The sequence below is a fragment of the Salarias fasciatus genome, chromosome 9, assembly GCF_902148845.1.
Source record: "Salarias fasciatus chromosome 9, fSalaFa1.1, whole genome shotgun sequence".
Classification (NCBI taxonomy): Eukaryota; Metazoa; Chordata; class Actinopteri; order Blenniiformes; family Blenniidae; genus Salarias; species Salarias fasciatus.
Window position 1 is genome coordinate 19,198,010 of NC_043753.1, and position 60,888 is coordinate 19,258,897.

The following is a 60,888-nucleotide window of genomic DNA, read 5'->3' on the forward strand; positions in this document are numbered from 1 at the left end:
ACACCACCAAATCGTGCAGCAGAGTACTCCGTGCTCGTAGTCCTGATTGAACTGTGACCAGGGTGACTCTCCTTGGCGTTTCAGTTTGCAAAGAAAGAAAACGAGCTTCATTAGTCCAGCTGGCAAATCTATCTTTAATACAGATGGGCTTCTGGGTAAAGCCGGTGCGGGATTATAGTCCCTGTCACAAACACCCAGCGTCACAGTGCAAGGCATTGGGGATTGATGAAGTGGCTGATGAATGGGATGGATCGGTCCATACGGAACCCCCACATCAGTCTGATCACTCTTCCTGTGCTCTCATGTTAATGCAGCCAACTCGTCCCTCATATGGGAAGAATTCAGTCAGATTCAGGAGGGAGTTACTGTAAATAGCTGGTGAAAGTTTGCTATCTTATCATATTGTGGTATTGATTAAGTAACACAAGAGCAGCCACCCCCTCTAGCTCAGATGGTTTCTCTTAAACAAGAACAGCATCGCCCCCTACTGGATGAAAACCCAGTGAATAGTGGCGCAGTGTAACAGAAGCTTTGACCTTCTTCATTTCAGCGATCTCACATTTTCTTCTGCATGTAATCCAAGTAAAGTGAAAACAGTGAAGTGACATACAAAAACATGCATATATGGTGACTTGAAGAGGAAGTCAGTGAAATTACTTGTCATATTTTGTGATATTAGTGTTTTCACGTTGCTGTTGTTCGTTTGCAGGTTCTCTCAAACAGCTGTCTATCCTGAAGGTGGACCAAAACAGACTCACCCATCTGACTGATTCAATAGGGGAATGTGAAAACCTCACAGAACTCGTCCTGACCGAGAATCTTTTACAGGTAAAGAGAAGAAATGAACTACCCACTCGAAGCCTGCGCGACCTAAAATGGCAATTAAAGTCTTGTTAACAAGAGTCGGGTTTGTTAATTGGTTCCACTTAATGACATTTGCCGACCTCTTTTTCCTGAAAGTCACTTCCTCGCTCGCGCTGGGCAAGCTGAAGAAGCTGACCAACCTGAATGTAGACCGCAACCGGCTGGGCAGCGTTCCCAAAGAGCTGGGCGGCTGTGCCAGCCTCAACGTGCTCTCGCTCCGAGACAACCGCCTGGGCAAACTGCCCGCTGAGCTCGCAGATGCAACCGAGCTGCATGTGCTGGATGTAGCTGGAAACAGGTACCCTGACCCGACACCCCGAGCTCTTAATGAGACGCAGCCGCCCTGCCAAGGTCTCACATCAGTGTCAGATTTGAAGAGGTTATGTGATGGACATGATGTTTTGGGCGTCATTGTCCAAACAAACTTACCTGAGTTTTGAGGAGTTTTTGCTTTCATCTTTCATCTCATGGCTGCCCTCTTCTTCCAGATTACAAAACTTGCCTTTCGCCCTGACAAACCTCAATCTGAAGGCCATGTGGCTCGCCGAGAACCAGTCGCAGCCCATGCTGAAGTTCCAGACAGAAGACGACGAGCGGACGGGAGAGAATGTTAACCTGCTATTTACTGCCACAGCAGCCTTCACCAAGCCTAGGTGAGTAAAAGCACCAAGAAGATACTCATGTTTTTATCTAGATTTAAATCCTACTGTGCTTTTCCACAAGCACAATAACATTCACACATGCAATACTATTTCACTTCTTTTAGTTTATCACAGTTTAGCAATTGTTGTCTCACTAAACAGTTTTGACACTAAAAGTTCTTGATGTTATTTGACACGTTGCACCAGACGTTATTTTTAAGCAGACAGTATTTTCATCTACTTGTAGTTTTTGTCACACAATTTTCCTGGAATATAAAATAACACACTGTCGCAAACACCAAAACTTTTGGAAGAAATATCCACAGAATAAATGACTAATATTGTGGAAAGTTGTTTATGTTGTGTTTTTAATGCAACTGTGGTCTACATAAAATGTTAAAATGGATTTGACTTCTACTGATTGAACAGTATATTCAGTGACGCGTCGATAGAGGCAGCAGTCAAGGATTTCATTCACTGGGAACAGTTAGGGGCTTAAGCACACTTCCACGTATGCATAGATGGGGGATCGAACCAGCACCGTTCCAACTGAGAGACAACCTCCTCTACCAACTGAGCCAAAACCAACCCAGTGTAGATGTTCTCGCATTGACGCAGTTCCATGTGTCAAAATGTCACACTTTAGCCTGCTGTATGTCATGTAAGTCTGATGAGAATAATGTTTTAATAGTGGGACATACATGAAGACTCCAGATGGAATCTGACTCAGATTTTGTTGCCAGTTGATGCAACATGTCGCAGTATTCCTGCAATATCAGGAAAATATCTGTTGAGAGTGAATACAATGAAAGTTTCCCATGAGTCACACATCTGTTGCTTTTTTTAGGTTTCCAAATTGTGAGATACATTATTAGGACCTCTCATGATCTCCTCTATTTTATTTTCTTCTTTCGATCTCAATAAGAGTTTTACTGATTTTTACATCTTGCTTGCTCTGCTGTGCCCTTCTCTCCACACAGAGAATCTGCTGCAGAACAGTGTGGACGACAGCTGGACAGACAGCAACCTCAATCGGGTGTCAGTCATTCAGTTCCAGGAGGAGACCAAGGCTGAGGAGGAGGATGATGAGGCTGCAGCAGAGCGCAGAGTGAGGAAACAAACTCACGCAGTGCCTTTTTTTTTATTTGTGATTATGACTTTGACTCAAACATCTCTAGTAACTGGACTCTAAGGTTTGTTGTTTTTAATTCTCGTCCTTAGGGCCTTCAGCGCAGAGCCACACCACACCCCAGTGAGCTGAAGGTGATGAAGAAAGTGATCGAAGAAAGAAGGAATGAAGCCTACTCATCCCGACCTGATGGAGAGGAAGAGCCTTTTGACCCTCAGGTACACAAATCATACTGAATAGCTGTTTATCTGACAAGGATTCTGGCAGATGTGTGTTTACGTCACTTGATTTGTTTTACTGGTGCCAAAGATTCTGAAAATAGCTCGGTTGCTTTCAGGAGAAACGACTCAGCGACCTCTCCAACCAGAGCCACGACTCGCAGGTGTCCAACAGCACGCTGTCGGCCACTTCCCTTGAGGACCGGCACAACGTGACCGCGGCTTCGCAGAAGGAAGACCTCGTGGACGGACATGTCCCTCAGGACGAAGAAGACCTGGATGAGATGGAGGTGGAATACATCGAGGTACACATGCGAAACATGAAGGATGGACATAAATTTGAGCTGCTTAAAGATGATTTATGCTGATAAACCTGACACTGACCTAGAAAATAAAAGTAATTAACAAGGGCGATATTGTCTTTAGCCCACGGTGCACTTTGCAGAAGACCCTATTATCCGAGGCGGCGATGAGGACGACGAGGAGGACGGTGAGGACGGCGAGAGGAGTGAGGAGGAAGACGAGAGGCTAGCTTTCCCTGCCGAGAAACAGCGGCTCATCCGGAAGGACACGCCACACTACAAGAAGCACTTCAAAATCACCAAGCTGCCCAAGCCCGAGGCCGTGGCCGCGCTGCTGCAGGGCTTCAGCCCCGACGGCCTCGGCTCCCCGACCCAGGCCGCCGAGGACGAGCAGGACGAGGAGGGAGGAGGTGGACCGGCACCACGCAGCACCATCACAGGATAGAAGAGCTGGAGGACAGCAGGCATCAGGTCAACTCCAGTCAAGTCAAGGTAAAGGGAAGATACCCGGCACGGGTGGCATGAAACGCAGGGGTGTTAGTTAGGATCTGTGTCATCTGATGTCATCACCTGCATTCGTTTATGCATCAAAGAAAGACAAACAAGATGCAGTAAAGTTGATGGACTAGATCAGTCCTGTTGGTTTTTTCTATATATTTGCCTTGCCCGTGCCTTTTTATAAACATTTTTGCATCGAGCATTCTTCCCATCCCGGAGTTTGCATTGGGTTTGGAAGCTTGGAGTGAGCTGCGAGCATTTAGGATGAATGCTGCACTGCATGTAGGCTCATTGTGGAAATGAAAGCGCTCGCTGTTATGCCAGTCAGCAGGACGATGTTTCTTCAAGCTCTTGAGTTGATGGCTAAAACACTTGGCTCACTTGGTTTCTCTTCTCTATATCCCTACAAAAAATGAGACACCAACAGTCTTATGTTCACTCTGTAATTGAAACTGCTTCCACCTATCTATCTTTTCTATTTGTATACGTCCATTATTTAACAAGGAGCAGCCATTACTGCCCTGAGGACAGACTATTTGTTCCACCGCTCACTACACAATCACGTGGTGTGAAATGATATTATGTATTAAGTGAGCTCACTTTAATAGTGACAGTTCTTCCCTTACATCCTGTCATTGAAAAATCATTTCATGTTGAGCTTATGATCGACAGGCGATGTGTTTGATCCTCTGTTGTGTGCGAGTAGTGATGGTCATTGAGTGTTGGCCTCTGAGCTCTTTCAAACCCCCCTTCCCTGATTCAAGTCATCTGGCTTCTGCTGCACTAAACGTACAGGAAAGTCCTCGGCTTGTGATGGAAATGAATGCTCTCAACTGTCAACACACCAGCCATTCAGGAACTGTGTGAACCGCTCCACACCATCTTCTGGGGAAAACCTGACTGAACACTAGATTTTTTTTTTTAGCTATAGTGGTGCAAAAAACAGTGATATGAGAATGAATGTTTTGTCTCGTCCTGCTTATTTAAAACAATAATTTTACCTTTAAACGTATTGCATCTTGTACTTTAAATCTGATCCAGATGATTTGTTTTCTGAGTTCAGTTCATTTTTCAATGCCAGGGTGTATGGGCTCACAGAAATATAAAATCCCTTTCATAAGATCAGAAGTAGTCCTGCAGGGATCCTACCCGAGATGCTTATTTTGATTACTTCAGCTTTTCTTGCACAACACTGACCCAGTGCAGCACTAAGCTTCTCACTATTATCAAGCAGCTCCTGATTAATTTAAACAATGTCATTCTCACGTTCTGCTTTGATAACGTTGTGTGTGTGTGCGCGTGTGTGTGTGTGTGTGTGTGGTGTGTGTGTGTGCGTGCGTGTGCGTGTGCGCTTGGAAGTATGACTGCATTCTGCTTAAGGAAATCAAACTTTTAAAATAATTTGAAGAAACACAATGAAATCAGTTGATTTGCCATTTCTCACTGTAGATGACTTTTTTTTAACACAGCAATCATCTTTCCAAATGTGTTTGTGTGTGGTGTGTCTGTGTGTATTATGGATGTGCGGTTGTTTGTGTGGTTGAACTCAGACCAATCAGAACATCTACAGGCAGAGCTGGGAGTGTAAGATCAACGAGTCTCACCATAACTTTATGGGACGTGTAAATGGTTGTAGAGAGACTAAAACACAGTCAGTAAATTTAATTCGTATTGATAGTAGCGTCACTTCTTTGGTAGAACTTCCTGTAGAGGATTTTGTGTCGTCTTTAAGATCTGTTTTATAGACTATACCTCAGTAGGTCAATAACTGAAGCGGTTTTTGCTTGTGGAGGAGAGGCGCTGCCGCTGGCGTGGAGGCTGGGCTTGTTGTGGTCTGGGAGCTTCTGCCTTCTTGTGTCTGCTCTCTCTACGCTGTAGCTCAGCTCCTTGGTCTTGTCTTTCCACCTCTGCCTGTATTGCTTGGGTGGCTGGGGAGTGAGTGTGACTTCTGCTTCACGGTTGTCCATCCCAGTGGATATAAAGTCCCACAACCTGAAGTCAGACAGTGGGTTTCGAAGGTGAAGTGTGTGTGTGTGTGTGTGTGTGTGGTGTGTGTGTGTGTGTGTGTGTGTGTGTGTGTGTGTGTGTGTGTGTGTGTGTGTGTGTGTGTGTGCGTTTGTGTATGTGTGTTGAGAGCATATTTTTATTTTTGGCCTGACTAATCCGCATGCCTCTTGCTGGTTCCTGTCCTAACAGGGGTGTCATTTGATCAAGTCAATAATCTGCTGATTGAACCTGCTCGAATTGAGGAGGAAGAGGTCTGTACCTACTGTTTCCCGTCCAGTCTGTCTCTCCGTTCCTCACTCACCCATCCATCCATCCACCTTTACTCAGAGGTGGAGAATCCCCCCCTCCCTCCAAAAAAAAGAAAAGAATCAAGCTTTAATTCAAACCAATCACAAGGGAACCCCTTATCACTCATTACAAGAGGAGAAGTGTGGCAGAACCTGGATGAAGGACTGAAGTGCAGCTTCAAGTCAGTTTAAATTGTTTAGTTGAGAGTTGACTGGACATTTAACACTTGGCAATTTAATAGTAATAAAGTTAATTCATGTCTGTGTGCATCTATGGGTAAAAAAACATCAGTTTTGGACAGCATTAAGGTGGTAGGACTAATTTAAATTAAAATCAAATCGTGTGTTTTGTCTGATCTGCTTGTGAATTTTAATCACTGGGAAACAGATGAATTTTTTCCCTCCCTCACGAATATATATAAAACAGACAAAATGAGGCAGAGATAGTGTTGTGAAATATTAGCTGGATAATTGTTTTGATCGTATTCTGACATTGGAATGTGTTTCAAGGTCAGACCTGAGCCCCCTCATGTTTGCTCTGATCTGTCCTGCAGAGGAGACTGTTGCACAGAACCGTCATGTTTAGTCACGTTGTTTGTTCATCCATTGATTAAACACTGCTCTGTCAACACTAAGAAGCTGCACCTGGTGTGAGTCGGTGTCCGTGTCGTTGTACACACAGTCCCCTCTGCACGCTGCGCGGGAAGCGACTTTGCATATACAGAATGACCCGAAACAAAACAAACGCAGCGCGCTGTTTGTACGAGACACCAAATGTTTGAAGGACAGCTTTACCTTTTTATGTAAATGTCTCCTGGATGCACACAGTGGTTTTATGCCGACGGAGCCGACCTTTCCCTCCAAAGCGGTGGTTTTCGATGTGTGGGCAGGCAATACCGAGCAGCAACAGAAAAACCTCAGGTTGGCTTTTTATGAGTAGAAATCATGATAAAAAAAGAATTAGAATTACTATTTAAATTTCCTTCACGTGAGTTTTGTGGATGCTCCGATGTCCAGCATCAGGTTCTGGCACGCTTCACCTCTCCTGTCTCTCCTTGGCTTCTGCTGCTTTGCTCCTTTTGTCCCGCCGGCCACGCTGTTGTTGCCCCGGAATGAATGGGCCGATGCACTGTGACGAGGCAAAGCCCCCCCCCCCCATCAGCTCCCTCCAGGTTTCCCTACAGCCTACAGGTCTGCAGAGATGCTTTGAAACGCCGCTGGCGAGCAAAAGAAGCTACGGATGAATTAGATTTTACCATGCGATAGTTACATTGTAATCGTGTGAAATGTTTGAATCTTTTTTCATTATCTCTTGTAGATTCTTTTTCGTGTTTTTGCATGAGGAAATGTCTGAAATGGTTTCTAATGATGCACTTTTTACTCCTAGTTAAGTGAAGACAAGGTTTTCTCTCTTTTCAGGCAATATTTTATTTAAAAGGGACTTATTATGCTGATTTTTCTGCTTTCTCAAGGTTTTGTTCATACTCTGGAACCACAAGATCTTATTTGGATTTTGAAGGAAAACACATGTATGCACTGGGTTCACCTCTGTCTCTTCAAGGTTCCCATTTGCTGAACTTTTTTGAAAGTTCGTTTCCGGTGTCTTGCAAATCTCTCTTTCACAGCAGCAGCAAAAGGGGCTATACATGAAAACCTACACCTTGGAAAAATGTTGGGAAAGAAAAAAATAAAGTCACATTTAAAATTATGAAAGAAACACTTTGATAAGAACGTCGTACTATGAAATACATCCAACTGTAGTTGTGACTTGAAGTCTGTTGGTTATCAGAAATACAGAAAAGTGTAATAGGTCCCTTTTAATTGAAAATGCCGTCTCGTGAAAACATGAATGAAGAGAGTTGTAAACATGTTCGCAGCTCTTAACCAGGAGTCGTCCTCGCATCACGTCCCAGCATGTGGTCGTATCTTTGACGTGGCCCCTCTCCCTTCCATCTGCATCTCATTTGTCTCCATCCTCCCTCTTTTTGCATGGCTTGCCAGTGTACAGAAAAAAAAAGAAGAGTATTACAACATGTTGGTGTTTTACTTCACTTTTTACACACAGCACATGTTTAATAAGGGCAACTGTCGAGTCGAAAGAGGAAATCAGACTTTCTTGTTGTTCTGTGTCTGTCTGATGTCAGGTCAGAGTTTGCTGCTTGATGATTTTCACCGTGAAATTTATTCTTCCTGGCACAAAAATCATCCAGCGATCACTCAAACTGACATCAGGCTGCTCACAAGGCAGAGTCGCTTCATCTAATGGCAGGATGCAGCACTGACTGATGCCACCTTCTGGCCAGAGAGAGAGGGTCACCCACAACCGAGACCACCAAGCCATCTGCAGATTGGGGAAATATTAAATTTGAAGACAAATCAATGCCGTTGTGCGTTGGCCTCTCTCTCGACGTGCCCTGCGATGAGTTTTCACTCTTGGCATCGCTGACGACGCCCTCCTCAACTTGCAGCACACCCTGAGCATCCTCCGACAAACAGGCGGCCTGGGCATCAGCATTGCTGGAGGGAAGGGATCCACGCCTTACAAAGGAGATGACGAGGTGAGGGGGCTGCCTCGACTGAGTAGAGGTTAAAGAAAACTCATAGATTTGAGGAATTAATTGTTCTTTTTGGATGTGTTTAGGGGATCTTCATTTCTAGAGTTTCTGAAGAGGGTCCAGCCGCCAGAGCAGGGGTTAAAGTAGGAGACAAACTGCTCGAGGTGAACATCTGTAGAATTTGTAACGATAAAACCGTGACACGTGACACAACCTGAGAAACCAATCTGTCGTCTGTCTGCTGAAGGTAAACGGGGTCGATCTCCACGAAGCCGAGCACCACACGGCGGTGGAGGCTCTCCGGAGCTCCGGCGCCTCCGTCTCGATGACCGTGCTGCGGGAGCGCATGGTGGAGCCGGAGAACGCCATCACCACCACGCCGCTGAGGCCCGAGGACGACTACTTCCCGCGGGAGAGACGGAGCAGCGGCATCGCCTTCAACATGGAGGGCAGTCCCAGCGGGCCCCGGCAGCGCTTCTCCACCTGCCTCATCCGCAACGACAAGGGCCTGGGCTTCAGCATCGCCGGGGGCAAAGGCTCCACCCCGTACCGGACCGGCGACACGGTGAGAAGGAAGACACGCACACAGTGAACTCGTGGCCTCACTAAAGAAGGAATTAACAGGCGGGGTCTCAGAAGCTGGGAGGTGAAGCCACAATATGTTTGCAGTGACGGCCTGACAGTCTCACAGATCGGTCTTTTAGCACCGTCTACTCTGTCCGCCACGTTTACAGTCATCGCCGGGGAGACGGAGATATGAATAGCCAGCCTTGACACTTGATCTGCGCGCTCTAACTGGTCAGGGCGAGCGCAGTATTTGGGCCAAAGCGTTAACTGCCGCGCAGCACGAGGAGCCCAGAGAGAGGAAAGGACTCCTAAAGTCATGCTTTAGGCAGGTGCCGTGTAAGTCTCGCCTCTCTTTCAAAAGCGTTTTGAAACTGATGCAGTGGCTCGCTTTCTTGCCAGTGGAGCTGAGGTGCGGTGGACTGTGCTCCTGCGTGTGTTTACACGTTGTGTCGGTGGGAAACAGACTGGCGTCCCAGCTGGGGCTGCTTTGCTTCGACACGTTGTGTAATTTGCCTGAGCAAACAGGTACAGTAAGTCTCAGGAGCCGCGATCTTTAATGAGCTGCAGCTTTGGAGGTTAATGTACACTAATGATCAGTGGTTCCGGTGTGTGTCAGGAGCTGTGTATTCACTTTTACGTCAAAATTTTGTGACGTTTCAGCGCTGCAATAAAATCCTGTGAGCACTAATGACAGAAACAGAAGTCTGCTTTCGGCTCAGATGCTCTCTGTGGATTATCACATGCTGCCTGAGGAGTTACTCCCTTACTAACCAGGCTCACAGCTGGCGACACTGATTCATCCCAGGGTTGCAGTCTGTTGCACCAGACCTCTAATTTGGTGCACAGTGCACCAGGGAAAAGACATTTTGTTTTGCAAGGTGTGAAAAAAACATCTCTGGCAGATATAATGATTGATGAGAAACACTGCTTTTGTTTTGTAACATTATAAACATTTAGTGGTTTTAAAAAATGCTTTTTTTCTTATTCGTTACATTATTTCTGCTTTCGGTTTTCGACTCTTACAGTGTGCTTCAGCTTTTTCAACTTCCCTGTGTCTTTGTATAAAATCATAAAGTAGTGTTAGTTAAAATGCGTTACCCACAGCTTTCCAGAAAAGCCCGTTTCCATGCGAGCGTGTTTCCTCTGTGCGTTTTCAGGGCATCTACATCTCTCGTATCGCGGACGGAGGAGCGGCGCACAGAGACAGCACGCTGCGTGTGGGTGACAGGGTGATCTCTGTGAGTACTGCCCGTCCCTCGCTATCCAGGGATTACAAACACACCTGCCAGTATTTCAGTTTCGGTGTTCGTTCCCACCCCACGTCACTGCTTTCATCACTCAGGTCGAGTTCTGCCATGTCAGAAAGACCAGACTAACTCGTTTCAGTGGAGTTTCACTCCCACAACATATCCATGCATTTCTCAGGCATAACACTAACTCTGGCACCGACATGCGGTCTGATTTGATGCAGTCTCTGTAGACCTTTTTGGTGAATAATGTAAGCTTTAGCTTCCCTGCATGGCCCACTATCGCTGTCTGCTTCTCATAGCTAAAGCTCAGCTTCTTTCTGTTCCTGCACATTAGTTTTGTTTTTATACAGTCACCCTCATCCAACCCTTTAAACATTTGTATCTCTGTGGTCAGATGGATGATGATTGAAAGTCTTAAAGCATTTATCCTGCAGCCGCTCTGTTTCTTCACTGCAGATCTCTTGAATGTCACAAACTCTTCCTGAATGATCCTCTGAGCCTCCTTCCTGGGTTTTCTCTGGTTTTCCTCGGCAGTGTTGCTTTTCTCTCTCGCCCTCTCTCCTTGTGCATGCTCACTAAAGCATTTCTTGCATCTTCTTGCCTGTGGTGGTGGGTACGGTGTGGGGGGGGGGCGGTGGAGCGGCTGAGCCTGCCACCCCGCCGCTGCGGTGGACGCGTTGCGAGCCACTGCAGCAGCGGTGGCGGCAGAGCGATCAGCCTCCGGTAAGAGCTGGTACTGTCGGGTCAGTGCTGACGTCTGCTTGTCCTCGTGGAGTCCAGTTTTTGAGAATGCATGTCTGAAAGCAACTCCCCCCTGTATTCAATCCCTCAAATCAAATGCAAACTAATCTAAATAATCATGAAACGGTGTCCTGCAGACGTCCACTTCCTCGTTTGCCTTTGCTGACTTAAGACCAAACGTTCTGCAGAAGCTACACACTTCTGCTTGTTTTAAGTATGCGAAGGTAAGCTCGGAAAGTGCTGCACTGAATACATTACAAGATAATTCATACGATCAATTCAGGAAGTTGGACTAAATTAGTTTTGCTTGCCTGCAGCTTTTCTCCCTGAAGGAACCTCTGTCTGCTTAAATTTCCTGCTGCTGCCACTGCTTTCTCCTTTGCTCGACAAGCTCTTGTTACTCTGTTGGTGTTTCTTCAAATAACAATACTCACTCTGGTACATTCAGAAGGACAATCATGATCAATAGTCTGAGTGTTTTAGATGTTCAGTACAGCAGTTTTGGGTGATGAGAAGCAAAAATCTGTTGGCAGCATGCCCTTTCCCAGCATGCATTTGTTCTGAAATATTCGCATTGTGCCAGTGGTGAATAACCACTAGGGGCTTCCTGGTGGGCTCACACCCTCAGTGGTTGGTTTTACTGTCGATCCAGATCAATGGTGTAGACATGACAGAGGCCAGACATGACCAGGCAGTAGCGCTCCTTACCGGCACCTCCCCCACCATCGCCCTCCTGGTAGAGCGAGACCCGAATGCCCCGGGGGGCTCTCCCGGTCAGTCTCGGGCACGAGCCCACTCCCCGCCGCCCCCAGAGCCGTCCGACTCCCCGGACCAGGACGAAGACGGGCTCTCGCTGCACGGGAACCACCGGCTGGAGGATGAGTACCCCATCGAGGTGAGGCCGGAGACTAAGCTGACTTCTGTTTCTAGCAGGCCAAGCTGTAGAAACCTTGTGAAGCAGTGAGCGTTAATGTTTGTTTATGTGGCCCCCACCCCCCTTAATGCTGTCCAGTTCCAGAGAAGATGGTGCATGGTATGAAGGCTTGGTCTGATTTCAGTAATGCTGACGCTATAGTCCCCTATAATCGGTTCCCATCAGTCCATCCTGAGTGATGTAGAACTGTGAGGATGTAGTGTACTGTACATCCTGCTAGTGATACTGGTGGTCTCTAAGTACTGCATTGGTCTGAATATAAGATGATTATTAAACAGACTCCCCCTTCTCTCTGCGCTGCAGAAGTTAAACACTTTGAAATGCAGCATCTGTAGCTGACTTGCTGTCCCATCGGTATGATCATAGAGTTCATGGTGTGAAATAGACCTTTGACCAGCCTCATTCAGGTGTCTGTGGATCAGATCTGGCAAATTCCTCTTGTTTGTGGAACCACTTTGCTGTTTTGCAGAACTCGGGTTAGTATTAATATGAATATTAACCCACCAATGAGATAACCTAACCTGTTTCCCAGAGAGAAATCCTCTTATATTTACACCAATGCAACTTTTGACTTCTGTCTGATTTACATTTGAGCTACAGTCCTTTTTCTACAGTCTGCAGTCTAAACCTGCTGCCTCTGATTCCAACAGGAGGTGACTCTGATGAAGTCAGGCGGTCCTCTCGGCCTGAGCATCGTGGGAGGCAGCGACCACGCCAGCCACCCGTTTGGCATCAATGAACCCGGCGTGTTCATATCAAAAGTAGAGCCTTGATAGACCATTATCAGATTTTAGTATTTGTGTCTCCAGAACGTGCCGCGTCTCACTGAACATGCTCCGTCCCTCCAGGTGATTCCTCACGGCCTGGCGTGTCAGAGCGGCCTCCGTGTTGGCGACCGGATCCTGGAGGTGAACGCCATCGACCTGCGACATGCCACGCACCAGGAGGCCGTGCGCGCCCTGCTGGCCAACAAGCAGGAGATCCGTATGCTGGTTCGGAGGGACCCCCCCGCTGGGGATGCAAGAAATCATGATCCAGAAGCAGCCGGGAGAAAAGCTCGGCATCAGCATTCGTGGAGGGCCAAAGGTCACGCCGGAAACCCCTTTGACCCGACAGACGAGGGCATCTTCATCTCTAAGGTTTTTTAAACTGCCTCTAATGCACAAAGCGATCAACCTGAGAACGCACGACTCGCTCAGTTTTGACTGACGTCTTCAGGTGAGTTCGAGCGGCGCGGCAGCGAGAGACGGACGGCTGCAGGTCGGCATGCGCATTCTGGAGGTGAACAACCACAGCCTGCTGGGCATGACGCACACGGAGGCCGTGAGGGTGCTCCGGGCCGTCGGCGACTCTCTGGTCATGCTGGTGTGTGACGGATTTGACCCTCGCAAAGTGGCTGCTGTAGAGGTGACATATTTCCATACGCAGATAATCGATAGAGGTTTGGCTTCGTGTTGTCAAAGATCTACTTTTTGAAAAGGAATCGAATTTTAATCAGGGCTGTATATTTATTCCCAGGCGTCTCCTGGCATCATCGCCAACCCGTTTGCTGGCAGCATTGTGCGCAAAAACAGCATGGAGAGCATCTCTTCCATAGACCGAGACCTGAGCCCAGAGGAGATGGACATCATGCAGAAGGTACAGGACAAGATTTACTGTCATAATACTTTCAAACATGTTTCAAATAAAACTATTGGCATCAGCGGTCACATTGTGAGACAACAGTTGGATTGTTTCTTACTGTCTGTCGTCCACAGCCAAGACAACGGTTCTCTGTATCCCTGCTGGCCGCAGATTTTAAGATATCTCCACTGTTGTCCCCATTTTAGCTGTGCCAAAATCAGTGTTTATTGACTTCATAGTTCCTTTTGGGTGCAAAGTTAACTAGTTCTATCAACTAAACCAAACATTACTAAATTTAAGCCAACATTGGAGTCAGATGCTGCAAAAAGTCTCTGTGCTGGTCGGTACATAATACCATTCTGGCCGCGCTCATCATGTACTCATCCTTCCACCGCGGCGCCCAGAATGCGCCAACACAGTTGTTTATTTTGTCCCGATTAGCTTTTGGGAGAGTGCCGGCTCTAAAGGAATGTCAGCGGGTCTGCTGGTTTACCGAACACTGTTGTTCCTCTGCACGCATTTCGATCGATGGGCTGTTTTTTCCACAAACACCCCTCTCGGCTCAAACCGCCGCGCTTCCAGGACGGGCAGTGGATGTTTTCATGTTCCTAAATCTGTCTCCTCTGCAGGAGTCGGAGATGGTGAGGGAGACCTCACAGTGGGAGCGAGAAGAGATGGAGAAAGTGGTAAGTGGGACAGTGAATCCACTCCTGTTGGGGGAAGAGTTAAAGTAAAGCAGTTTCTGTCAGACCAGCAGATGGGTTAAATAAATCGTTACACAAGAGTTGAGACGCTCATGCTTGTGTGTTACTGAAAGAAACTTCTCCTCTTTTTGGGTATTGTGTTTCAAAGAACTATTGCTGCAATGTCCCGCCTTGCATGCAGTTTCTACTCTCATAGCTCATGAGTAGAATACTTTCTAATGTGTGTGGATTCTATCCTTTTCTTTCCCGTTCTGTTTCCTCTTCTGTCCTCTCGGTGTGCTTGGTGTGATATAAAATCATCCAACCATCCCATCTTCTTTCTTCCTCACCACTCTTTATTTCCCCACATCACGTCCCCTCCATAACACTCCTTCCTTCCCTCCGGGAAACCGTCCGCCTTTCCATTCCACCCCCATCATCGCATTACCGTGTGCCTGTGTGTGGGTGGGTCTCCTCCTCGCTGTCCTCTGCTCCTCCTCTCCCTCTCTCGGTGAAGGAGCGTATGCGCTTGGAGCGTGAGGAGGCAACTCGCCTGCTAGAAGAGGAGACGGAGGTGAGACACTCCTGGTCGCCAGCTCCTCGGATCAGCTTCACGCCTGCTGCAGAGCTGCAGTTTAGCCACAGACACGTCAGAACTGCTGCCACGGGATTTCACCTTGCTACTGAAAACATTCCCAAAAGATTCCTCCTCGAACCTGGTCACACAGGTTCATATAAGACCGTAAACAGACGACACCTGCAGGACAGTCCAGATACTGTGCGAGCAATAAAGAAACGAAATGCTACTTTAACTTAATTGAAACAAAACCAAATGTTCACAATCAAATGATCGTGTTGGGGAAAGCGCATTGAACAATCTTCATGAATAAACTCCCCCCACTTATCGATAACTAATAATCTGTCCTAACTTTCTCTCTCTATCTTTAATGCTTTCATCACACAGCTATCTTTCCAGTCTTGAAAATCCAGACCCTTCAAAAGAATTCTAATCGCTGAATTTTTTCAATATTAAATAATGATCCTGAGCTGGAGTTGTTTCCTGACTGGAATGATTACTGACCAGTGCACCCACCTAATGAACCATCAACAAGAGGAAAATCCTGCCTGAGCAGTTGTTCTGTGAATTAAAAAAAAAAAAAAAAACAGCTAGTAAAGACTAATTAAAGCCAGGCTGGTCGTGGTCCTGAAGTTTAACGTCGGTGTCTGTATTTCCCATCAGAGCATCGGCACTGGACCTCTGAAACTGGACTACAAGACGCTGGCTGCACTGCCCACCACCAGCCTGCAGAAGGTCAACAGGGTGAGTCTTTGTCCTCTCATCACACAGCTGAAGGAGACATCGTGCACGCTATGAGTGAATGAACTAAATATTCCTCATTCGAGGAACAGTATTTGACTTCTGGGTGGTTGTAAACTTTTGGCAGTCTGTGTGTGGCCCTCAACGCCCGGAATAGAGCTCTTGTTAGAAAGTGACCCTAAGACGACCATTTGCCCCTTCGGGAACATTTAAGTTCCATTTATGAGGATAACCGCAGAGTTACCAGTGCTGGTGGCGTCGCCAAGGCTCATCAGTAATCAGTTGTACTCTGATATGAGTTGGATTTAAAAAAATCCCACGAAGACCCTGCGTGACGATTAAACTGGAGTTACAGAAGAGAGGCTGACGAAGGATCGTTGGAAATGAGAGGAAGCAGGAGGAGGGCCAGGCGTGGGGGAAGGGGACAGCTGCCCACTATCAGCCGGCCTCCCCTCTGGGATATTTTAAACCTGCATCTGGCTCTCGGTGTGATGGGGAGGGTGTGTCTGAGCGGGAGGGACTTGTCCAAGAGGAGCGGACAAGTGTTTCAGTTTGAGTTCGCAAAGTCACGAGTGGAGTACGTTTGAGTGGACTCTGTGCCGACTTGTTCCCCTCCGGCAGTGAGTATATAATCCCACAGCGGCTGCAGCTTCTCCCCTCTGTCTTTTTCTTTCATTTGTCTTCACTTGTGTCTCTGGGTTTTGTCTTTTCTTTGCATTTCTTTTTAGACTTTGATCATAACTTAGATCCTGTAGATCCTTGGAGTTTAACGTACTTTGTATTATTTTGAACATCTTCTCTAAGCTCCTAACACACTCCACAAAACACTTGTGGATCTGTGTCCTGCGGGATCAGCAGCGTTTAGCCCACATATCCTGTGCAGCTGTTCCCTTCGCTGTGCGTTACAGAATGAGTTTGTGGCCCCGACACACGTGATCCTCTCCTCTCACACTGCTTAACAAACTCAGGCTTACTTATTTAAAATCACGTCTGTTATCTATTGGAAATCGAGCTTCTGATTCTAGAGTGTGTATATGTAATTAAACATTTTGATTTTAGGTTCTGAAGTACTTTAAAAAGTAAAACAAAATAAATAAAAGCATGTTGGAAAGGAATTAATATGGCTTGCAGACAAGACTGAAATTATGATTCACATATGAAATAATCATGTACAACAGGTCTGAATATCAGGTGAACCTCAGACAGGAAATACCTGGAAAAGTATGCAAATGAAAACAAATTGGAATTCCACATTAACAATAGCTGTGATTTCACTGAGAGAGCTTCCTGGAGGCAGCTCCTCCTCTGCTTCTTGTTTAGCGATCTGTTTTCAGTAAGTGGAAGCCTCGGACTTCCCGGTTTCTTTGCTTCGAAAAGCGTCAGCAGCTCGGCGTGTCGACGGCGGCCCGTCTCTCGCCTCTGACACGCAGAAACTCCAGCTGTCCCCTCGCAGTCTAAAGGGCACTGGCTCGCACATTCCAGCCCGCTGACCCTCGTCCCACCGCAGACCCTTTTAGTCTGAGTCCCGGCTGCATTCTCAGAACGGCTGCTCTCATTATGACTGCATGTGTCAAGGTCACGTCAGATTGAGGTCGGCATTGTTGGAATTCAGGGTTGACCTGAAGATTTTTTTTTTTTTTTTTCTAAAAGGTGATTTAACGCTCTCCAGGTATTCTAAAAGTGTTCCCTGTCTCAGGTTCACACATTAGTGTCATCCATGAACTGCTGCATATTTCCTGCTGCTCTGATTTCTGTGAGGCGCAGCTGGAGGTGTGTTGGAGCCCGAGTGTCTCACGGCTCTGATAAACAGTTTATTTAAAGCAGAACCCAGCGGGTCCGCCGCAGTCCCAGAAAGTTATCTTAAAGGCTTCGGGAAAGATTTAGTGATGCAAGCGACTCTCTTTAGCTTCACGAGGATTCAGTGTCAGCGTCTATTTAGGGAAACTCACAGGAATTTCCCCTCTTATCTCTTCTTAGACACTAAATTACTTTAAGTATTTTACCTCTGAAGATTGTGCTGATTCTGCTGAACCCCAATAAATACAAACATGTCTCCCTTCAGAAATCTATTTTCGGTTCCCTTACTGTTAGATTTGGATTTTTTTTTTTAATTATTTGGTATAGTTCAGATTCCAAACTAAAAAACTTTCAAACTAAAAAAATTACAGTTTACAGACTTTCTGCATAAACTTTGAAAGCATCGTCTTTATGTGCAGTAGCTGTATTCAGCCTTTAATCCTAGCAAGCCCGTTAGGTGACGTTCACTTGTCCTGCGTGTCTTTCCCGTCTCTTCACTGTGTGTCGTCCCTCTTCCTCTCCTCCTGCTCAGTCCTGTGTTACTCTGATGGAGGCCCCCCTGCAGGCCCAGTACGGAGCCCCTTTAGAGCCCCCTGGCTTCGGGTTGAGTCAGCCCGCCCCCCCTACCACGCAGATCCCGAGCCCTCAGTCAGTCTTAACACAGAGCTGGATTATCTGCGTGGATCCCAGTTCTCCCCTAACGGGACCTCCGCCGCCGAGAGCACCGGGTCCTCCACCACCGTCAGTTCGGCGTCGACGTTCCTGCCCGAGGAAGAGGAGGAGAGCCTGGTGGATTCTCAGCCCATCTGCTTCAGCGAGAACCCTTTCTTGGTGGCCAATCGTAAAGGGACGGGCCTGTCGGGGCCCCGGTGGGCTACGGCAGGCAGGGCCAACTGCAGCCGTGGTTGTTCAGCAAGGCAAGCCGCCTGCCTGCCTGCGTGTGGTGTGGAGGAGGAGGAAGCATGCCGTTTTATTCACTAGTGCCCTTTGTAAGAGATCACAGCTTCCAGCATTTATAGAGGGTTTACCTAACAGCTAAAGGGATTTTTTTTTTGGTCACATGCCATAATATGTGTCTTTCTTTGTTGGGAAAAAAAAAAACAAAACTAACACCTTTTTTCTCACAAAGTGTAAAACAGTCGAACAATGTCAGGAATCCCTCTGCTGCACTCCGTGATGCAAGAAGAAGGAATTCCTGTCACCTGTTCCAGCCCCGTCCATCTGCCTCGATGTCTTTAGAATCATGATTGTGTTGTTCTGTCGCAGCGGTCTGCTCCTGCAGGGCTCTCAGGGTTCAGCTGGTTCTCACTCCAGTCCTGGGGTTTGGGATTTTGTTCATGTTGAATCCACTCTTTGTGCACACGCACGGCGTTCAGCTGAGTTCTGTGCTTCAGGCCGAGCTGCCGCATGTTTTCGCTGTGAGCTCAGAGCTTGCGGCACCTCGTCAGTGCAGAGTCAGGGTCGACTGGAATGTCCGACCCAACAGTTGTGACCAAGGTCAAAGGTCAGTGAGGAACTGGAAGCGCAGAAAACGGCATGTTTACCAGCAGGAGCTTATTGTTTGCTGAAGTTACTGCGTGATAAATCCACTAACTAACCGCTTCAGTTTGTCTTCTTAGCATTGAAACTAAAGAGTGGACTTCTGTTTTTCCAGGCGCCTTCCTCTGATTTCCCGCGAACGGACAGCCCCATCAGGGAAGCACCTTACTCTCCCACCATCCAGCCGGTGAGCAGCACTCCTCCGGCCTTCATCACTCTGTTGTCACTCCATCTTTTACTTTATGTTCTCCTTTTTCCATGAATCACCTCTCGCTCTGTTAGGGGAGGTAATTGACCTCTTGACCTCTCCTCCCACCCTTAGCCCAGCCACCACTCTTCCAACAGCTCTCTGGGTTCAGGCAGGGAGACTCGCTTCGTAAGTGGGGCTCGTGACCTCTCTGCTCTGGCCTGGATTTATTTTTGAGTTTCTTGAAGCATATGCTGCTTTGAGCTCTCTACCTGGTTTACAAACACTACAAGTAGTGGAGTCTGAAAAGCATGCGAGAGCTTCTCCGCAGCCAGCTGAGCTACTGACGCTTTGCCTCGTGCATTCAGTGGAGAAGCAGATTGACCGGTGCCTACTGATGAGCCGTGGCTTCATTTTTATTCTCATCAGATAAAAGCAGAAGAGACACTTGGTCTTAAGAGTAATAAAACATCTGGCGACCAGATTAGCACCCTGCTAGCGTTGATGTGATGTGGCATCATCCAGAAGAAGCTCCAGTGGGTAGCGTGGTGGCTGTTGCTCGGATTTCAAGCAGGAGGTTTGCTGAAGATGCATTTTGTCGTCACGGTCATCGATTCATTTGAAATTCCTTTGCAGGCCAACATTCATTACAGCTCCACCCCCACTGCCAAGGACAGCAGCTCGTCATCAGTGAGTGTTGTTCAGTGTAGTTTGACCATCGACTCCATTCATGTTCAGTTCTCATTCACTTTCACGTTTGGCTTCTCTTGATTTTTTTTTTTTTTTTCTAAATGTTTTTCTCTCTCCTTCCTGCAGACACGACCCGGTGCCATCCAGCCGGTCGGGCGTGGCGGCCGAGCAACTCCCCCGGCACGCCCGAAGGCCGCAGTCCCAACCCCTTCCAGCATGGCCCCTCCCCCTTCAACTCCCAGACCTCTGTAAGACCCCTCACCACCACGTAGGGCTGCTCTCTGTCCAGCTCCGGCTCCGAGCTGCAGGCCGCGCACCGCCGTCTCGCAGCACTCACATCATTCAGACGCACATCTTTTTCCCAAAGAAGCTGGAACCAAAGACAGGACCGCCTTTAGCCTCTCCGTGACCCCAGCAGGCACACCTGCAGGAGGTCGTCATCCGAACCACACAACCATCCATTCTTTTGTCTGTTAGCATCATTAAATCAGTCAGTAGTTATAAATCCTTTAGGTTGTTTTCAAAAAATGTGCTCATGCATAAAAATCTGGCTCAGCCCTACGTCTGTCGGCATACTTCCCTCCCCGTCACGTGAAACCAGCTGCCATGCCGCTCACCTGACCTCCTCCTCAGCGTTCTTCAACTCTGCTGGTTTTGTTCATAGTCTGCCCTCTCCCCCTGTCTCTGTCTGTCTGTCTGTCTGCGTCGTCCCCTCCTCCTCTTCTCCTTCCTTCCCCGCCCTTTTACCACATGAACCCCTCTTCACCCCCCCCCCCCCCCCCCCCCCGCCCCCTCGCTGCAGCCTCGCGCCCCCTCCCCCACCTCGCCCGACGAATTCCCCATGAATGTCAAGCAGGCATACAAGGCGTTTGCCGCCGTGCCTCGCTCTCTGGCCGTGCTGGAGCCGCCGCAGGTAGGCCGTGCTGCCCGGCGCCGCCGCCGGGTCACAATCACCACCAAACGCATGCTGTGCTGACTGGTTGGTCCGCCCCGCCCCGCCCCGCCCCCTCACCTCCTTCTGACCGGAGCAGGCGTTCCCCCGTGCGGCGAAGCCGGCGCCTTGTCGGGGGAGGTGGGGGCGTCCCGTGACGTGCTGTGACGTGTGGAATGCGTTCATCGTTGGTTTTCCGTGCTCCACCGCCATCACCTGTCATGCTGCCGTTGTCTCTTGATTCATTCGACCATCCATCCGTGTGGGCCGGCGTACTAACTCTCAGTCCCTCTTCTTCTCCTGGCTGCTCGTCTGTGTTTTCCCTCGGTGTCTGAGTTCCTGACGTCTTTAACACTCACGTCTTTTTCTGCTGACAGGACCTGTACGGCGTCAAGAACAATTTTCTCCCAAAGCAGCCGTCTCCAGAGGTCAGTGAATCTGTGAACTTTCAGAAATTCATAATATTTGTCCCAATTTGACTCAATTTTCTTGTATGTCTTTTTGAATGTGTTTGAATTTTTATGTCTGGAGCTGCCATACTCATCTCTGCTGCTCATCCTACAAATGCATGTTCGTTTTAATGCTGTTCAGTTTTGAAGGGATCTTAACAAATTTTAAGTAGTAGAGGAATCATTAAGAGGAAACGTTACCAAGGTCAAGTGTAAGTCTCGTGATGAATTATGTGGCCTTTTCAGCCTGAGTTGGTCAACGACGTGTTCGATGACCCCGATGGTCTGCAGGGAGCCGGGAAGAGGACGAGCAGCCCGCTCTCCCCCCGGCTCCCTCTCTTGTCGCCCGACCGCCGGGAGTATATGAACCTGGCGGCGGTGCCTCGCCACTCCAGGCCCACCCTGGACACGCAGGTACCAGCGCCTCCCGCCACAGCTGCAGCCGTCCCGCCGTCTGCCGCGGCCGAGGTGTGCTTGGCTAGATCGGTGGTGGGGTGTGTGGCCTCCCAGCGGCTGGGAGACCACCGCGCTTCTCTCAGCGATGCAGCCGTGAAATCAGCTTCATGGTGTTGGGTTCTAAATTTAAAGGCTTGATTCTATTTTCCTCTGGCGTCCTTCGTCCGATCCTTTCCAGACTCGCTGCATTCTGAGCATGAGCAGCCATCTGTCTGCTCAGACTTTAAACGTAACCCATGCTTCATTTCTTCTCTCGCAGACTCCCTCTCCCGGTGGGAAGAACAGCCCAGAGCAGCGATCGTTCAGGGACCGACAGAAGTACTTTGAGATTGACGTGAAGCAGCAGACCCCGGACAAGCCCAAACCTCGAGTGTCCCTGGTCGGAGAAGACGACCTCAAGAAGATGAGAGAGGAAGAAGGTTTGTTCCCCCGTCTCCTCCGGCCCACTACAACATCCGACGAAGCTAATCTTCCACCGTACATCTGATGCTTTCCCCCACAGCGAGGAAGTTTGAGCAGCGGGCGCGGGAGTACCTGCTAGATGAAGACGAGGAGGACGAGGAGGAGGATTTGGCCAAGCAGGTGGCTCAGATGAAGGCCACCGGTAAGGTGCTGCTGGACGGAGTGGAGTATAAGGTGGAGCCGGTGACCTCGCCGTCCCAGCACTGCTCCACACCCCCGAACTACAGCGTGACGCCGCCCAGCTACTGCGGCAGCTCGGGGTAAGAAGATACGTTCTCCAGAGTTTTTTTTTTTTTTTTTCTTTTGGTAGGCACATCACAAATTGAACACATCTTGTTATTTCTTTTGCAGTCCGTCCTCAGTGGACGGTAAAGGAGACTCTCAGAGGAATTCCCTGGAGGACAGCTTCAGGCTGGAGCAGAGGCCCAACTCCATGACGGGGTAAACACCGCGCAAACCCTCACACCGCTAAAGCCCCGCATGCCGTCGGGCTCATGGCTCCCTTTGCCTCTCGTCTGGTCAGCCTGATCCCGGTTTACCCCGGGGAGTCGGCCGCTCCCATCCGCACGGCCAAAGCAGAGCGCAGACATCAGGAGAGGCTCCGCATGCAGAGCCCCGAGCTTGCCGTGGCCCCCGACAAGGACCTGTCTCCTGCAGAGAAACGAGCGCTGGAGGCTGAGAAGAGAGCCATGTGGAGGGCAGCACGGTAATACAAACACTCCCTCACAACAAGGCCGCAACCTGTGGTTTTTTTGTTTTTTTTTTTTTTTTTGTTGGTATTTGGACCTTGTACATTTGGGGTCATAGAAATAAACGAAATAGAGAAGGAAAATGGTCTTTCCTGTGTGGTAGGTGTGTGTTTCGGTCTCTCTCTCTGCTGCTGTCGTGTCTTCAAATACTGTCCTACTGTACTATTTATGACTCCTGGCCTCCCTCAATGTGTCGGTGTTTTACCTTCCATTCTTTGGTTTTTCCTCCCTTTTTTCTGTCTGTGTGCCTTCCTTCCTACTTTCCATCTTCCTCCTGCGTCCTGGTGAACTTTCCACCCCTCCTCCTCCTCCTCCTCCTCCTCCTCCTCCTCCTCCTCCTCCTGACCCCGGCGTGGCCGTGCGGGCCGCCGCAGGCCGTACGGCCTGGAGGAGGATGTTAGGCAGTATGAGCAGGACCTGGCTAAGAGGCTCTACCAGGCCCGAGTGAGGGCATCAGAGGGCTCGGCCCCGCCGCCCCCCGGCCCCGGCCCCGCCCCCTCCACCGCCGCCTCCTCTGCCGCCTCCCAGCTCAGGTCTGCTCCTCGGCCCCAGCCGCACGGCATCGTGAGCGGGTGTGCTGGGCTGCTTTGGTTGTTGGGGTATTTTCTCGCTCGAGGCCCAGTTTGGAAAGGTCCGAGCAAGCACTGGCAGCGACTCTGACAGTGCTTCCGCTGCCTTTCTCGTGCCGTCTTGCTTCTGCACGTCTTTGCCGTTTCCATCTCCGGCTTCCTTCCTCTGGTTCTTGCTTCTCTTTATCTCCGTCTTGCCCCCCCTCCCCCTCCCCACCCTGCTGCTCTTTTATTTGTGCATTGCTGTTCTCTTTCATCCAGTTCATTTTTTCTTTCTCGTACTAACACATGACCAGCAGTCAGTTTGCAAGCTATCTGTGAGTAAAGGGTAAACCTACTAGCAGTAGGTCGTCCTTTTCCTGGAGTGCAATGAAGTCAATCAGTATTTTTTTTTTGTCGCAGCAAACCAGGACAAGGAGCACCCAAAACTGGTAGTGTGTGTGGCGGACGCCCACCGGCGGTGGAGCGCGTGTCTCGCTGTTTGGTTGAGACGAGATCCGAGTCGAGTTTTCCCTCAGACCGCGGCTCTGATCGCAGCTCTGCCTCCTCCAGGATGAAGTCTCTGGAGCAGGACGCGCTGAAGGCTCAGATGGTCATCGCCAAGTCCCGGACGGGAAGAAACGCGGGACGCTCGACCAGCTGACGGAGTCGCCCTCGCCGGCCCCCACGCCCTCCCCCACCCCCATGGAAGGTAAGAGACACAAAGATCAGAGGGATTTAAGAGATATGAACATTTATAACGAGTGACATATAAGTAGAACGTCTTTGGGACTCATTTTAATCATCAGTGTTTGTCGTGATGCTGCTTCTCTCACGCTCCCGTGATGTTTTGTGTGTTTTCAGAGCTCAGTCCTCGAGGAGTAACCTCACCTGGCAGGCTGGTAAGAGCTCTACCTGTTTTCTCTTCTTTCATTTTCAATTGAATTTTTCAGAATTTTTTCCCCTTCTTTGTAACTGTGTGTATTAAGGTGAAAAAGAAAACCAAAAATAAAGGCTTGCGGAGTTAAAATGATCGAATATTTTAAAGAATCAGCAACTTGGGTGTTTATTTGACCAAGGAATTGCAAAGGTTTCCTCGTTTGCAGTCTGGAATCGGAGAGAAGGTACATTACTTTGAAAACATGGACCCAGCATGTTGCTCAATCAGAGCCGAGCGAACACGCTGCTCCTCCATCATTCGCCACATCTGGCTGTTAAGCTCCTTCATTCATCAGATTTTCTGCCTCCTCCATTCCCTTTCCTTTTCCTTTTTCCTTCTCATTTCTGTCCCTCTGCCGTGGTTTTGTCCTCCTCCCTGTCCCCTGTCCCACACTCTGTCCTCGGCCTCGCTCCCTCGGCCTCTGCTCATTCCTGTTTGCTATCCTTCTAGTCCCTGTCATCAAAGAAGTTTGACTACCGACAGTTTGCCGCCATTCCTTCTTCCAAACCCGTATACGACATCCAGGTATTGGCTGCATGCTGAGCTCCCGGGGGCCCCGGCCTCCTCCTCCTCCACTCCTCCCCTCCTCTCCCCGGCTTTCCCTGCTGCCTCTCCCCTGTAGTCTGTGTTGATCGGGAGGCATCGGCGGTCACTTCCTGCTCTGCACTGTCGGCGGTGTGGCTCACTAACTCTCCCTCGCACGGTCAGGAAAGAGACTCCGAGTAACGACACGCCCCGTCGGCCAGCCTCCCTCCGCCTAACACCCCCCACTCACAAAACGTAGAGGAGTAACGGAGCGCGTGGACCCTTCCTGTCTCTCAGCTGACTAAATAACGCCGAGCAGATCCAGACGGGCCTCTCCGGAGTCTCTGGTCTGTGCCGGTGTCCTCTCCTGTCCGTCGGGTCTCTGCTGGTTTCATGTCGCACAGTGACAGCACTTTGTTTCAACCCTTTTTTTTTTTTTTTTTCTTTGGTGTACCTGCGATATAATGTGTTCATTGTTTCTCAGAATCTGTTAAATTCATGTGTTCACACACCTTAACGGAACCCAGTAAACTCGTTTGAATTTAAATATTAAATACCGCAGTTTGGTGTGATGAGACCGGATCCATTCAGACATCAGATCAAATAAAAGCCTGTAATGACTAAATGTCCTCTTCTGAATGAGCGTGTGGATAAAGCAGCTCCCCTAACCCGACCCCGACCCGGTGACCCCCCCCCCCCCACTGGAACGTGCTGCTGTGTTTTCTGCCGGTGACTCTGGTGCTGTGCTGTTCGCTGTCTCTTGGTGGATGTGCCCACGCCGGAACGGATGACTTTAACCCCCTTCTCCCGTAACATGCCAGTTTCTCTCTGGGGGGGAGGGGGGGTTAGCGGGTAGACGCCCTCTGGCTTGTGGCTCTGACGGACCGGGAGCTTCAGTGCTGCCTTGCTAAAGGGACCGGCACGTTCTCTGTTGTTGCGGTGAAGGCTTCCCCCGGGGATACAGGTCTCTGAGCCCGCACAGCGCCGCTCCCTCGCTCACCCCCTCTCTCTTTTCTCCCCCCCCTCCAGTCCCCTGATGCAGCCGACGACCTGCAGTTCGTCCACGACGGCCCCGGCAACCAAGGTAGGCGTGAGCCCGGAGCGCTTCACGGCGCGAAAACAGAGCAGCGTGCAGATCTCCTCATCCTCGTGTCCCCTTTGATTCAGGCGACTACTTGGGATAGGCAGCTCCGCTCGGTAGGCTCCTGCGTGCATGGTGTGTGCGTGTGTGTGTGCCCGTTAGTTTACTCCCTAACCTCTTAACCGTGTGGGTGGCGGCGGGCCCCGAGGCGACGGCGGGAGTGTGTGTGTGGCTGCATCTCGCCACAGAGACGGCAGCTGTTGATTAACATCAGACTGAAGGAGGCGTGGATGTGTGTGTGTGTGTGTCTCACAGGTCTACACAGAAAAAAAAAAAAAGAAAAAAAAAACACGCCGGTGTGTTTTTGTGCACGTTTTGTGAAACTGCTGCTGGGGTCGGGGGTCAGGGGTCGCAGGTTGAAGGGGTCTGGATTCTCTCTCCAGCCTTCAGCAGCGTCGTCTCGCCGTCTGACTTTGGCCTCTCTCTCTCTCTCTCTCTCTCTCTCTCTCTCTCTCTCTCCCTCCCTCCCTCCCTACCCCGGGTCCGCTGCGAGCGCCGAGGTGGAGGCGGCCGCCCCGCTGCCCGCCACCTCCGCCCTGGAGGAGATGGCCATGTACAGCAACAAGCGCAAGCTGAGGCAGGGCCGCCGCAGCCTGGAGACCGCCGTGCCCACGTAACCCCGCACCGAGAGAGGAGGAGCCAGCACGGGACGCACACACACACACACTGGTTGACGAGCACCTCCAGTGCTCCACTAACACTAAACATGGCCCATACACAGTATAACCACTGCAGAGACTGTGAATCCGGTTAGTTAGGATCGCTACTTACAAACCATCCTTTTAAATTTCAGCTTTCATTTCGCCAGTAGAGTCGGATCGGTTTTAAATTTAGTTTTTTTTTTTTTTCTGTTTTGTTTGTTCTTGGGTTTTTTTTTTTGTTTTGTTTTGTTTTCTAAACTTTTCTGCGCCTTCTGTGATTTTGCTGTTAACAAAAAAAAAAAAAAACCATACTGGAATATAAAAGAAATGGGTCACAGTTAAACTACATGGTTGATGTTTCTTCTGGCTCGGGGCGCTCAGGAGTGTAAATACCTGCGGAGAGAACATCCTGCTACCTTCACAGACACGAGCTGCGGCCGTCGTTAAAAAGAGTACATATCTTTTTTTTTTTTTTTTTCTTTTTCTTTTTGCACTGCCACGGATCAGCTTTTTAACAACCTATATCTTAATTTATTGCTTTTATTATCTAACGACAGACTCGTTTCCATCGAAAAGTCAGGCCTGTTGTGACTAAATTTCCATCGATCCAGTTATGAGTCGAAGCTTTTAACTTGGAGTTGCATATCACATTATTTTACGTACGCTTTGTTGTTGTTTTTTTTTAGGCACATGTATCTAGTTGCCTTGTAACGAAGCCTACTTTTTGCATGTTGGTTTTTAAATAAAGCAACAGTCTCTCTTCGTCTCGGCAGACTTTAAACAAAAAAAAAAATCTCAGTTGATGAATTGCGTTACATTCCCCAGTAGAAAACCCCACTACACTGGAGACGGGAGCGTCCAGCAGGAACTCCACGAAGCGTTTTTATCATTTCTGGATGAACGGTACTTTACACCCCGCCCGGCTTTATATTGTATTTTTCTAATCGGTCAAATGTGAAGCATCCAGTTTTCATCCTTCGCCCCGAGGAGCTCGGCCGCCGTGACCTTGAAGGTAGCAGGTGTTTTTATTTTGTCTATGGTTAATTTAAATCTGATGCCACTGAAAAATAAGGAAAAAAAAAATCATTTATTGTTGTGTGAATAATGTACAAATAACTGAAAGGAGACAAATTTTTTGGGGGGGTTTGAAACTGAGCCAGTGTCCCGCCTGCTGGGGCGCTCTCTGCGTGTGGGAGGAGCCTGTCGGGGCTCCTCCCTCTCAACACGTCGATGGCGTTCAGACGCTCGGCTCTCGATTCGACTCGCCGGCCGGCGTGCGTTCCCGACGGCCGTTTCTGCAGAATCACAGCACCGTAGCATTTGTGTTAATTTAATGTAGGGTCTTCTAATTCTAGCTTTCCATGTTGCTCTCACTGACTGAAATTCAGTTTGATAACATCTGCAACGGCTGATATCTATTTTTTAACTTTTGGTAGGTCTTTTTTTTTTTTTTTTTTTTCTTTTCCAGTTGGGTTTCACTACATTACGATGCAGTGTTTTAATTTTCTGTGTTAATTCTTTTTTGTCCTGAGTTCGGGGGCTTTTACTTGCAAATAGGTCAGAGGGAGAGGGGTCAGAGGTCCTAGGGTCAAGGGTTATAGCTCATACAAGACTGTAACTAGTGAATTTGTACAACCAAAGAAGTCTATTTTGTGGTTCAGGAATAATAAATTTTACTTTTCATTTAAGAAGCTGATTCACAGCGTCGTGTCTTTACTGCTTCGTTGCATCTCTCTGACACACACACACACACACACACACACACACACACACACACACACACTACTGGGTAAATGTTAATTCAACATCTTTACCAAATATGACACACTGTGATCCAGGTTCACTGCCACCTGTTGGACAAGAGTGTCATTACAAGAACGTCTTCCTGATTGGTTTGACCAGCTGTGACCTTTCACCCCCACCTCCATCAAACTGGTTTGCATCTTCTGTGTGTGTGTGTTTTGTGTGTTTCTTCCCTCAGTCCACAGACATACAGAAGGCCTCTGGTCTCCTCCATGTCTTCTTAATGATTTGCAGACTAAAACCTGGTCAGTCGCCTCAAAAAAAAAAAAAAAAAAAAATTTTAGAACCGAGCAACGATGGAACAAGTCAGAGACTCCACTGTCATCCGACACATTCAGGAGGGATTAAATTAAGAACTGTGGTTTAGTTCAAATCCAAGAGAGCAATAAGATATAACAACATGAGCTGGGAAAGCTTGGAATAAGTGAGAACATCAAAACAACACATTATTCATGACATTTTTTAAATTATGTGAAGGTGGTGGGCGAGCTGGACTTTGAAGCACAGAGCTCCTCCTCCTGCCTCTACCTGCCTGGCGGGCTGGCAGGAATCACTCGGTCTGTGGAGATGAGGGTGCTCGTGCTGCTGTGTCTGTGTGGAACTGCTCTGGCAACTCCTTTGCCAGCTCCTATGCCAAACTGCATGTTCATTACTGGAGAGAACTATAAAGTGAGTTTCCGGCCTTTGAAACCAAACTAATATAAAGCTGCTCAAATTAATTATTGGTTTTTGAATCTAAAACAGAAAATCAAGTAATATTTAATCTACTTGTGAAGAGGGTTTCTATACATTTGGATTAACTCAGAAAAAGTATGTTTAGAAAAATCGAATGTTATTGGTGACATTCTTTAGTTTTAGTTCTTCATCCTCTCAGTCAAAATCTTTCCATGTCAGGTCAGGGAGCTGTGCGACGTTCCCATGGGGTTCAACAACCAGACAAACAACGAAACACAGGTGAGTAAATATTATGTGAACTTGATGTTTGACACGTTCTGACATGAGCTTCAGTGTCTGCGTACAACAAAATGGTTATTCAGTTCAGTTACACTACACAGGTTTTCAATCATATTTACCATCTTCCAGTTTCATTTACATCTCTATATGCAAAATTAACCTGATGCAATTTTTCTTTTACAACACTTGCTGGGAAAACTTTTAAAGTCCAATATTCTTCCTTCCTTTCAGGCTGATGCAAACAATACAGACGTTACAGTGAGTGGAGTTCAAATATCTCCTAATAATAATAAAAACACACTGGCCTTTCTTCATTTGGTTGGACAAACGGCTGGATTCTAAAACAGACTTTCCTCGGTGTCGCTTGTTGCTCATTTCCCAGAAGGCACCGCTGCAGATGGAGCTCCTCCCTGGGCCTCGGAAGGCCTGGGAGACGGACGACGACGCCGGCGTCGGGTTCTCTCCTCGTCTGCCAGGTAAGGAGTACACCCAGGTCGCTCTCCAGTCCAGGGTGTGATCGTTTCATTGTGTTTCCTCTGAACATTTACATTTATTTATCTTCTTCTTGTTTTTAAGGATAATGCAACAATGTGAAAGGTGACTGACGGAAGATCCACCACACCAGCTGTTCCTCTTTCTAAACATTTCTATTAAAGATTATTCAGATGAATTTAATCTCCTTTTTTGGGGGGTTTGAAACTGAGCCAGTGTCCCGCCTGCTGGGACGCTCTCTGCGTGTCTCTCAAAACGATGGCGTTCACGCTCGCTCTCGATTCGACTCGCCGCCGGTGTGCGTTCCCGAATCACAGCACCGTAGCATTTGTGTTAACTTAATGTGGGTCTTTTAATTCTAGCTTTCCATGTTGCTCTCACTGACTGAAATTCAGTTTGATAACATCTGCAATGGCTGAGATCTATTTTTTAACTTTGGTAGGTCTTTTTTTTTTTCTTTCTTTTCCAGTTGCGTTTCACTACATTACTGATGCAGTGTTTTAATTTTCTGTGTGAATTCTTTTTTGTCCTGAGTTCAGGGGTTTTTACTTGCAAATAGGTCAGAGGTCCTAGGGTCAAGGGTTATAGCTCATATAAGACTGTAACTAGTGAATTTGTACAACCAAAGAAGTCTATTTTGTGGTTCAGGAATAATAAATTTTAATTTTCAGCAGAAAAGTACGGGCTTCGCTATCGGGTACTCGCCAAAGGCGAAGGCCGTAGGGATGAATGTACTCCCAGCTGGCATGCTGACAGGATTGGTGGTAGGACGGAAGTAACAAACCGTATGTCCAGAACGATCGCAGAACTCCCGAAAAACGAAGCGGGCATCCATGCGCCAAGCGCAGCCCGCGACGTGAACAAGCATCGCCACAGTGACACCCACACGCCGGCCACGGCAAAAGCCGAGCGACAGGCAGGAAAGCCCCGGACCGCAGCCCCCCCAGGGACGCGGAGACAGGCCAGAGGACCGAAACGGTCAAGCGACCGAACCCCTGTTCGCGCTAAAAACCGACATGGCCACAGAGTCTGTGCACATATCCAACAGATATGAACACATAAAGGTGGACGCAGAGGCCCAGGAGGCGGCCTGGAAGATGTCACCCACTGTGACACCCCTGCACAGGGCCGCAGAGGTAGCCACACGTCGTGTGGAATGAGCACAATCAATGCCGGTGGCGAGAGATTCTGTGCCTCGTAGGCAGCTGCAATAGCGCCCCCCCACCCAGTGGGCGAGACGCTGAGAGGTCAGCGGGGATCCACGCCCCCGGGCACCATACCTCACAAACAGCTGGTCCATGGTGCGAAAGCCAGCTGTACACTGCACATAAAGATGCAGAGCCCTGACCGGGCACAACCCCAGTCGCGGTCGTCCCCAGACGAGCCAGGCATGGAGGTGAGCGTCCTGACCCTGATCACTCCCGACCGGAACTCCAAAGTGATCACCTTGGGATGAAAGGCCGGCTTAGGCCAGAGATGTAGGAGTCCACCATCCTTGCTGAACACCATGCAGGATGGGTGGACCGACAAAGTGCAGAGATCCCCGACTCTTTTGGCAGACGCTAGCGCTAACAAGATGGCGGCCTTGAAGGAGAGAAAGCGGTCCTCCGCCTGCTCCAAAGGAGCGGAGGAGCCGTAACGCTCCGGGTTACCGCTGCGCCGTCCCATTATTGAGCGTCCCGGCCCCGGCTTCAGCACCACGGCCAGCGACCCGGGATACTCTGGGGTCTCGCGGCCTCTGCCCGGGTTGTCTCCAACAAAGAGCCGGTCCACGGCCCTTTCGTCGGTGGCCCCCCGTCTCACGAGGCCGGGAGGACGGGTGGGCCGTCCCCCTGGCCATAGTGCAGCCACTCACGCTCCGGTTTCACACGTGGCGTGCCATGTTGCGACAGCTTTCTCCCTGGCTGTCCAGGACACTGAGAAATGGTTATACCCTGCAGTTCGCCTGTCGCCCACCTCTCTTCAGTGGCGTCCTTCATACGCGGCTCGCATGCCCTGCGGGGGCGGCTCTCGAAGTGGAAGTAGCCTCGCTCCTCCGCCGGGGTGCAGTCCGGAGCTGAGCACGGAGGAGGTGCACTCGGGCTTCTATTCCCCCTACTTCTTGGTTCCCAAGAAGTCCGGTGGAGTGAGACCCATTTTGGACCTGCGGGTCCTCAACACTCACATACCCACCAGGAGGTTCCGCATGCTGACGGTCAAACACCTCCTGGAGAGCATCCGGCCCGGGGACTGGATGATGTCGGTCGACCTGACGGATGCCTACTTTCACATCCCCATTCTGAGGAGGCACAGGCCTTTCCTCAGGTTCACCGTGGGAGGCAGGTGTTTTAAATAAACCCGGCTCCCTTTCGGCTAGTCTCTCGCTCCTCGCACCTTCACCAAGTGTGTCGAAGCAGCGCTGGAGCCCCTCCGTTGTCGCGGTTTGAGGATCCTCACCTACATCGACGACTGGCTCATACTGGCGTCCTCTCATCAGGAGGCTGTGCTGCACACGACTCAGGTCCTGCACCACATCGAGATCCTGGGGTTCACGGTGAACCGACACAAGAGCGCACTCACCCCGGCTCAGAGCATGGCTTATCTGGGTTTGGAGCTGGACACGCTCTCCATGACGGCCCGCCTCTCTGAGGAGAGACGAACCTCCCTTCTCTCGCCCTGAGGTCTGCAATGACCACAACCCTGGTCAGGGTCGATTGATCAGGACCGTCCTGGGTTTGATGGCTGCTACCCACCCAGTGGTTCGGTTGGGCCTCCTGCACATGAGCAGGCTGCGACGGTGGTTCGCACACCGCCGCTGCGTGGGGGTGGCGGTCGCAGAAGGCTCCCGATCCCGCCCCACGCATGCCAGGATCTCATCTATTGGATGGATCCAGCTCTCCTGACGCAAGGAGTCCCCCTGGGCTGCGTGTTGCATCGCGTCGAGGTGTTCACGGATGCGTGTCTCGCGGGATGGGGAGGCACCCTAGACCACCACGCGGTGGGTGGTGCTTGGGATTCCACTCCCATTCACATCAATGTGCTGGAAATGACTGCGGTGCAGAAAGTCCTGCTCCATTTTCAAGCCAGGCTGAAGGACAGCCACGTACTCGTCCGGTTGGACAACGCCACGGTGGTCGCGTACCTGAACAGGCAGGGGGGGACTCGGTCTCCCCTTCTTCACCGCAAAGCGGCGGAGATCCTACTGTGGGCGGACCGGCACACTGTACTGTTTAAATGTCCATTCACTCAGCAGCTTCACCAAATATGACACACGGCGATTCAGGTTTACCACCACCTGCTGGACAGGAGTGTCATTACAAGAACAACTTCTTCCTGATTGGCCTGACCAGCTGTGACCTTTCACCCCCACCTCCATTAAATGTCACCTTTCTGTGTGTGTGTGTGTCCTCCCACAGTCCACAGACATGCAGAAGGCCTTCTTGGTCTTCTTGATGACTCACAGACTAAAACCCGGTCAGTCGCCAGACATTTAGACCCGATCCACAATGGAAGAAGTCAGAGACTCGACTGTCGTCCAACACATTCAGGAGGAGGATTAAATTAAGAACTGTGGTTTAGTTCAAATCCAAGAGAGCAATAAGATAAAACAACATGAACTGGGAAAGCTTGGAATAAGTGAGAACATCAAAACAACACTTTCTTCATGACATTTTTTTAAATTAAGTGAGGGTGGTGGGCGAGCTGGACTTTGAAGCACAGAGCTCCTCCTCCTGCCTCTACCTGCCTCGTGGGCCGGCAGGAATCATTCAGTCTGTGGAGATGAGGGCGCTCGTGCTGCTGTGTCTGTGTGGAACTGCTCTGGCAGCTTCTCTGCCAAACTGCATGTTCGCGAACCATCGAGTGAGTTTCCGGCCTTTGAAACCAAACTAATATCAAGCTGCTCAAATGAATTATTGGTTTTGGATCTAAAACAGAAAATCAAGTAATATTTAATCTGCTTGTGAAGAGGGTTTTCTATACATATTCTATTTACTCACAAAGGATTAATACAGTATGTTTAGAAGAATCGAATGTTATTCATGACATTCTTTAGTTTTAGTTCTTCATCCTCTCAGTCAAAGTCCTTTCCATGTCAGATCATGGAGTTGTGTGACGTTCCCATGGGGTTCAACAACCAGACAGACAACGAACACAGGTGAGTAAATATTATGTGAACTTATGTTTGACTTGTTCTGACCTGAGCTTCAGTGTCTGCGTCAACAAAATGGTTATTCAGTTCAGTTACACTGCAGGAAAAGGTTTTCAATCATATTTACCATCTTCCAGTTTCATTTACATCTCTATGTGCAAAATCAACCTTATACAAATTATCTTTTACAACACTTGCTGGGAAAACTTTTAAAAGTCCAATATTCTTCCTTCCTTTCAGGCTGATGCAAACAATACAGACGTTACAGTGAGTGGAGTTCAAATATCTTCTAATAATAATAAAAACACACTGGCCTTTCCTCATTTGGTTGGACAAACGGCTGGATTCTAAAACAGACTTTCCTCGGTGTCGCTTGTTGCTCATTTCCCAGAAGGCACCGCTGCAGATGGAGCTCTTCCCGGAGCTGGCCGGGACACGGACGACGACGCCGGCGTCGGGTTCTTTCCTCCTCTGCCAGATGAGGAGTACACCCAGGTCGCTCTCCAGTCCAGGAAGTGATTGTTTCATCGTGTTTCCTCTGAACATTTACATTTATTTATCTTCTTCTTGTTTTTCAGGATAATGCAACAATGTGAAAGGTGACTGACGGAAGATCCACCGCACCACCTGTTCCTCTTTCTAAACATTTCTATTAAAGATTATTCAAATGTGTTTCATCTCCTCACAGTGTGGGGGTTTTTTTTTGATGCTCAAAGTTTTAAAGCAACAGATTTGATCGATGCAATAATATGTGCAGGCAGAGAGAAACGCCTCATGGTCCCATCGGTCAAAAAGAGTTGGACGGATTTTAAGAGAAGTTCCAGCCATGAAATGTGATGCAATTCCAGTCATAATGCAGAAAAAACTACAAATATCCATCTATATTGGAACAGTTGATCACATTTAAAACATCTTCTGCACAATTATTAGTGATGCGGTCGAATAAACAATGAAAACATAACTGGTGTTTGACTGGATTCTGAATTCAAAAGCAAAATGTGAGCAGGATGAACCTCAAATCCACAGCGACTGCAATTTGACATTTTACAAACAAATGTTGAACTTTGAGATCAAACTGAGGCTCAAAAGGCTGAACTGTGGACCAGACTGAGCCAGATGAGCAAACTCAGGATGAGAGGACTCGCTCTGCTCTGCCTGCTGGTGCTGACTTCTGCCGCCCTGGTAAGACAGCCTCAACAAATCTGTCCCGGTTCAGAGAATTCAGGGAAACGGATGTGTTGTCTTATTATTCTGTTAAAGAATGAGCCTTTATGGTTCTTTTTTTTTTTACATTTGGTCATTTTGTTTGAACTCTAATGTCAATGACCTTAAAAGAATAAACGAGTCCTGATTTGACACAATACAAATTTGTTTAAATTAAGTTTTTAGGGTTGGAGATTTTTTAAATTAAGAGTTATTTGTCTTCTTTTCAGTGGCGTACAGGAGACGCGGCTCCGCTTCAACATGAAGGGGATGAAGTGAGTAAAAAAAGATTTTTAATAAATTTAATTCCAAAAACTTCAAAATGCTTTTTCACTCTGACTTTATATTTATTTTTTTTTTTTTTTGGTGTGTTCTCAGGACGGTGACTGGAACATCCTGCATCACGGCCTCGGCTTCCCTCCACCGCCTGAGCCAACCAAGACAGTGCAACAGGTAACACACACACACACACTACAGAATCAGCTGGACTGGCAGTGATGTGATTCTGATCTCTTTAGAAGGGGGTAAAATGAAAAGACCAGGAAGAGCTCAGCAGCTGGAAACGCGAAGAAAGCGCCGCCCTGCTGGCGTTCGTCCGTTCCCCGACCGCGGCCGCACTCAATAAAACAAACATGAAAGAGTCTTGTGTGAGAAAAGCTTTTTATTTGTTAATATGCTTGGTATAAGGTCATCTGAAATCTGATTATTTCATTTATTTATTTATTTTTTTAAAAAGAGCTGGAGATTCTGACGGTTCGCCCTCCGTGTGGAAGCAACACATGGAGGGAGGAAGAGAATCAGCTCGTCTGACAGAACGAGACGACAGGAGTGAAGCGGGTCACTGCGGGGGACAAACGCACAACAGCTTTTTCAGGAAACAGTCCAGGAATCCAAATATTCCACTAAATTCACAACCAACACCTTTATTTTATCCTTTTTTTTTGTGCGCTGGACTGTTCTCGTAATAACCCACTGGCAGGGATCATCTCTCTTTCTCTCTCGACATAGTTTAACGAGAACACACACATAGAACATACATCCAGTTCTTTATGTTTTCTTTAAACATCTTTGTTTGCATTAAAAGCCCCTCTGGGTTGATCTGGGCGTGTTGAACGTGGTCCGGTCAGAAGGTACTCTGTTGTTCTGGTGGAAGTACGCTTACAGGCGAGCAGCGAGGCTTCAGACGGGAAAAGCAAGGAAAAGCCTCGCAAAAGAAACATAAAGGAAGAAGAAATCCTAAAGCACGGAGTCTAATTTATATCACTTTACTATGAAGAATAAAAGTTGTCAACTCAAAAATAGAGCAAACAACTTCAACAAAATTTTAAAGGTACAATATGTAAGATGAGAGCGGTCACTGCTGCGGCGCCCAGGTTCGGGTTCTCTCCTCCTCCTCCTGCTGTCCTGAGTCCGGGGCGACTCTCCGAACCAGACGGAGCCGTGAAGACCAGCTGGATGATAAATCCTTCATTTTCTACCTCGAGAACAAACATATTGTACCTTTAAAGCGGTTCCCCGTCGTTCTCTCGTGTCAAACCACAGCAAAGCGTTCGCCTCGGGTTGGAATTCAGCTCGAAAACGTGACGGCGGCGAAATCAAAACGGTGGATATGAGAGACAGTTAGTAGCTGTGATCATCAGGCAAACTACAACAGCACTACATTCTTCAACGCAAGAGGTTGTTTTTCCTGTTTTCTTTTCTTTTTGTTGTGGTGAGATCCAGAGGCGGGCCGCAGCCCGAGAGACAACAAGCAGCGTTCACTTCACATGACGAAGCGGTTTCCCTCCATCAGTAAGGCCACTTTATAGAGAAGTTCTAAATGAGGACCACAACTTATCGCTTCTTGAGTCACCGTCGAGAATGAAGAGATAAAAAAAAAAAAAAAAAAAAAAAAAAAAAGACAGCTTCAAGTTTCTCAACCAAACAGCGTGATGCCAGCCTGTTTGTGGGGCGGCTGGATGTTTGCCCCTCCCTTCACCGCCGCAGCGGGCAGAAGAAGAAGAAGACGAAGCTCCGTCCACACGGCCACCACCCGCCGTGCTGTTGAGGTAGAATCCCTGCTCCTGAAGCCCCGACCGCGACGCCGCACACACCCCAACACGACCGTGTGCGACTGGGTTATAATGATCTCGCAGAAAAATAGACATTTTCACAGAAGTTTGTAAAATCATCCTGCCTGACGTCTCCTGTCCATCCTCTGTGGCGGTGGTCAGAGCGCGCTGAAGTCCGGAGAGGCTGCGTCGCACGACCGCTGCTCTGAGTGCGATCCACAGAGGACGAGTGTGCCGCCTCTCGCCGCCGCATGTTTGGCTTTTTTTTTTCTTCTCAATTTCAAAATGGTTTCCTCGTCCGTCGGCCCCCTCGGGTGCAGCCCATCAGTTTTTGCCGACCGAAAATGTATCGAGAGTGTGACGTGTTTGAAGGGAGGGGCCACTGCAGTGTGTGACTGAGTGTGTACTCGGGTGTGTGTTTGTGTGAGTGACCGGTGTGGCGATGGTGGCAGCATGAGCTTCTGTCAGGACTGCGGTCCACACAGCTGGAGGTCCGCTGGGTTTGGGGGGGGGGTTGGGGCTGGGCAGGACCGTGCTGGAGGGGCCGGGGGGCGGAGAGGGGGGGCGGGTCTACTTGTCCCCCAGGATGGCGTACTGGTTGTCCAGCTGCAGGTGCTGCATAGAGGCTCCGCCGCTCTCCTCCCGGCCGCGGGTCTTGTGTTTCACCACCTCGAAGGTCTTCTCCATTTCTCGGTCCCTAAAAGGCAAACGTGTGGTCAGAGACGGGGGGGAGGAGCCGCAGGGGGGGGCTGCCCGCCGCTTCTCCATACACACTTACTTGCGTGTCTCCACGTGCTTGGCGGTGGACAGCAGGGAGGGGAACTGTGCGTCGCTGTAGATCTCGGGGGGGCCCTGGGTGGGGCGGCTTCTGGTGTTGCCCAGGCGAGCTCCTGGGGGGCGATACACACCGGCTGGCTTGGACTCGGCCGCCTCTGGATCCTCTGCAGGGAGAATTAAATTACGACTGATCACTCAACCAGTTTGTGATCAACAGCAGCTTAATACAATTCATGAATGCGGTCGGACGGCTCCGCTAAACACCAAACTCCGAACTGATGCCAGCAGAAGAGCCCTGCCCCGATCTGTCTGACAACTCCTCCACCTGCAGCCTGCTAATGCGTCCCTCTGCAACATTTCCTCTGCTCAGCCATCCCAAGTCAAACACTTCTGAACTGAACTTTGAAACAAATCTATTGTAAAGACAAGGGACGTGAGGAACCAAAGCTTAACTCACCTTCAGGAGGATGCGGCGGCGGCGGCGGAAGGAGGAGGAGGAGCTCCACCAGACTTGTTCCAGGGACCAGACACTTTGTCTGAACTCACCAGGATGATCTCCCCGTCCTCGCCGACCTCCTCTTTCTCGTATTCCTCTTCCTCCTTCTCGTCGCTGGGATCAGAGGACAGGGAAAGCGGTGAAGGCGCGTTGCCTCCAGACAGAACAGGCGGCGTTTTGACGGCAGCTCAGATAATTGGCTACATCGTGTCTGACCTTTAGGATTATTCAGCTGAGAAACAAAAGGTTAGCAGCCTGTGTTCTGTGGTTAAAGCTTACAGACCTGTGTGGTCTTCTAATTTGTTTTACCTCTGTACAATTATGCTTCCATAAGAACTGCCGATATGTCAGATTTTCACCTCAAATGAAGCTAATTATTAAAATATTTTCTTGCTGTCAGATGATATAAAAGCACCACGGCTGGAAAGGTAAAAGAAAAAAAAGTCCACAGAGGTTCATCTCACCTTATCTGTAAGGCCTGAAGGCGAAGCCCACTGTAGTCCACTTCCTTCTGCTCAAACTCCTTCCATTCCTCGTCCTCCTAGGCAGAAGAAACATCACTGCATAAGCTCATCAAGCACCGGTGTCTCACTGCTGCCAGTTCCTCCAGCAACTTTAGAGAAACAGCCACACCCTGGACAAGAAAGGGTCCCACAGCTTTTTTTCCCCCATGATATTGAGGCTATTTCAACACTAGGATGTGTTTATTGTGACATCTGTTTTCCAGCTTAGGCCTTGTAAGGATAAAACTGACAGCTCGGTGTCCGTGAAGCTTCTGCCTCATGATCCAACTGAGGGTCACATGGCGCTGCAGCCAATCCATCTGGAAGAGTGTGAAGGTGGGCTACGCCCTGGACCTGCTGCCCATTCAGCACATGACAAACACAGACACACAAATAAAGTCTGAATTTAACTTGGAATTAATATTTTTGGAATGTGGGAGGAAACCCATCCCCAGGGAGAACATGCAGACACCACACAGAAGCAATACAATCCTACTAACACCAGTATGAAATGCACTTAATCATGACTATAACACGGCAAGTCTGAGGCTAGTTACCAAATAGGCTTATTAATAAAGCATCAGGATTGAGTTTCCTTAAAAAAAATGAGAAAACACAAATTAGCATACATCAACTCATTTCACAAAACGTTCAAACAAATCCAAGACGCGATTTTAAGCTAACACTCTCCCAAAACGACACATCCAAGACGTACAAAGACAATATCAGACGAAAATCTGAGATCAAGTGGAGAACCGACCCCCCCCCCCCACCCCCACCGGAGATAATGCGGTGAAAACACGTGTCACTGCCGAACTGAGCCAGCCGTCAGAATGTGCCGCTGGAACCATATGCTAGCTAACACCCGGCGTTTGTCGCTCCACGTCAACACCGACACTCACGATTCCCCTTAACGCCGACAGAAACCCTCCCTGAGCCGTGTGAGTGTGTGTGTGTGTGTGTGTGTGTGTGAGGAGGCGACGCCTGACGAGGACACCGAATCGGGCACGACCCCGGGGTCCGATTAGGATAATGAGGTGAAAAGTTGGAGCGGCGCTGCTTTACCTTAACGACCTGATTCGCGTCCTGATTCTCGTTTTTGGTGGATTTTTCCTTCTCCCTCTTGATCTTCTTCACGGCGGCCGTCGTGGGCCCCGCGGCGGCCGTCTCTTTGCCCTTCCCCTTCTCTTTCTTCTTCTTTTTATCCCGCTTGGCGAAGAAGTCGTCCAGGCTTTTCTCCGTCGGCATATCCGCCATTTTCGCAGAGCTAACGTGAAGCGCCGTCAGCTCCGAGGCCGACCGAGCAATGACAAGCGCGGAGCTCGGCTCTCGGGGAGGAGGGACAGCGGCTGAGACGAGCACCGGGGACGGAGACGCTCTCCGCTCGAACCGCGACGCTGCTGCTGTCGGCTGAATAGAAGTACTGTCCGCCCTGGTTCCCTGCCTGGATCGCGAGCTGCCCTGTCAACCATGCCATGCACGGGCTGCAATCTGTACAGTGGCCCGGATGTAGTGCGGCGGTGACCCGGAAGCAGAAACCAGGAGGTAAACCAATCCGGCTTCCGTATGACCGCTTTTTAATTATTTTATGTTTTTTTTGTTATTAAAATATTAGCCCATGCTGTTGAACACTCTTATGATATGTTTTAGTGTATTTTCATTTCACAATTTTTGTATCTTTATATTATTTATTTATATTCATTGCTTTAACACTAACAGTCCAGGAATGAAACTGTGCTATTATTATTATTATTATTATTATTATTATTATATTATTATTATTATTATTATTATTTATTTATTTATTATTATTACAAAGGGGATTTTTTTTTTTGCTTTCTTATCGTGGCTTTTCCGTTGATGCATCTTCTGTTCTGAGTCACCGTAAAATTTCACTACTATGTTATTCAGTAGCAACCAACTTCAAACATGTAAAATGTTATATTGTTTATTTTCTGTCTTGACATTAGTTGTAAATTGTTTAGTGTTTTATTGTAGACATACTTATGATCAAAACACCTTGCTTTAATATAAATTAAATGAGGTAACATAAGAAAACAGTGAATGTTCTGAGGGAAATATGAGAGGAAAAATAATAATAACAAAATGTAAATTGGTTCAACCATAAAAAAGGAAGGACAAAATAATATTAAAATAAAACACTGAAACTGTCTTACCTGTGCTACTATTGCATACAAAATGGTTGAAAGAGATAATGTTCCTCTTAAAACTTGAAAAGATAAATTTGAAGATGTCTGGAGGCCTTCATAACAGACTGGACTCATAATGCTGCATTATAGTGCTCCACTTTCAGGTGGAGTGCATATGTGATTGGTTTTAATATCATACATTTTTTAAATTATTATTAGTTTACTTGTGTGTATGTATTTGTTGCATTTATTTTTTTCTCAGTTACATATTCACTTTTATTCTAACATTATCATTTCTTACATTGTTCTACTTACTTAGTTTCCTTCATCTGATGTTATGATCGTAATTACTATTGTACTCTCAATGGATAATAGAACCCGTGACAGCTAAAAATAAAGAAATAATTGTTTTTAAATAACATGTAATAATCTCAATTACATGTTTTTCTGTCCTGACATCTATAATAAATAGTTTGTTTTGCAGACAACAACAAAAAAACATTATTTCTTTATAAAGATTTTAAAATTCCATGTTTTAGCAGATTCAAACATGCCCAGAAATCTGTGAATACCTCTCAGATTAAATCGAACCTCCTCTTAGCAGAAATCAGGCTTGTAAACAGATTATTGACGTCAGATTCAGAGCCAGAGGTCACTTGACCAGAGGTTGCACTGAGCCACAAAGGGAAAATTCCAGCTGACGGAATCAATGGAAGTGCTGTGCTCAGCCAGACCGTTTAGACTGCTTTGTCATAAAGTGAACCAGTGGGCGACTTATGATATCCAGCTCACTCAGAGTGGTGTTTCACATTACCGTGCTGGACTTTGTGTCCAAAATCCATCTGGTTTCTGAGGAGGGAAGCAGGCAAACACAGCAGTCCATGTCTTTTCTTTGTTTTATTGCTCAGCAGTAAAAAGTACAGTGTATATACTACAGTACAAAAAATACTTAATGTTAACACTGCCCCACCGTGCCACTGAACGTATTGTAAAATATCCACTTTTTTTTTGAGCGTGCAAAACAACAAGCCCGGCTGTGAGCATCCAATGCAGCAAATATCAATATGTTTTACTGTTATTCAGCATCACTCTGTGATTTCTGAACAACATCGCACAATGCAGGAAATCTTCAGCGACGACAGAGGCAGGCAGCAATTGATTATTCAATAAAACTGCAGCGACGCAAAGTAAAACAGATGACAGAAGGACCACAGCTTCAGTGATTAAAAAAACAAAAACAAAAACAAATATTAAAACATTTCTTCTGATTTTCACCTGCCTCTGTATGTGCTCACAGTAGGTATGTCCAGCGTACAGTTATTTGTCTCAGTGTTTTTATTCGTCAAGAGTTTCGATGGCCTCTAACGCTACCTGACAATCATTCAACACTTCAACAAGCACGGCTTGCAGTAATGGACACACACGTTACTGACGCAGGGAGACACAGGGCCGAGGTCGGGTGAATTAGTGAGAGGCTCCTTCTCACACTGGAATGTGACTGGAACCGAACACAAAACACACACACACACACACACACACACACACACACACCACACACACGCACTCACCACAGAAACGTGTACTGAGCTGAATGTTGTACAAAGTCTTGTTTGACTTTAAAAGGAACTGCAATATTTGGTTCAAGAGGCGGCATTTATCGGCTCATTTGTACACACACGTATGTGTACTCACACACACGCACACACACACACACACAGACTCACAGACCTATAAATGGCCAGCAGAAAAAGACATCAACGTGGTCCCTCTTCAGAGCAGCTGGTGACACATGAGGGGGAAGCCGTTTAATTCTGATCCTTTGAAAATAAAACTTACTGGATGTTGGAGAAAAAACCCTCAATAAGATCAATAAAATCTGGGCCCATACTTATCAATTCATCAAGAAACTAACTATGATTAATAAACAATTTATCCAATGTGAATAATCCAAAGATTTTGAAGTGGGGGCATTGTTGACATGAACTCCTCTAACATAAGATACACACCAATGAAAAGGCTGTTTATTCAGCTCGAACAGTGTTTCTAGTTTTGTATTGATTCACAAACAGTGTGGGACAAAGCGTGTGTGGCTGTTTGGATGATTTGGGGGGGGGTTACCATGTGGTTCAAGGTCTGTGACAGTGGCGGGGGTTTCATCGTCCTCCGGCTTTAAGCCGTAACTTTAACCTTAATTTAGCTTTTTGGAGAACTATTTTCTCCATCTCGATAAAGGTTGACAAACCTGGGCCCTGATTTCACATGCAGTGTGATATCTAAGGTTGTTAGTTTCCCCCCCAAATATGTTCAAGTTCAACAGGCTATAAGTATTTGGGGATTGATTAAAAAGAAAACGAAAATTACAAAGAACAGCTTTTATTTCTTCATATCCACATTCTCTCTCTCTAAAAGCAGATTTTACGTGGCGACATCCAGAGTGCAATCACCATCAAGCCACTGTGATGAAACAATTCCACATATACTCTGTATTTTATAAAGACAATAAAAAGTTTTTTTTTTATCACAATTAAGCCTTTTTTTCTGTAGAAAATGTACATCAGAAAAATATGCAGGTGCATCCCCATAGTAAATAGTGTTTACGTCGCTCTTCTTTCACGTTGCTCTTTGTGTTTGTATATACCGTAGAAAGTCAAAGTCTCTGAATATTTACCACATATATAAAAATAGACAACAACAGGAGAAAAGAGGTTGGGGAGCAGAATCCAGCAGTTTTTGTTTGTTTGTTTGTTTTTTGTTTGCTGTCTCTAGATGGCAGAAGCTTTGTCTCTGTTGATGAAGAGGGTCTCCTGGCAGAACGGGTTGACCAGGACCACGCTGCTGCCGCTGTAGTCTCCGTTCGGGGGCAGACAGGTGTCGTGCTCCTGTGCAAAGCAAAGCACAGAAAGCGAAAAAGAAAAAAACAAGATCAGCACGGGTGCAAAAGTGTTGAACAACAGATGCAATGCATGATTTATGCCGTGGGGCTCCGTATGAGGGGGACACACTGCAGGCTATGTTTCTAACACACTAGAGTCAGACAGTTTAGAGCGGGATCAGGAGAGGAAAGTATAGGTGTGATGATTCCCGGGGCTTTCAGAGAGAAGGTGTAGCAGACAGAGAAAGGCAGGAGGCGACTCAGAAGAAGTTAGTGCAGGGATTTAATCCAAGAGCGGGTGGGGGAGGGGTGGGGGAGACGTAGTAATGGGTGTTGATGGTGAGTCAGCAGTAATGAGATGGTGCCGGAGGAGGAGGGGGGCAGGCGCGAGAAACAAAATGATTTAACGGCACGAGAGAGGCCATTTTATCAGCCAGATCCAAACAAATCACAGCAACGCCCTCATTCCGGCTCGTCCTACAGACCTACAGGAGGCGTCTAAATGTTACTCCGTCAGGCTTCTGCTCTACGACAGGTGAAAACGTGAAAAAAAAGAAAAAAAAAAGCAAAACACCTGGGCATCACCAAGGGCATCCTATACATGTTCCAACCTCAGCTTCCCTCTGCTGACACCCCGGAGCAGGGGAAGAACATGCAGAAGACATGCAACAGTTAATGATGAGCAAAGGAAACATGCAAACAGCAGCGTGCAGTGAAACTCAAAACCAGACGTCAGAGAGCAGAGCAGAGGGGGTTCTGCAGCTGGAGCATCACTGTTGATACGCCACCACTTCCAACAGATGGCACTGTCATGCACCGAAAAACTGAGTCTTTACACATGAAACCCTTCAAATGAAGCAGAGCATCAGTCTGAATGTCTCCATGAGGGCAAGATGTGATTAATACGATTTTACATACACACGACAGACCTGAATTTATTGTCTCAGGATATTTTGACAGTCTTAAGCCGACATGGAGTCTCAGCTGAGGCAGGAAAGTTTTTGAAAGTTGTTTTACATCAAGGTTTTACAGAGAATTTACAAAATAATATTACCTAAAGATGACAACAAGGTTTAGAAAACTTTCTCCAACACAAATTATTTTAGAGAAGAAATGTCAAAAGTTTTCAAATGATGAACACAATGGTCGCTTGATTTATACTTTAACGTGAACATGTAAGAAGCTTAATAATAAAAAACTGCAAATTAGTGAAATATGTTGATTGAAAATATTTTTACCAGTGTTTCTAAAACAGCCCGAGAATTAAAAGCTTTTTATGAGGCTATCCAAGGACAAACTTTGCTTTGAATGACTGAATTTATTATTCAAATGACTGAATTTGTTCAGAGTAAAATGCAACATCAACAATGACAACTCAGTGAAATGCAAAAACAGACAAACAACAAAGAAAGACATAATCACCCAAAAAATTGTACAATGCATGTAACAAACAATCTCTGCAGGTATGAAAATACATCAGAGGGAACTCGGTTAAGACCTCGTAACTCAAGTATAACAGTTTAGAAGGGACTGAAGGAGCTTTGCAGGCCTGTATTTCTTGACTATTTGTTTTCAAGTGTGGCAGAATCTCACGTTTTGTGATCCCGGGTGTGTGTGTGCAGGTGGTGCAGTGGTGTCTGATTAGCATGGTCACTTCAAAGCAAGAAGAGTGATGTTTAATCATAGCCTGATGTTCTCATGTGGAGTTTGCATGGTGTCCCTGAGCTTGCATTGTTTTTGTTTGTGACTTCTGTGAGTGTGTGTGTGTGTGTGTGTGAGTGTGTGAGTGTGTGAGTGTGTGTGTGTGTGTGTGTGTGTGTGTGTGTGTGTGAGTGTGTGAGTGTGTGAGTGTGTGAGTGTGTGAGTGTGTGTGTGTGTGTGTGTGTGTGTGTTCTTGTATTTCTATCCTTGTTGGGGCCAAATGTCCCCACAAGGATAGCAAAACGTGGAACGACGTGCCTTGTGGGGACCTTTTTCCGGTCCTAAGTAGGAGAAACAGTGTTTTCTTGACCATGTTGTTGTTACTGAAAAAAGTAAAAGTGCAAAAACATTTCTTTAGGGTTAGGCTTTGTTGTGGTGTGGGTTAGGGTTAGGGTAAGGGTCAGGGTTAGGGGCTAGACATGAATGGGAGTCAATGGACGGTCCCCACAAGGATAGAAATACAAGACTGAGCGTGTGTGGTGTGTGTGTGTGTGTGTGTGTGTGTGTGTGTGTTCTCCCATCTATGCTCTAATGCTTTATTCCACTGATTCCCAAAGTGCAGCCTGCAGCCTTCTGGAGAACTGAGGTATTGCAGAATCATTTATTCTCAATTTATGCTCATGTTTGAGCTTGAGTGTGGTATTACAACAAAAAAATATTTACAAAAATATCACAGGTAAATCTTGTATTATTCTTCTATATTTACTCATTTTTGTCTCAAAGTTGTTTTTCCATTCAATGTATTTTCCTCTTGGAATCATACTCACAGAGAGGGATTTTACAATGATTAACACGGAGCGTTTTAAGTGTTTTCTAATCAGCAATGAACTGTTCTCTGGTCTTCAGTAGGTGTAAAGGCTTTCTGCCCTTTTCCATTAGATCCATTAAAATCCCCTTGAACAGACCAGATGTAGCAGGAGACAGTAGTCTGCTCCATTAAAAAAAACAAGTAGTAAAAGGCTCAGTCGTTTTCAGAAATGTGGACACATTGTTTTAGTGAGTTAACCTGGAGCGTGAAAGTTCCATTAATCAAGGTTGAGAAGGCTGATAAAAACTGCTACTCATTGTGCGAAGTGTCGACAGTGTCAGACGCAGAACTGTATCCAAGCTAAGATGTTTCTGTTTCTACAAGGATCACAAAACGCAGCCGGACTTTCTGGAGGCCCTTGAAGACATTTCACCTTTCAGCAGAAAGACTTTCCAGTCAAGCTATCTTCATGACACTGCAGAGTTCTGCTACCCTGAGCTGGATATCAGTGGGATAGAAGGTGCTGAATCCGACTTATAAAATCTGTAATGAGAGATATATTATTCCAGCTGTAGCTGCTCTTCACTGGCTGCCTGTAGTTTTATTAGTTTTTGAAACACTTCATCATTATGTACCTGCAGACCTGCACAACATACTGAAGATCGTTTTGTAGGATTTAGGATTTGAAAAATAATTGTATTAGTATAGCAAAAGCAAGGACTTTAGTGGTTTTGTGAAAGAATTCAGTTTATATGTATGGTGTTTACTGACAGTATAATTCTAATAGGAAAGCAATATATTTTGTTTTATTTAGGCTTTGCTTGTATGTTATTTTATTCTGTTTTAACTTCCTTCAGAACCTGATTAAAATGAAGTTGTAACTAAACTGAGTAATGGTGCCAAATGAACTTGTCATTAAGAATAATGACTCCCCACAGTATCACGGAATACCACATTTGGACGCTGCTGTCCTCTGAATATTAACACCAGGAAATGTTCCCGGTGAAAACCCGTCTCGCAGCCGCTGCTTTAGGAGATCCTCTGAGGGGAAACTCTTATTTGGCTTGTTCCAAATTGCGTCCCTGTAAATCGCAGTAATGCGGCGTCATGTCTGAGTGTTCTTCCGCAGGCCTGGCGGTTTGCTGACGGCGGAGATCGGCTCCTCTGGCGACCGATAGTGAAACATCAAGTAAACCCCCGCTCCCTCCCCGTCGTTTTACAGTAATGGAGTCACAGTCACGGTGTGTGTGTGTGTGTGTGTCAGCGGCCCGTACCTCGCTCTCCAGAGTGTGTATCTCTCTGGGCAGCTCCACGGCGTGCCGGCTGAAGTAGTCCATGGTGATGGCGTTGTTCCAGTAGCTGAGGTTGTTCTCCTGGCTCGAACTTTTCTTCTTCCTCCTCATGCAACACACAGTCAACAGCACAGCTGCAGCAGACGGAGGAGAAAACGAGGCTCAGTACTGAAAACTGGGGGAGTTCAGGCTTCAGAAAGCCTCTCAAAGAACCCACACAAGCCGCACAGGTAGAGGCTGTCATGTTTCAGGACACATGCCAATGCTAATAGAAACTGGAGCAGAAAGGGACAAAAAAAAAAAAAATCCACCCTGAAATACTGTTGGAAATTGCCTTCAGTTGGGAGTCATGTAGTAATTTTGAGCTCAGCTGTCAGTTTCTCACTCACAAATGATGCAGGCAGGTTTCCAGGAATGAAGCACGCATTAAAAATGTATTATTAAAGGTGATTTTTTTTTTTATTCCTTTCCCGTCTTCAGCAGGGCAAAAGTATTTTGCTTTGGGTGCAGTATCTACTCGTCCACGAAAACTGATCTTTCTCTGAATTAATTCAGCAACAGTAGCCCGGAAGGCTTTCAGGATGGTGTCAGAGGGCATTCTGGGAAATTTAGGAGATCAAAGACTGCAGCAATCATCAGTAATGTAGCTCATGAGACGTATACGTTCTGCCTGTTGTATTATGGCAGTTCTCATCTGGCACCATTTCTGTTACCGGTACTTACAGCACGCACCTGATGGCCAGCACGATCCACACGATGTCCACGCTGCCAGGCAGATGGTCATGCGGGACGGCGGGGGTTCCACGGTGGGGCCCGAGCTGTTGCCGGGGGCCCAGGGGTCTTGGGTGGTGGCGGGGACCTGCCTGTTCAGGTAGTTCCCGCTGGCGGTGGAGAGGGGCTCCGAGCTGTTTCCCCGCTCCTCCCGACCGAGCTGCTGTTGGAGAGCAGCCCGCCCTGCGGCGACGTTACATTCCCCGGCCAGTGTCCCGCCGGGGGGGGTCCGTGCTGTGCCCCGCGCAGTCACACCTCCCTCGGTGGCGTTCGGAGATGCGGTGGCTGTCAGGTTCACCGATCGGAGGCCGGGCTCAGAGGACAGGGCGGCGGTGGGTGCGGCGCTGGTCAGATTCTCCGGCGGGCTCCCGACAGGAGCGGCGAACACGCCCTGTGGCTCCACCAGCAGCTCGTCGGTGGGGGGCTCGTTGCCGTGTGCACCTCCCGCAGGCTGATGGTGTGGTGTGCGGCCGGCTCCAGCGGTCTGACCACACGCTCCCTGAGTTTCAGACCTCGCGCAGCGTCCACTAAGCCCCTAGGCGGTGGAGAGGGAGGGTCAGGGGTCGCCCACTCGGCGTCTCAGACTCCATGTGGCGTGCTTCAGGCGTGTCCCCTCGGTCTGATCCGGACTCGGACGTCGGATCCAGGCTTGGAGCCGCTGTGGCAGACTGGAGTTGAGGTACCGTGGCGGATTTGTGCGGGAAGCCATCTTTGACCCTGTCAGAGCTTTCCTCCGGCGGCTGACCGGCGTGGCTGTCAGCGCTCACAGTGTTCGGGGCGACGGCGTCTCCGTCACGGGCGGGAGAATCTCCACCGGCGAGGCCGACGGTGGGCAGGATGGCGTTCGATGGCTGAGCGTCTCTGGACGACCACTCCCCGCTGCTGGAGCCTTCCTGATGCCAGTCCTGGGAGGGGGGTTTTGGGGGAGGCGGGAGACTGCTTGGGGTGGTTGCCATGGAGACGGAGTCCCGGGACGTCTGGTGGAGGTACAGCTCCTGTGCTGACGACACCAGTCCTAGGATTGCTAGAACACCTGCAGAGAAATCAGAAGAGCTTATTATCACAGTGAGGCAGAGGGAAACCTGTTCAATAATTTAACCCTTCACTCAATATATGAGCCAAAAACAGTGTGCAATATTAAAGCTATCTGATACGTTTAAAGAAAATAAGTAATATGGTGAAAAACTACAATTGAAACCTGAGAAAAACGCCATTAAAAGCCACTGTGTCGCCTCTTAAAAATGCTGACCCTCCAGTGCCGGCCTGAAATTGGTGCCAGTGCCCTTTTCCATGCTGATTGTTCGCTGACAAAGCCTTCTGTCTGCCTCAAGTGGCTGGGTGCTCATGAAAATTTAAATGTATTCTGCTATAATTATGATTTTGTTCCCAGGTAGGAGTGAAATGAACAAATCGTGATCGCTGGTAAACACCGTCGACTGAAAAATCTCTGAGAAAATTGTGCAGTTTTAAAGCCGTCGATGTAATCGTTCTCCAAGCACTGCCGCGCAACATGTCGAGAGAAATCTTTATCTGATGAAACACAATCAGAAAATTGTTTTTTTCATTAAACGATTGGTTGAGAGTTGCACGTTTGAGTCACACTGCTTCATCTTTAACGGCAGATTGTCGAAGAATTCTCTGCTTTTTTTTTTTCTTTTTTTTAAACATTGAAAGCTTTAGTCTTAGCATGAGAGATAGCGGCGCTTTCTCGGCACTCATGCCAATTACAACCTAATTACTTTCCAAGAAACATAACCCAAGATTTGTAACTGTGTGATATGAAGATAACTTATTTGGAAGAGTTAATGAGTCTTTTTTTAACCAGCAGTTTAGGTTTCTTTTATTCTTCTGACTTCGAGAGGTACTCCCAGGTTATGCCCTGGACAAGTTACCTGTCTAAGTTCAAAATGATGTGAACTTTCACGAGGACTCTGTGCTGAGATGAGAGTGTGGCCCGGCAGCTGAAGTCGCGCCGCCTTGTCTCCTTTGAGCCTTTAATCTACTGACTCACTCTGTTTGTCACTCACTTGCTTTACCAGATGCTCTATTAACTGCGTTATTCACCGGGAAAGCTGCACCGTGTGTAAGCGGGCATGGACGGAGGGGCAGCTGGAACCGAGACGATGTTCAAACGGACTGACGGTAACCGTGTTGGCGTTCAGAACTGCTTTAAAAATGCTCATGTAACACAACAGTAAGAAATTTTTTTCTCCAGATAACACTGTGCAAAGCTAATGCAATTTTCTTACAGAAACAGGTTCAATCAGTTTGCTGTTATATCTATCAAGAGATCACGTAGAAGGATCTGTGAACCAATTGTCTCCAGCAAATAATCAATTCTCAATGCATTTTGTAAACCGAGAAAAATTGTGAGATTAAATGACATATGCCGCATGTCCTGAACGCGGCAGACACATGACACTCTCAGACATCTAATTGCCTACTTAGCATGCTAAAACCGTCACAGAGAGCCTGACGGTCTCCGTTTCTTTTCCTCGATACTTGGAGGAGCTGTATAGTGACAGGCCATTAACAGGTGCCTCAGGGGACGATTGGTCCTATTATGTTATCTCGACGCCAGAAAGTCATAGATGGGAGAACACAAGAGGGCTTATTAATTAATTTTCCATTCGCTCCCTCCTCTCCATCTTTCATTGACACCGTTAAACAAAGCGAACGTGAGGCATTAGTGACGCTCCCATGGCGGGAGGGGCGAGGTTGGGAAGTACCCCACCTCTGGTCGGCTTACAGAGAAGCAGCATAATGTTGTTTTTTAGCAATATTACCAGGAAAACCATCTATCAACAAGAAGCAGCATCCTTGAAGACGCACTTATGGATGGGTAACTTGCTTGTGCCTAAGATAAATAATAGAGTGGTGGCAAAAATAAAAATGACAGATATTAAAGACACAAAGGAAAACAAATCAACAGCCGGGCAGAGGTGAACAGTCAGTGAAGAAGAAAGCGCACGCAGAGCTTTCAGGGAGAGAATTAGAGGCTGTCGTTAATACTGTATTATGATGGCATTTATAACCTCCCCGCACACAAGATTCAGAAAACACAGAGGCCGATCCCGCCAGTGTGACCTAGATGCTATGGCCATCATTTAACTACACTCCTTCAGTAGCTATGGAAACCAAGTTTTCATTTCTGGAAGGGGCAGAGGAGAAAGAAAGAAAGAAAGCAGAGGTGAGAGGAGGAAGTACAGAAAGAGACAAATGTAAGAAAACTGATGGGATTTCTTCGTTTCACCTCTTTGCTCTCAGAGAGAACGGCACCAAAGCAGTGACTATTTAAGCTCTTAATCATTAATCATATTCCGCCATACTCAATCACTCGGACTTCCAGGACAGAAGATCCAGGCCCCGTCTTCCATTAACCAAGTCTGTCACGTCTGTAATCCACAGAGCCGAGTCCAGACTCGTATCTGCAGACAACACACCACGGCCACCGCTGATTTATGGCCGCTCGGTGTGTCCTGCGATGATCCTTCAGGCAGGAGAGTTAAACATCCCACCCGTCAGAGGGGTTTAGGCCTTTGTTGATCTTGGATAATGGGAGCCGTGGACACAAAAGGAGGGCGAGACACATATATTATCCAGAATGATTCAAAAACATGAAGAGAAGAAGGATTATCTGAATATATATATCAGTACACAAAAATATAAACAGACCTCAGTTGTTGTTGCATTTATCTTTAAAATAACAAGTGAATGTAGTTTTTTTTTAATGCTACAAATTAAATTGAAATGTATAATGAAGGATATTAAAGAGGATTAAATTCATTATGATATTGTCTGGCTTAAGTCATGCTTTCAGTCTGTATAAAAACCTGTCCATCACCATCTGGCCACCTGACACCGTGCTGCTAATAAATAAAACATCACCCACAGTCCCGTCGCAAACAGTGGCATATTAAAGAGTGGGCAAGCTTGATTTGCACGCGTGATCAGAAACCCTGCGTGACGTGAAGGTGTTCATCTGTGGCAGAATACTAGTTTTTCAGAGCGAGTATGAGTAAAACTTAGAAATTACTACTAACTTACACCTTCTGTTACTCTCGTCCATCTCTGTGTATTCAAGCACGGCGTGTTGTTTTGGGATTTTCTGCAGTGTAATTGAAGAATGCAGGCGTGGAAATGGACGATCAGCAGCAGCAGCGCCGTGAGCCTCGGTTTGGCCGTAACGAGCAGATTTAGTAGAAAAACAAACAGGAGAGGAGACGCGAAGTGATTTGTTTATTTTTTCTCTTTTTAAAGAGGCTATAAGCGCAAGTAAGGAAACACTGGAAATGTAGCTATATGTTATGTTGTTGATCGACTCTGCTGCGATAGCATTTGCTGTGTTTGTAAAGAGAGAACGCCTCTTCTGACCGGTACAGTCTGCATATTTTCTGCAGCTGTTTGCCCGGGCAGTAGATACACGTGCGTCTGTGTGCTTCACGCTGAGGTAAATGGAAGTAATCTGTCACGCGTGTGTGTGTCTGGCTGATGGAGTGAGCGCGTAAGCAGTGTGAACGCGGACGCAGGGCCCGGCCCGGCCTCCCCCCAAGACAAGAAACGGGGCCCGGGGAGTGAATTAACAAGAGAAATGATTGAAAAGACCGAGAAGTAACCTGAGCTTCATGAACATCCATTAGCGAGGAGAAGCACCGGGAAGAATGCGAGAAAATTGGATGTGAAGGGTAAGAATACTGAGGTTGAACAGTGTGTGCACAAAGGAGCGCGGTGTTCAGAGGACGGCTGTGTGGGTGTTTCATCCAAGTCTGGGCGAGACACATTAGGCCAAAGACCTAAAAGGAGGTTTACAGGAAAATGATGTGGGCAGGAGAGGTGAATGTATGAAGCATATTTCAAAACATTGGTCTTGTGCGCTCAGCATCCTTTTCACCAGTCTGTATGTTTGCCTTTTTCCTCACGTGGCGTTTTCTCATAAAAACAAACAGCAGTGATAGTGTTTGCAGTGATGATGCAGTGAGAGGGGGAGGAGGCGGCAACAACGGCTTTTTGAAAAGAAACAAATCGTGACATTGGGATGCTTCCTCGTTGTCCTTCCACTGCGAGCTTTATAAGGGACAACACCGTTATCACTCACTGCAACCTGTTGACTGTCTATCTATATCACACAGCTGACCGTCCAAAATAGCTAATATGATGGAGACAAACAATGCCCAGGTGAGATTACCGTCATGCCTCCATTTGTCTGACTAATGGCGTCAACCTGTTTCGCATTATCCCAGCCCAGGATGTATATGGAAGGCAATTTATGCAAGAAAAAGCTGCTGAATTAGGGCTCTTTTGAATGCACGGGGGGGCTGGTGACATTCGTTCAAGTCCTCCATTGATGCCATCAGCAACATCAATAAATCATGCTGCAAAGCAGGAACCTGCGCGCTGATCCAAAGCAGGCTTTGTCCCACCGATCATTCACCATTAGACTCAATGTCAGAGGCCGGAGCGGCGGCGGCCCAACCTGAAGTTACACCGGTGAGTTGGGAAAACAACACAACTGTCAATCCCGCTGATGGAATTGCGCATTACGTTTGGGATTGACTCATAAGCTGAGACTCCACTCCGGTGGAACAAAGCGCCGCATCATGAAACCTGCGGGCTAATCAATCAAACCGGAGCACTTAGTGTGTGGTATGCATGCTATCGGTGCTTATGCACTTCCCAGGCGACGCGATCAATCCTGAGAATGTGTGCATGTGTGCAAGGGGACTGGGAGAATTTATCTTTTTTTGTTTCAGGGGTCACCTCGTGCTACGTGCGGCGGAGGCGATGCGGCTCCAATCCGCCGATGAGGCGCGTTCGGGTGGCGCCGCACCGTCAGCGGGCAGCGGCACCGCCAAGAACCGGAGGCTCCGCAGGAGGCCGAAAATAGGAGCTGCACAATCATCCATCAGCGTGGCCCGTGACAGTTCGTCAGGCCGTACTTCTGAAGCGCTCCTGCTCCGTCACGCTCAGCGACACAATGGGGAACAACGGAGAGAGAGCGCTGTCTGCAGCCGGCAGGGATCCGGCCAAGGTCACAAGTATGAATGACAAACACAAACTGGAGAACAGAAACAGAATGCTCCTCAAACATTTTTTCTCTGCACACACTCTGATACATTTGTGCCGGTACTTCGGTTTCAACTGTTTTTTTCTCAGTTTTAATCAATAGTCCATGTTTTATATAAGCTTCAGGTTTTATGTGGATGGTGACCCGATGGGAAGAAATTCTTGAATTTGTGCAGAGTTTCAAAAAAAACCACTAAAGGAAATGTTTTCCAGACACTTTGACAGCTGATGATTTAGAGCAATAAAATTGATTTTCAAGTTGCAAAAGAATGTCTGTATTTATATGGTAACTTCTAGTCGATATGATAACAATAAGGAAAAAAGAGAACTATTAGTAATGAACTAATAAAATTCAAAATAGGGAAGATGTAGAAGAGATTGGACTGTTCTGATTCACTGAAGAGAAAAACTCAAAAACTGTAAATACATGTTTACTTTCAAGTTCCTCAAATTTAGTCTGTTAAAAGTAGGAAGAAAGCAGAAGGACTTCAGTGACAAGCGGCTGATTCTGAAGGCTGAACGACTGAATCAGAGCTTCTGGAAAAGCGACTCTTTGGTCAGGGACACGGGCGGCCGCGGCTGATTGATGCATGATGGGAGCTGCGAATCGTCCCTGCTGTCCAGGGAAGGCAATGTGATGGCTGATTGGTGTGAGTTGTTTTCGGGAGAGGAAATCGACCTGTTCTATCAATTCAGTTACAACTCAAATCCTCAGTATTTAAGACAAATTAGATGAAACGCTCACAGCTGCACAAACTGTTTCTCCACAGAACAGCTGAGTGTTTGAGTTTTTAAAAAATGTAAATATGAAGTGTTGAGGACTCGACAAAGCCTGATTATTAAAATCCTCTTGGGTGCAGACCCTTTGTTTATGGTCTCAATGAATGAAATGATTATAGAAATGCCTGCGATGTATATTTAATGAGCTAGAGGGAATCATCGTATGTCCATAATGTGTAATTCTCTAATGGGAAACATTCATAACTGCTGGTTTAGAGGCCACGGTGCTGAATGACGCTGACTGAACCGTAGCTGATAATTAAAGATGTCCGCCTCTCCCTCCCCCCAGACGGTCCTCCACCAATCACTCTCATTTCTGCTAATCTCAACCACTCCACGGCAGCATGCAAACCTCGGTGGGATTCCCCCAAAATCCTCTGGGGCAAATGGAAAAGACTTTATCAGCAGCGCTCATCAGAATACCAATGAGCCTCCATCACATCATACCGGCACACACACACACACGCACGCATGCACAGAAACACACAGGCTGCTGCGCTCTTTTAATACAAAATGAATTCATATCTTACTTTGGAGGAATAAAACCTGAAAAACCCGAATCAAAGCAATCATACAACGTGAATGGAGAGTTTTAGCTGAAGGTAGTTCAAGCCTTTATTCACAGCTTTGACGTGCTGTCAGAGAAAGCTGCAGAAACAGATCAGATCCATCAGCTGCGGGCGGACAGAACCCTTTATCAGCAGGCGTACTGGAGAGCTGCCTGACTAACTGCTGGTAAGATTGGATTATCACGCCTGGACAGGGAGCTATCTGCCCCGGCCGACTCCGGCGGACCCGACGCACTTCTTTAACAATTACCTCCAACATCAGGGCCGCTGGGGTACCACTCCAAACGGCTTCGGTTCTTTGAGAACATGCATCTTTAAACTACTGTGGATGTACGGGGGAAAACATCCAGACCATCTGAAACACTCCTGCGACAATCCACCTCCTCCTTTAACACCTCCTCAACGTTCCTATTCAGAGAGTCTGAAACGTCTCAGTTTGAAATGTTAAAATGACTCATATGCAGCCCTCCTTTGTGTCAGCGAGACATCTCTCATTGTGTGTTGCTCCACACAGACACACAAAGTGCACCTGACGGGAGATGACATCCTTGCTTTTGTTCCTGCAGTCGTTGTGACTCAACCGATTAAAGCAACATCAAAGTATGGCGCCGAAAGTGTCTGAAATCACAAGACAAAATGGTTTGTTAAGGAAAACAGATGTCTTTTTAACTTATCTGTGCGAGGTTACTGTGAGGACACATCTTTACGTGTCCCAGTACTATAAATAAGGTATAAATAAACATAATCTAAACAGTCAGATTCCTTTGGTTTGGGTGCGTCCGTTTGCCGTTCTGGGTAGAGCGTCTGTCCCAAGTGGGGAAGCAGACAGATAGCGTACATCCTGTGGACCATGGATCCGCCCCGGAGGAGGCCGGGGTGGGCGGAGAATGGAGGAGGCGGAGCAGCCAGCGCTCCACAGATGTGAGCCCGGAGATAAGAGTGGTAACAGGATAATGGCTTCCTGTTTGAACGCTCTGTAAGTTGTTTGTCAGGTTACAGCAGCTTTGAACGGAGATGTGTTTATCTGACAATCAGGCCGGCGGAGGGGGCAAAAACAAGAACAACAAAGAGGCTATGTGCTGTTTACTGGGATCGTGATTTAGCTGGAGTGACTGTGACAGCAGCGCGTATCTGACAGGAAGGAGAAACATTAAACAGGAAGTTGTCTGGACTCCAGGGAAGCACTGAGCTGCAGGCTGCAGCTGAAAGTATCTCCAGGAGTGACGATCCCAAAGCTGGCTACATGTTATTAAAACATAAAACCTGAATTCTGGAAAAGTGATAACATGGTATGAAGATGGTTTATCATGCCACATCAATACTGTAGCTGTGATTGGGAGTGTGTATGGATTCTCCCGTCTTTGTGTTATCGATGTGATGGACAGGTCCAGACAGCACCGTCCGCTGGCAGCAGCTGGGATCGGCTCCCACTCCAAACGACCGGCGGTTCGATGAGGTGCGTCCAGAAGATGGATGGACTCTTTCACGACGGAGCCATGCTGGAGTAATGAGGGCAGAATGTGGCTTAACCTCGCCCTGCTGATCCAAGCAGGACTTCAAAAACAGAGCGCTCTTCAATATGTAAATATGTTAAACACTCAGAGGAGACTCAGTGCGTGTGCATGGGTTCTGCTTTGCATGGTGACGTCGTGATTCACCGCCAGTCGGCCTCTGATGTCTTCGTCAACCCAATACAGAGATCTCCTTCAATCTTTGCAGCTTTTAGGAACATTCCTCCTGAATTGTCGCACGATTTTCTTTTTCTTGTCTTAACCTCTTAGGGACTCTCTTTTTAGAGACAATTTTCTTATTGACCAGCAGCTAATGAAGCTGCATTCCAGTTGCCTCAGTGCAGGTAATGGGAGCCTATTCTGGAGCTGCTGAGCAGAACTAATGAAAGACTCGCTCCGTTCAGGTCCGTTTTATAATTGTAAACACACGGCAGAATTGAGCTCCGCAGGTTTTGTTTTCAAGATGCTTTGCTCTATCTTACCACAGACAGTGATTCAATGTGGATTTGATAGCATATAGAAGCTTTTTTTTTCATTTTAATTGAAAAAAAAACCAAAACTGGGATATAATTTTTGTATTGGAGAGTTGGAGCACGAGAAACTTTACTATATGCATCCATATTCTTGTCTGACTTTCGATGTTCTGATCGATGAAACTCTTCATTCTTGAGCTGCATTGTCCCAACATATGCAGAGATCAGAATGAGGATGAGCTAAAACTTCTCGATTTCAGAGAGATTTTCAGATTCAACACATGATGTGCTGTTTTAATGCCGTTCTCAGTTCGATTTGGGTCCATCAGACGTTTCACACTGACTCCTCTTTCAAGTTATTGTTTGCTTAGCTGACTTTAAAACACAGACGACGTGACAGACTTTTCTTTAGCAAACCGAGTCTCTTTTCGGTTTGCTCGGACGTATTCTCCCTGCAGAAAATGTCTGCGGTGAAGCGCTCTGACGGAGTTTGAAGACAGAAAGTACAGCAGACAGTCGACGCTGAAACGAGGCTGACCGGAGGAAAGCAGATTGACTTCCTGCTCTGACACGTCTTGTGATACGGAAACATCCGTCCTCACTCTCACCTGTCTGCAGCCTGTCTCCTCTCGCTCGCAGCCAGAACACGTTCGGGAACGACTGTCTCCTGCAGATGGCTCATCCACAGAGAGAAATGAGAAAATATCTCCTCTGCACAGAGACGGAGGTCTCAGGTGTGTCTCTCAGCTCTGCATTAGGAAACCCGAATGGAAGCGCCAAAGTCAGACATTGGCAAAGTGAATATTATATTCTCAAAGAGAATTCACTTGCAGAAAAAAAGTAAACTCCAGAAAATAAACTCTGTGCAAATCTACCATCGCATTGACCCGCCTCCCCACCTTGGGTTAAAGTGGCTTCGCCTCGGCTCTCGTCCCACAGCAGCCCCGTCCAGGTTTATCACTGATGTGGGATTGAGGCAAATTTGTCAGAGACATCCTCTGAATCCTCTGCCCCGAGGTGCAGCTTTGGGGTGAATGCCAGATCATCAGCGTGTTTAGCTAACTGTCCCGGAGCCCGGGGGGTTTCGCCTGACCCCCTGCATCCATATTCATGTGACATTCTGCACCGCGAGCCGACCACAGCTTTGTACATCAACTCCCAGAGCCCAGATTATCCCGTGAATTTAGAATAGATCAGGCTCAAACTATGACAACAGCCGAAAGGATCCAGCGAAATTTAGACACTATCTGATGTCTATAAACCAAGGTTCCCCGAAGATACTGTGAAATGTCTTGAAAACATTGAACTGTTGTGCAGTCAGACTTCTGGTCTATAAAGCTTTCAACGGCCTTGAGCCTAAATACATCTCAGATTCACTTGTAGGCGATGAAACGCGCAGACCTCTGAGGTCCTCAGGAAGAGGATTACTGAGTGTTTCACAGTCACAAGAAACAAGGTGAAGCAGCTTTTAGTTCCTCCTCTCTTCACCGGTGGATGAAACTTCCTGAACACCCGAGGACCGCTGACACACTCTATTTTAAATCAGGACTTAAAACATTATTGTCTGCACAGGTGTTCAAATAAACAATACATTTTAATTATTTGATAATTGCTTGTTGAGAGCAATGTGACCAATATCAGAGAACTGCAAAATACTCTATTCTAAAGACATTTTATTGGTTTAATTTTAATTTCTTAACTACTCATTCTCCTGTTTTATTGTCTTTTAAATTGCTCTTTTGTTTTCTGATGTCTTGTGTTGCTTCTATGATTTTAATGTAATCTCATGTGTTTCTTTCTCTTTGTGAGCACTCTTGGGTCTTGACCACAGTCTGTGCTATAAAAAATATATTCAAAATAAATCTTCCATTTGAATAAGTATAATGCAGTGAGAGGAAATGTTGTGAGGGTCTACTCACTCAGCAGCTGGCAGCGCAGGACCTGCAGGCTGTCTTCATGGTATCATGTGGTCCGGCTCCTCCTCCACAGTGGTCATGGTTCTCTAAAAGAAGAGGCGACAGGTCAGATGAAACTCTGTGCTCTGACATCAAAATCCCACTCACCTCATGGACACACTGCGATTACGTCCAGGCAGGTTTTGGTGGAAGAGACGAGCAAAAAGCATGAAAGATTAGGGGAAGATTGCCCAGCTTAACCTTGACAGGGCAATCTTGTAATGACTGCCCCACGGCGGCCGAAGCTCTCGCGGCAGACAATATGAATTACACATCACCAACGTTGCACAAACAGAAGCCCGGGCCGGGTATGCAGCGGTGGTCAGTCTCAGCTGGTTGGCTTCAAATCAGCTTTGGCGTCCTGCAGGCGGTGCTGGTCGGTAAAACCAATTACGGCGCATTAAACATTGACCAGTGAGCCTTGTTCTGAGGCGGCCCCGGCGTGTTGTGTCACCGAGACCGGCAGCCATGGGTGCTCTTCAGCAGCGTGACTCACTGATGCCCTTCTGCCGTATGAAAGGACCGACACACACACACGCACACACACATGCACATCTGGTTCAGGGCTACAGCCACGCGTGTCCTTCTCCCTGGAGGATGCAATGCCCACAACATTCACCATTACCATCCGCAGAAAACGAAGAGAAGTGCTTCTAAAGAACCATTCATGATTTTACACACATACACACAAACAAGCCTTGCTGCATGAATAATCTGCTGTGAATGTGACATGTGAAATTGGATTTGAATAGAGGAAGAACAAAAAAAAAGGGATTTGGGATATGGGTTCAAGATGATAGGAACAAAAGCAATAGGTTCTGATCCTTTTATAAGATTCAATTCCTCCTGAAGGGAGCTGCACTGCAGGAGGCAACACACTACATCTGACTCACCCTGGTTATTTTCAGGCAACCTTCTATTGC

General features: G+C 47.5%; 1 protein-coding gene and 2 pseudogenes across 1 annotated transcript; 1 reads left to right on the top strand and 2 right to left on the bottom strand.

The window, feature by feature from the left end:
* LOC115394748 (protein scribble homolog) overlaps positions 1-26,648 on the top strand; it is a 27,249-nt pseudogene extending 601 nt beyond the window's left edge.
* A 10,844-nt stretch (positions 26,649-37,492) lies between these two features.
* Positions 37,493-40,572, bottom strand: LOC115393906 (protein CDV3 homolog). The gene is made up of 5 exons (XM_030099006.1): positions 40,146-40,572; positions 39,042-39,118; positions 38,563-38,691; positions 38,083-38,253; positions 37,493-38,001 (listed from the first exon to the last, which is right to left on the bottom strand). Exons 1-5 carry the CDS (start codon positions 40,335-40,337, stop codon positions 37,875-37,877), a joined length of 696 nt encoding a protein of 231 aa, XP_029954866.1. The 5' UTR covers positions 40,338-40,572; the 3' UTR covers positions 37,493-37,874.
* A 3,197-nt stretch (positions 40,573-43,769) lies between these two features.
* Positions 43,770-60,435, bottom strand: LOC115394749 (transmembrane protein 108-like; annotated as a pseudogene).
* Positions 60,436-60,888: the final 453 nt, after the last annotated feature.

Coding starts and splice junctions, on each gene's coding strand:
- LOC115393906 (XM_030099006.1), bottom strand. CDS start 40,337: ATGGCGGATATGCCGACGGAGAAAAGCCTGGACGACTTCTTCGCCAAG. Junction 39,119..40,145: donor ACGCGAATCAGGTCGTTAAG/GTAAAGCAGCGC, acceptor TCTTCTGCCTAG/GAGGACGAGGAATGGAAGGA. Junction 38,692..39,041: donor CTTCAGGCCTTACAGATAAG/GTGAGATGAACC, acceptor CTCTGATCCCAG/CGACGAGAAGGAGGAAGAGG.